Source organism: Silene latifolia, chromosome 9 (genome assembly GCF_048544455.1).
Source record: "Silene latifolia isolate original U9 population chromosome 9, ASM4854445v1, whole genome shotgun sequence".
NCBI lineage: Eukaryota > Viridiplantae > Streptophyta > Magnoliopsida > Caryophyllales > Caryophyllaceae > Silene > Silene latifolia.
This window is the reverse complement of record NC_133534.1, coordinates 25,905,751-25,977,839: the sequence shown is the minus strand read 5'-3', so window position 1 is coordinate 25,977,839 and position 72,089 is coordinate 25,905,751. Positions and strand designations below refer to the sequence as shown.

Here is a 72,089-nt window from a genome sequence, read left to right as displayed (position 1 = left end):
GAGAGTCTTTGAGTTTAAAAATTATGATGACAGAAAAGCTTTTAAAGTTGTCATCTTAAAACTTAAGGGCTATGTATCTCTTTGGTATGAGAGTATGAAACACCAAAGGATTAGAGATGGAAAGGAACCAGTCAGGTCTTGGCTTAAGTCAAAAAAGAAGTTAAAAGAGAAATTCATACCTAAAGACTATACCCAGGATATTTTTATTAAGCTGACTCAGTTGAGACAAGAGCAATTATCTGTTGAGGCCTACCTTAGCAACTTTGAGCAGCTAACCCTACAATATGAGGTTACTGAGAAGCCTGAGCAAAAGATTGCTACGTTTGTTGAGGGTCTAGATCCTAAGATAGCTAGCATGGTAAGAATGCAGCAGGTTTGGTCATTTGATGAGGCAGTTAACCTAGCCTTAAGAGTTGAGAATTTAGGTAAAGTGAAGCCTGTAACACCCAAATTTCCCACCAGAACAACATTCAAGTCTTATACTGGTGTCAAAATCACTGAGATACCTAAACCAACTACCCAACTCACAACAGACAAAAGAAAAACACCCATGTATCTCAAAACCAACCCACCTTTGTCCAGGGATAAGGTGAAGTGCTTCCAATGCCAAGACTTTGGCCATTTTAAGAAGGACTGTCCTTCTAAAAGAGCTCTCACAACTATGGAGATTGAAGAGTGGGAAATGGATGGTCTAGTTGAGTATGAGGAAGAAGAGACATTGGTCCCAGCAGAAATGGAAGCTGAGGGGGAAACTGATCAAGGACAAGTTGTAGCCCACCCTGACACTGGGCACAGTTTGGTCCTCTGGAGGGTTATGCACTCTCAACCAGCTCCTCTAGAAGCTGATCAGAGATCCATGATATTCAGGAGTAGGTGCAATGTCCAAGAAAGGGCGTGTAACTTGATAATTGATGGAGGTAGTTGTATCAATGTAGCTTCCACCATTATGGTTAGCAAGCTGAGTTTGCCTACTCAGGAGCACCCCAGTCCATACAAGCTGAGATGAATAAACAAGGGATATGAAGTAAGAGTTGACAAACAGTGCATTGTTCCTTTTTCAATTGGGAAGGTGTACAAAGATGAAGTGTTGTGTGATGTGGTCCCTATGGATGCCTGCCATCTACTGTGAGGAAGGCCATGGGAGTTTGACAGGAATACCACTCACTAGGGGAAGGAAAATGTCTATGTTTTCAAGAATAATGGGAAGAGAGTCACTCTGACTCCTTTAATTACCACCAAACCAGAGAGGTTATAGAAGTCCTAACATACCTGGGGAGATTAATGGAGTGTTGTTTCTATCTGAGGCAGCTATGATTAAGGAGATAAGGCAAGAACAACCTATGTTGTTCCTCCTATCAAGGGAAATCAATACTGAAGAGAGTAATGATGTGCCTTCAGAGGTTCAACCTCTGATTCAGAAATACAAGGAGGTTTTTCCAGCTGAGTTGCCTAGTGGTTTGCCACCTCTGAGGGGCATTGAGCATCACATAGACCTTGTACCTGGTTCTGTGCTCCCTAATAGGCCAGCTTACATATGTGATCCCACAACAACCAAGAAACTACAGCATCAGATTGAAGAGTTAATGACAAAGCGATTTGTGAGGGAATCATTGAGTCAATGTGCAGTGCCTTCTTTACTAGTGCCTAAGAAAGATGTAACTTGGAGAATGTGTATTGATAGCAGGGCTATAAACATTACAGTCAAGTACAAGTTCCCTATTCCAAGGCTAAATGACATGTTGGATGAGCTCAGTGGGGCTCAAATCTTTTCAAAGATAGATCTCAGACAAGGGTATCACCAGGCGAGGATAAGAGAAGGTGATGAATGGAAAACAGCTTTCAAAACCAAACATGGCCTGTATGAGTGGCTTGTCATGCCATTTGGTTTATCTAATGCTTAAAGCACCTTAATGAGACTAATGGCTGAAGTTCTAAGGCCTTGCCTTAGAAAGTTTGATGTAGTATACTTTGATGATATACTCATCTACAACAGCAGTCCATCTGAACATTTATTACATTTGGAGGCAATTTTTAAAATACTCAGGGAGCAGAAGCTGTATGGGAAGCTTGAGAAATGTACCTTCATGGTAAATGAGGTAGCATTTATGGGATATATTATATCAGGAAGAGGGATATCAGTTGATCAGGAGAAGATTAAGGCTATGAAAACATGGCCAGTCCCACAAACAATCACAGAAGTAAGGGGATTTCACGGTCTAGCATCTTTTTACAGGAGGTTCATTAAAAATTAAAGCTCAATTGTTGCACCAATCACCGAGTGCATGAGAAAAGGAGATTTCCAATGGACTGAAGCTGCTCAGTAGTCTTTTGAGGGAATCAAGAAGTTAATGTGTGAGACTCCCATCTTAAAGCTGCCTGACTTTAAACAACTGTTTGAGGTAGAATGTGATTTCAGTGGAGTTGGAATAGGAGTTGTCCTCATCCAGGGCCAGAGACCTGTAGCCTATTTCAGTGAGAAGTTAAATGGAACCAGCTGAAATATTCAACTTATGACAGCGAGTTCTATGCAATCATAAGGGCTCTTACACATTGGAGTCACTTCCTGAAACCTAAGCCGTTTGTGTTGCATTCTGATCATGAGGCTCTGAAATACATCAATGGCCAACACAAGCTGAGCCATAGGCATGCTAAATGGGTATAATTCCTGCAAGCTTCCAACTTTTCAAGCAAATATAAGGAAGGAAAACAGAATGTGGTAGCTGATGCCCTGTTAAGGAGGCACTCTTTGTTGACTGTCATAAGTAACAAGGTCCTTGGGTTTGAGTTCATGAAGGAGATATATAAGTAGGATCCTGACTTCTCTGAGGAGTGGATTGTTCTCATAGAGGGAGGTTCAACTCAGGGTAAGAAATACATGCTGCAAGAAGGATTTCTATTTCATGGTAATAAGCTTTGTGTACTAGGAGGATCCTACAAGGATTTGCTGATCAGGGAAGTCCATTCAGGAGGATTAGGAGGACATTTTGGGGTTCAGAAAATCCTGGAGATCTTACAGGATCAGTTTTACTGGCCTAGATTGATGGGTGATGTTCAGGCAGTCCTTAGAAGGTGCTCAATATGTCAGAAAGCTAAGAGCTCCTTCGAAGCAGGACCCTACACCCCACTGCCTATCCCTGATAAGCCTCGGGAAGATGTGAGTCTTGACTTCATTGTGGCATTACCTAGGACACAGAGAGGCAAGGAATCAATCATGGTGGTTGTGGATAGGTTCAGTAAGATGGTTCACTTCATAGCCTGCAAGAAAACTGAGGATGTTGCTAGTGTTGCTGATCTATATCTCAAAGAAATTGTGAGACTCCATGGGATCCTAAGATAATTGTATCAGACAGAGATACAAAATTTATGACCTACTTCTGGAAGACCCTATGGAAGCTGCTGAAGACAAAGCTTTTGTTCAGGACCTCCCACCATCCACAGAAAGATGGCCAAAATGAGGTCACTAATAAAACTTTGGGAATTATAAGGTGTCTAGTTAGCAAGACCTTGAAGGATTGGGATTTAAAGCTAGCTGCAGCTCAATTTGCATTCAACAGGGCACCATCTACTGCTACTGGTCACAGTCCTTTTGAGATAGTCTATGAGCTTAATCCACTTATGCCCTTGGACTTGTCTTATGTTCCAAAGGAAGAGATCAATCCTGATGCCAAGAGAACAGTTGAACAACTGCAAAAGCTGCATGAAACTGTAAGGAAATAAATTGAAAGGTCCAATGAGATGTATAAGAAGCAATCCAATCAAGAAGCCTAGGAAGAAGAAGGAATTTGAGGCAGGATATCTGGTTTAGCTACACCTCAGTAAAGAAAGGTTCCCTTCCAAAAGAAAGAACAAGCTTATGCCTAGAACAGATGGACCATTTGAGGTCTTGGAAAGAATTGGTCCAAATGCTTATAGAATTGACTTGCCAGGGGACTATGGGGTTCATGGTACATTCAATGTGGGTGATCTCAGTCCATTCTATGAATATTCTAAGGAGGAGGATCCAGGCTTGAGGTCAAGCCATGTTCAGCCAGGGGGGATTACAACAGGAGCTGATATCCAGGCCAGCAATCTTTTGGAGACTGATCAGATACAAGCAAAACACACCCATGCTGAGCCAGGGATACCATGCACAAATCAAACCAGAAACAACACTCAGGCGACCTCATCTGTCAGTATAGTCTCATTAGGCCACAAGAACAGCAGCCAGGCTGGGCACCAGCAGCCACCTTTGCCAGCTGACTCTCTTTTCAATTAATATTAAATAAATCCTAAGGAGCCAAGGACCAATCCTAAAGAATTCCACAGAAAAATCAAAATTGAAGCAAGTTGTAGGTGGGGTAATTCAGATAAAATAAGTTTGCCATTTTTGGCCAAGCAGGTGAAAACTCTTAACAAAGAAAGCACTGGGTTATTTTAGCATTCATAGATGAAGCCTTAAGCCACACAAGATGCCTGGACTAGGGCCATTTTGACTTCCAATAACCAGCCAAAAAAATACAACAGTCAAGAGGACAACCTGTCACTATCAGTCTGCAACTCTTTTATTCTATTCAGTTTGCCTTAATTTTCTTTTGTATCCGTTGTAAAATAAGTCCACTACTCTTGTTTGCTTTCTAATTTTAATCCTGGCCCTTAGATGGAGTTGTCTCGGGTTTATCATGTACTGAAAACTTCACAGGAAGGCCTATATAAGGACCATTCCTCAGTCTGTTTTGCACATACTTGATTAATGAAAACCTTGAGATTTCTCTCAAAAATTTGCAAATCTTCTAACTTCGCTAAGTCTTAGTTATAAGTCAGACTTAATAATACCTTGTGCTTGCTTATGTGTTGATTAAGGATCTGTGGTGTTACTTAGAACATGCCTGTGCTTGCTTGAGCTATTTTAAGTGCATTATCTGGTTGAGCTTGAATTGATTATGTGCTTGCTTGAACAATTCAGTCTTAATCTCCCTAAATTATTAACTTTAATCTCTATGCTTTCTTGAGAGTAAATTTGATAATTATATCTCCCATATATTCAGAAAATAACACAAAAACAGTCACAAGAGTCTTATTGAGAAATTTGTCTGAGAATTCACTTACTTCAGTCTGGTTTTCTAATTATTAAAAATACTTAGATTGTGTGTAAAACTCTGAGATTTGGTACAATTTAAGTTTACCCTTCTAACTAAATTGTCACCAAGTTTCATAATTTTTCAAATCCATTTGCTATTTTTACAAAAATCCCCAAGCTTATTGCATTCCCTGATAATTGCTCTTTTGTCTGTTTCAGGGTTTGTTCAATTTGTGTTTGTCCCCACAGTTTACACTGCATAAGTTGTATGGCGTGATCATCATGGGCCAACATGAGTTAGGTTTACTAAATTGGGTGAAAGGGGCAAATCCATCTGTACATAGGCAAGTCGCACATTGCGGGGTTCCTCGGCAAAATCAGGGTAAATCTTATCAAAACGCTTCCATTCCTCTCCATCACTCGGATGACACATCTTTCCCGATGTATGAGGATTTTCTTTGTGTCATCTCATTTGTTCAACAATGTTTTTTGTTGCATACATGCTTTGAAGTCTTGGAGCAAGAGAAAAATAAATTAATTGGTTTTGTGATATTGGTTTCTTACTCTTTTGACCCGTCTTGCCATTTCCCTTCAAAATAATATCTCCCTCACTTGTCTCATATCTACCCCTTTGACATTTCTTACACTTGTCAAGCAAAACATCATCTCCCTACAAAAGCATACATCCTTTAGGACATGCATCAATCTTTTGATGCGGAAGCTCAAGGCCTTTAACTACTTTTTTGGTATTATAGAAATTTCGGGTCATGACGTTATTGTCGGGGATAGCGTCCTCAAGAAAAGACGCAATACCATCAACGACATTAAATGATATAATAAACTCACATTTCAAGGTTACTATCCTAGAGGCGGCTTGTAACAATGTCATTCTACTCCCTTCATATAAAGGTTTTTATGAAGCTTTTAACATTTCAAAAAAAGGATTTTGCTTGTGGATTTGGTTCTTGTTCAATGACAGGTTCGTGGTTGTCATTATTAAAAGTATTAAACTCCAAAGCATCAAATACCATATTTCTATATGGGTTATCATTTTGTTTGGTTTGAGGTTGCTCGGTAATTGGATAATATGGTTCTCCATGACAAATCCAATTATAATAATTTAGAGAAAACCCATTTGTATAAAAATGTTCTTCTACTTGAATGTAATGAAAATATTTCAAGTTTTTGCATTTACTACAAGGAAACCTAAGTTTATTTTCTACCAAATCATATTCATCTTGTTGTTTAGCAAACTCAATAAACACAAGAACCCCCTTAACAAATCTACCGGTGGGACGTTTTCTCTTATATACCCTATCTTCGTACATCCATTTGCGTTCCGATCTCTTCATTTTAATCTAAAAATATTCCAAACAACAATTTTTAACAATATAACTCATACAACATTATTATACTAAACTAGTATTATACCAACATTATACTAACATTAGACTAAATCTTGTAATTTACTAAACTAGTATTATACCAACATTATACTAACATTAGACTAAATGTTGTAATTAAGTATACTAACATCATCAAAATCACCAATACATTGTCAACTATAACCCTGATTCAAATAATATTACCAATTTCACAAAAACCCCCAATTCATATTCACCCTAATTATCAATTTATACAAACCCTAACAAATTAAACATCATAACAACATCCAAGTAACTAACTACAAGAACAAATTCAACAAACAAATAAAAAAATATACTATAATTAACATATACTAACAACACTAATACTAACTAAACTAAAATTAATTTATACTAACCAAACTAATAAATCTACCATAAAATTAAACACTAATATACTAAATAAACTAATTACAATCACAAATTAAACAAATTAAACTAAACTTAATCTAAGAAATTGAAATTATAAACAAAGATTTATACCTTCTTCAAATGAAATTAGTGGTTGTTCGGTGGTTGGGTAGTCGTCGGTGGTGGGGTCGGGGTGGTGGGCACGATTGGTGTCGGGCTGTATGTGTCGTCCTCATTTTTTTTTTTGATTTGGTAAAGTAAGAGAGAGGGGAAGGAAATCTGGGTATATGGTATAATTTGTGCGGGCGACGGAATTTTTTCAGTCGCCACTTTAGCGACTAAAATCGGTCGCTATTCTTCAAAATTCGGTCGCCAAGTTATCATACTGTACGGAATAAAGGCGTCGCCAATTTGGCGACGAGATGTAGTCGCCCGAATTTTTTATCAGTCGCCAATTTCACGACCATGCTTTTCTGTCGCCTACATTGGTAGCCCGAGAACGAAATTCTTGTAGTGAATGTAACTACAGCGAATACCCGAATAATGCATAACTTGCGTTTCCTTGAAAATTTTCAAGATTGAAGATACTAATAATAGAGCTTGCGTATCAAAATACAACTAATTCAAAATAGAGTGATTACTCCTTTCGTTCCCGTCAATAATTCACACTTGTTTTATTTCCACTTCATAAAATAAAGTAAGTGTAAACTATTCACTGGACAGAACGAGTAGTTGATTACTGTAGTAATTATGATTAGTGATAGGCTTTGTCGCACACCTAATCAAAGATAAATTCCCTAGACACAAATTAATGTAGTAATAGGGGTCGAACACAAGGAGACGAGAGTTGTTAATTAGTTGTTATGGGGTAAATTCTGTCGAGGTCGGTTTATCGGTTGTTGGTTGGTTGGTTATGCAAATAGAATGAAAACAATAATAAAGAAAGCGTCTAGGGAAGTCGGGTCACACATGTAAATTAATAATTAGTCATGTTAATTTAGAAATTCATTGATAATGATAAATCGTTTAGGCTAAAGACACCCACCTTTCGATATTAGTGTCAACCATAGACCGGGTCCTAGAGAACTCTTGTTATGACTAGGTCATCCTACTACACATGCTTAGTCTAATTCAATTCCGTGCCTCTCGACTTATAGAATGAATTAATAAACTTAATCCATGATTACAGCCAATAACCAAAGATTAAACAATATAATGCAAACATGTTATAGAAACTATTATTTGATATCGTGACATTTCATTTTAACATTTGTGATTAGTTATTTAGCATGGCTTCCTTAATCCCTAGACTAAGGAAATTACTCGGGTATAATGTAAGTTATCTAATGACAAAAGAATAATAAAAGTAATGCAAGAATGAAATTACCTTGATAATGGAAGAACTTGCAAATGAAGAACAAGGAATGAAATGTAAATAACTTGTAATGGAAATTGAATTATAACTTGAAATGTTTAAAGGAAATGTAAACAACATAAAAACTAAACTAAACTAAACTAACCTAATGACTAATACTAATCTGAAATTTAGAATATTTTGTGAACTAGAACATAATGAGAATTGTTTAAAATTGGATGGAATGCAACACCCTTTATATAGGAAATGAAGTAGGAAACGTAAAAGTCAAAGAAGCAGTCAACCGCGATCGGGGACATGGTGATCTAGGTTTATTCACTTAATTGCTCGATTAATTACATAGAGCATCCAATGTTTGTATCTTAATTCCTCTTTAATCACCCGGTTGAATGCTTAGTGAATATCTTAAGAGTATCTAAGAGCATCCTAAGCTTGCTCTAATCTCCTTCACTTTGGGCTTCACTTCATTACTTCATTTTTGGGCTTCATATTTTATTTATCCACTAACATTAGTTAGTTTCATGCTGCTTGGGTTTCCCATTTCCTCCATAAGAGCCTCTCAGATACGAAAGTTGCGCGGAAGCGGTTTAATAGAATAACGAACAATAATGGAAAAGGGATATTTGCTTCGAAATCTGTCTTGAAATCGAAATAATGTGATATTTGCGCGATCTAGACCTATAGATCGAACGATGGTTATTGAATCGCAAGACCAATTGCTATAAATTGAGTTAGAGTTTGAAACGCGGCAGACAATAACAGTTTCGGAATGAAAACGCATCGATCCTATGTTTACAAAACTTGCAAACACGAAAAAGCTTCTGCTTCAATTTTTAATTCTCAATTTATGTGTGATAAACAATACATTATACCTCCTTATATAGGAGTTAGAAACCGACCTAGATAACCTAAAACACAATCTGAAACTTACCTAAAACCGACTATGACAATATTGTTTATTTTGTAAATAAGAAGTAAAATAAACTAGCTTATTCTGTAATTAAGAAATAAAATATTAAACTAATTATTTGGAAATAATATTCTGAATAATAAGACTAATTTACTAGGATATGATTTCTTTTAGGCAAGAAATCTCGACACAACTTCCTTGGGCGCCAAGTAAAGCTTTAACTGGTTCTTCTTTCACCCGAAATGTTCATTTTGATCACTTCCAGCATTATTTTCGTATCATCCCCTCCCCCTTAGAAGAGAATTGACCTCAATTCTAGAAGTATAAGTCCGCCTGGATAAAAAAACGAACATAAATTCGTTTCCAAGCCTCAACTCGTTCGTTTTTCCTCTTAATTTCAACATTCTTTTGTGCCATAGCAGCTTGTTCCTTCCACGCCACCACCCTCCTTTCATGAGGTCAAGATTTAATCTTTTTGAATCACCTATGTCAACTACATGAATCTGGTTCATAAAATAATTATGCTCTTCAACATTACCAAATAATTTTCTATTGGTATCCTTATTAACTAGATCTTGTTCTTGAAAAATAACATCACCCGTAACCTCAATTCTCTCCTCATCATTATAATCATCAAAAATAGGAGGCAATTTCGGATCAAACTTAACCTTCTCCTCATAGTTGCTTTCAACTAAGAACACTCCCAACATGTTTTTTTTTGCCCCTTTTTTTTCAGTTTTTTTTTTCACGGATGAACAGTACCACGCGTCAACATTAATTTTTTTTTTTTTTTTTTTTTTTTTGCAACCTTCATGCCTTGTGTAGCAAGTGACTAGAACCGTGCTCCTTGGATCAAAACTGATTAACCCTCGAACTAACTGTTCAAGTTCAACCCTTGAACTCCAATCGCAATCAGAAATTCAACTAACAAATTGGCTTTGACACGCCTAGGACCGTCTAGATTTAGGGAAATCAAGAGCCGAAGCTCTGATATCACTTATGATACGAAAATTGCGCGGAAGCGGTTTAATAGAATAACGAACAATAATGGAAAAGGGATATTTGCTTCGAAATCTGTCTTGAAATCGAAACAATGGGATATTTGCGCGATCTAGACCTATAGATCGAACAATGGTGATTGAATCACAAGACCTATTGTTATCAATCGGGTTAGAGTTTGAAACGCGGCAGACAATAACAGTTTCGGAACGAAAACGCGTCGACCCTATGTTTACAAAACTTGCAAACACGAAAAAGCTTCTGCTTCAATTTTTAAATCTCAATTTATGTGTGATAAACAATACATTAGACCTCCTTATATAGGAGTTAGAAACCGACCTAGATAACCTAAAACACAATCTGAAACTTACCTAAAACCGACTATGACAATACTGTTTATTTTGTAAATAGGAAGTAAAATAAACTAGCTTATTTTGTAATTAAGAAATAAAATATTAAACTAATTATTTGGAAATAATATTCTGAATAATAAGACTAATTTACTAGGATATGATTTCTTTTAGGCAAGAAATCTCGACACAACTTCCTTGGGCGCCAAGTAAAGCTTGAACCAGTTATTCTTTCACCCGAACTGTTCATTTTGATCACTTCCAGCATTATTTTCATATCACTCTCTATGTTAAGTCTTGCTTCTAATAGCTCCGTGTTTCGGTGATTGCTAAAATGACGGGAATGAGCTACTAAAAGCTTCATTTCCTACAAAATAAAATGAATAAGGGCAAAAACACCTAGAACACGGAATTAGCTCACAAATACACTAATAGTAGTGAAATAACAAGTAAAACCGAGCTAATATATGGGGTAAAATCATATACAAAATGGACATATTAATTAGATCACTCGCTTGTAAGTGTGGTAGCTCCTCAACTCATCAATCAATGCACTCAAATCAGAGTAAGATGGGCCACCGTCCGCCATCGCGTTCCACGCCTTTTCCTTCAACTGTTTCGCTCGTTGTCTCAGCTCCTCAACAACTTCTCTTTCAGTTATCTCTCTCAACGCCGTCTCTATAACTTCCCGGCTTATAAGGTCTTTGATAAAGGGCATTCTACTCCACTTCTTCACTCCAACAGATACTCCAATCTTCAGAACATCAGTCACCAGTTTTTCATTGCAGAACTGTTCAGCAAAAATTGGCCATGTCACCATTGGCACGCCGGCAGAGATCCCTTCTAGTGTCGAGTTCCATCCACAATGAGTCACAAATGCTCCTATCGCCTCGTGCTCCAATATTAGTACTTGCAGTGCCCATCCTCTTATTATTAAGCCTCTCCCTTCTGTCCTCTGCTCGAATCCCGGTGGCAACCATTCTTGTTCATTCTTCCCACTATTGTCCCCATTTCGCACCACCCAGATGAAGTTCTTTTCGGAATTTTCTAGAGCGATTGCTATCTCGTGCAATTGTGCAGCAAACGAGGGTGACATGCTCCCAAAGCAAATGTATACCATCGAAGCAGGCCTCTTGGAATTGAGCCAATTCAAGCAGTCGTGCTCGTCGATTGAAGCCTCTTTTCCTCTCTGAGCCTTCTCCTCGACGCTCCTATTGCACAAAGAAACCGGTCCCACATACCACACCTTTCTCCTTAATTCAGTCTTGTAAAACTCAACATAATTCGGCTCTAGCTCGTAAAAGCGGTTGACAATCACACCAAAACTCTCCAGTTCCGATTTCTTGATCATTTCAATTCTCTTACGCATTGGATGATCCTTGTCTCCTGTTAACTCGGGGGCCAATTGATAGCGAGTCAATTTGATCTCATGTGGAATGAGAGGAAGAATGAACGTCTCATCGTCGGACGAGACGTTCACAAAAGGCTTGTATGCTCTTTAGCTCATTTTCCTACAAAACATGAGAAAACATACAAATGGAACTAGAAAACAAATATTAGCTCTTAAACACTAAAGGTAGTGCATAATACATATATAATGGAGCTAAATAATGGGGTAAATATGTATAAATTATGGACTTATCACCAGTTCAGCCTTCAGCTCCGCTACACGCTCTCCGACGACTATCCCAACCAGCCCCACCGTAAGTCGACATAAATTCAAAACGCTAGATCTACCAAAAACGACGCACAAATTCAATAAGCTAATATCTCTGGCCACATTGTCGGCAAAATTAAAGCCCGAAACTGGTTTCATCAATATTTTTCGTGGTTGAATCGTTGAGGAAGTCGCTCTCCGGTGGTGGTCGTTATCGGCAAAAAAACGCAAATGGGGCAAGAAAGAATAGATAAAGGCCGATGGTAAGGTTCTCATGAGGGAGAAGGGCGGGTGGTGGGGTGTCGGAGAGCAAGGATGGGGTGGCGGCTGGTGGGGCAGTTGACCGAGATAAGGAGGAATATGGGTGATTTAACGTAGGAATCACAAGGGCATTTTCTTCATGAATTTAGAGAAATTGAGGGAAAATTCAAAAAGAGAAGGAAATACACCCCATAATTCGAAAATGGTAGCAACTTTTGGCCTGAGGTCAACTTAAGGGAGTAATTTTAAAAAAAAGAACTTATAAGGGAGTAAGTTTAGAAAAGTACAACTTAAATGGTAATAATTTATAATTTACTCTATTTATAAATAGAACAATTGATTTGGAATATGAATTATACAAATAGTTTAGAATAAAATGAATTGGAGGGAGGATTATGTAAACACGAAATCTCATTTTAGGCGAATACTATCCGTCTAAAGTTGTAAACGGGTCAAATATGTCGACACTCTCATAATAAAACAAACACATGTGAAATATGGTGGGGGTTGTCTTTTTATGAAAGTGGTGAAATATTTAACTTATTTATATCTTTAGACGGATATATACATCTACAATGAGACTAATTGGTATCTAATTGATAGGTCTCATGAGTCAGGGGCGGACGCAGGAATTTATCGAAAGGGGGGCACAAAATTTTTTCCGATACATTATTTTTTATTTTAAACCGCAGTTTTTTTATTACGGATTTTTTTCCTCCTAACAAATAGAAAAATAACTAATTTTAATAATTTTTTAGTTTAAAAATTAGTATTTTATTTTGAACTTTCTTCTGAAATATTTAAATTTGAAATAAATGTACTTTGTAAATAAAAATAAATAATATCTCCTATGATAAGATATATTATATTCTAATATTTAAATAAACATTAAACACAAGTGGTTTAATGGTAGAGAATGTGGTATGTAACCTCGAGGTCAAGGGTTCAAACCATGGGAGGAACATTTTTTACATATAAATTGTAGCTTACTGACGAGATGGACCTTGAGATCATTACACAGTTTAATAAAAAATTATTTAATAAAAACCTAGGGCACCATGAATCGAACCTATGACCTTTCAAGGGTCAACTAAAGGGCTTACCAACTGAACCACATAAACCTATTGATCAATGCCGTTACTTATAAAAAATTTATCTCGAAAAATTCATAGTGGACACGTGCCCACCCGAGCCCCCCTAGATTCGCCCATGTCATGAGTCATGACTTATACTGATTTAGCAGAAGACGATGACTCAAGAAACTTGCTCATTTCTCATTGGTTTAATGTAACTACACCGAATACCCGAATAATGCATAACTTGCATTTCCTTGAAATTTCCAAGATTGAAGGTAATAATAATACAGCTTGTCTGCTTGTGTATCAAAATACGGCTAACACAAAATAGAGTGATTACTCCTTTCGTTCCTGTCAATAATTCATACTTGCTTTATTTTCCCCTCATAAAATAAAATAAGTGTAAACTATTTCGTAGACAGAGCGAGTAGTTGATTAATCAATACATATATATAAAGCAGAAACTTTTCGAGCGATATTAGAGAGTCCAACTTAATATTAGAAGGATTCAAACTATGCATGTATAGATATATATATCAAAGTTTTGAATAACCAAGCCTTTAAATAAGAGAGATGTCACAATGTAATGCAATAAGCAACTACTGTATCCGTTTTACCTAAGATATACAGAGTGGTTCTTGGTTACCAGACGGTTTACCAGTCGTTAGTTTGAGACTAAAAAACATTCAACAAGCCTTAGAATAAAATAGATATGTCAAATGAATTAATATAATTGAAGTTAATACGTGTGTAGCATTTGAGGATATAATATGATGAGTCAAGCCAATATAGTTAGGCTCAAGCTATAATTATAATACGAAGTATACAAGTATAAATGCATGTGATACTCTTTACGCTTGACATTTTTTTATGTTATCCAATTTTAAGTTTGTGTTACTCTCTCTGTCTTAATGAAATATTTACATATACTTTATACACAAAGACCAAGGTATAAAAAAAGGGGAATTGCTTTTAATATTATATTATTAAAAAAATAAAATAGAGAGTAAGACATACTCAAAATAAAAACATAAACTATTGACTGAAACACTAGAAAAAAAAAGTGTAATCTATTGACCGGGTTAGAGGGAGTTTAACATTGTTAGATTTTGGGTTAATGATTGATGTGCTACTATTTAATGTTTTATTAATTATTTTCAAATTATATAAGTTAATGTACATGATTTTCTTGAGATTTTTAATTTTTGCATTTAGGATTAGGGTCGGAGTTTAATAGTAGTATTTTTTCATTTGGCGTTGAAAAATAATTAGCCAAATCCAGAGCATATATCAAATATAAACGGAAAAACTATCTGAAACCTAAAAATGGAGCTTAAAAGGTAATTGAAAATTCGGAACTGATAAGATAACTGATAAATAAAAACTAACAAACTAAAAGAAAGGTAGTTATTTTTTGGTAATATGACATAAAAGGACATAATAAGTACTAATTGAAAATTAAAAAAAAAGGTAACATATTTCTCATATGCTACTCTTATTTTGGTAAATAATTTATCTACCAAATACTTATAATAAATAAAGATAAATGAAATTTTGGTCAAATAAGTTTAAACTTATTTTTTGGAAACATGGCCTAAATATGAGATTTCTCATAATATCTTGACCTTCATCATATCAAATTAATTTCTTTTTGATGTTTTTTCAGCCCCTGTTTAATTGTTTTTGCACCTATTGTTAGAAGTTAATCTCAAATTCTTTTTAAAATTTTATAAACTTGATTAATAGAATAAATAGCTATTGATTCAGAATAAATATTAACAATTAGACTTTGTAACACAAAGTATGTATATACTCCATAATCATGAGAAATGGAATAAATAGGCAATTAATTCAAAATAAATGTCAGTTTTCACATAAGAAATTGTTAGCTCTACAATAAGAAAAAACAAATTTTATCAAAAAGGCAAATCTATCACAAGTGTCCAATTATATCGCATTTATCTTGGATGCATTGAATATAAATAAAGTTTCAGGTTCAAACTGAATTTTAAATCATACCAACCATGGGTGTTAGCTAGACATGGCTAAAAATAGCATCAGAAATATTTGAGAAAGTTATAGAATAAACGAGTATATAACAATTAAATGGAACAAAACTATTTTAAAGTCTCCACAAGTTGATATATGATTTTGAAAATTTATACCCGTGACAACTAGGGGCATGTAATTTTTCTAATATATACGGGTATGAGAAAGCATACACCGTCGTTTTTTTCATTATGCGAGACTTGGTAGAGTATTTTAGTCATTTTAGACTTTTGGAGCAAAATTCATTATCTCTTAGGAATTTCACACTAAATGTACATCATCTTCTTCGCAATAATCTTTTGTATTGCTTTTAATTTGCACAATCGTCAATGAAGTAGGCTGACCATGAGTTTTGACATGTAAATGGTCAAAACGTTTGACCCCTGAGAATCAATGGGGAAGATGTTTATAAAGAGAAGGGATCGAGTATACATGATGAATTTTTTAATATAACTTATAATGGTATGTTCTACCTGTAAAGAATAGTGTGTGGCACTTAAGTTGTCACAATAAATTGACGGGGCATTGAGGGTCGTGACACCAAGCTCGTGAAGAAGAGAATGAAGCCAAAGTAGCTCGGTAGTTGTGGCTGCAATTGCTCGAAACTCAGCCTCGGTGGAAGATTGAGATAGGGCACGTTGCTTTTTAGAGGACCAAGAGATTGGATTGCCTCCGAGATAGACAATGTAGCCGGTTGTGGAGACGTAATCGGATGGATCACCACCCCAATCCGCATCACAATAAGCATGAAGGCGGAGAGGAGAGGAATGATGAAGGTGTATACCAAGGTTAAGGGTCCCATGGAGATAACGTAGCAAGCGTTTAAGGGCAAGCCAATGGGTCGAGGTGGGGTGAGTTAAAAATTGAGCAAGCTTGTTAACCGGAAAGGCATGTATTCGGATATCGACTTATCGCCTAAAGAGATGTGACGAAGTCGGTCTTTTAGTTGGAGTATGTGGCCTCGAGACGGGTTGGCGTATGTTGTGGCTAGGGTTTGCCAAGCCTCATGAGAGGTATTGGCATCAAGGATAATGGATGAGACGGACTCATCGAGTGTACCAGCGAGGGCGCCAAGAATTAATTGATCTTGACGGAACCAAGTGTAGTAGGCGGGGTTGGGAGTAGGCTCGGGGTTGGGTTTGGCGTCGGTTGGGGCAGGTGTGATGGTTTCTGCCGGGGCTTTGGTGGTGCCATCAAGGTACGATAATAACCCGTAACCTTGAAGGAGTTGGGTAATTTGGAATTGCCAAGATCGATATGTAGTGGCAGTGAGTTTGGTGCATGTCGGGAAGGATAAAGACACGAGTCGGTGGTTGGGTTCAGCCGAGTTGGGAATGAGGTTGTTGTTGTTGGATGCCATAGGTGAGACGAGAGCAAGAGTGATAATAATGAGAGGTGTGATGGTTAGGATCGTAGTGGATCGTGATACCATGTAAATAATAGGTTGAATGTATTGTATATTGATGATGAAGCAAATTACAAAACATAATATTTATACTAATTACAAGTAACAGTATGCCAAACCCTAAGCTAACAAAAGGCTAGAATATAGGAAAGATTTACAACAAACGTTGACTAAAGAAGATAAGAACATGTGCTTAATTACTAAGTCGTTGCACGTTTGTAGCGGCTTGACTTCGAGCTAGATTCGACATCGGTTTTGACTTTGTATTATTAACACTACCAAGTGTGGTATGTCAGTTATATTGTTTAGAAATATTAACTTCGTAAGATTCGTAGTAGAATGGGAGATAATTACGAGTTTTAAAGTCGGCAAAAGCAACTGAACCCGAGCATAGGAATGACTTCCTCGAATACAAAGACTCATTTCGTTTTTAAGCGGAGACAATATACATTGAGGCCATGATACGCTAGACAATAAACAAGAGTCAGGGACAATCACTTAATTATATTGGGATTTATGTGCTAAAACCAGTTTTTAATAATGCTCAGCTTTACGATGAAGCGTCAAGAACAATATAATAATGTCATCCGAGGGATTAAATTCTCATCGATAATAGAGACCAAATGTATCAAGGCCACATAACAAAGAAGTTTTCACAAAAATTTACCAAATTAGGTGTCGTATTATATATTTTGCATGAAATATTTGAGGATAAGTAGTATTAACTGTAAATAGTCAAAGACTATTTCGGTTAAAAACCAATAGTGCGTGAGACTATAAGAATGGTAACTCAATAATCTAACTATATATGTGAAACTTATAAACTTATATAACTGATATAGTAAATACTAAATGTCAACATTTTTGTTGCGTTTTTGTTATGGGAACTGATGATATCTCAATCTCTTCTAAACCACCCCACGAAATTTTGTTTACTCTCATTTTCAGCATGGTTTGCTTTTTTTTGTAAAATTTAATAGTTTTCTATTACCAGACCATGATAACGAACCAAAGCGTTGCCGTAAAATACTAACTTGGTAACCTACCGATTTTAATGATGCCATAAACTACTAGCTGATGTTGCTCCGTGCATTCTATGCAATAGAATCACATATATTTTTGATTGTTGTTTTGAGACTAATAATTTTATTGCAATTCTGTTTGGATTTTATATTGCGAGAAGTATATAAGGAGCAAATACTTTTAACCGTAGATAGTCAAGGTAAAATTATGTTGTAAGAGATCTAACATTTTCTCTGAACACACTAAATATATATAATTATGATACCTGTTGTTTTACGTAACGTCTTTCGGTTTTACGTAGTTGTTGTATGTTAAAATAATCTGCAAGAGACTCACAAAGGCATGTCTCCATTATTAAGGGTTCATTTTGAGTTGCACCATGTTTATGGAGATATCGTTTTTTATTTAATTAAAATCGGGTTTGTCTGTAACAACGCAAAAGCTAATTAATTGTACATACTATAACTAAGTCACTTGATGTTATAGTATTGAATTGCAACACTTTTATGGTAAAAGCACTAATATTTCATCGGTGATCAACTATACCAACTATGAAATGTTTTTTCATCAATGATTTAACATAGTTGGACTTTTTTTATCAACTTAAGAATATATTTGTACAGATAATCCTAATGGGAGCCCCGTGCATCGCACGGGCTTTCCAACTAGTGTAGTCTATAGTAATTAGGATTAGATCACTCGCTAATGAGTGTGGTAGCTCCTCAACTCATTAATCAATGCACTCAAATCAGAGTAAGATGAGCCACCTTCCGCCACCGCATTCCACGCCTTATCCTTCAACTGTTTCGCTCGTTGTCTCATCTCCTCAACCACATCTCCTTCGGTCATCTCTCTCAATACCGTCTCTATAACTTCCCGGCGTATAACGTCTTCAACGGAAGGCATTCTACTCCACTTCTTCACACCAACGGATACTCCAATCTTCAGAATATCAGTCACCAGTTTTTCATTGTAGAACTGCTCAGCAAAAATCGGCCAGGTAACCATTGGCACGCCGGCAGAGATCCCTTCTAGTATCGAGTTCCATCCACAATGAGTTACAAATGCTCCTATCGCCTCGTGCTCTAATATTAGTACCTGCGGGGCCCATCCTCTTATTATCAAACCTCTCCCTTCTGTTCTCTGCTCGAATCCCGATGGCAACCATTCTTCATCATTCTTCCCATTATTGTTCCCATTTCGGACCACCCAGATAAAGTTCTTTCCGGAACTTTCTAGAGCTACAGCGATCTCATGTAGTTGTGGAGCAATAAACTGTACTAGACTTCCAAAGCAAATGTAAACAACCGAAGCAGGCTTTTTTGAGTCGAGCCAAGTCAGGCACTCGCTTTCATTGATCGAAACTTCTTTTCCTCTTTCAGCTTTCTCTTGAATGCTCCTATTACATAGAGAAACCGGTCCCACATGCCACGTCTTTCTTCCTAATTCCTTCCTGCAAAACTCAGCATAATCCGGTTCTAGCTCGTAAAAGCTGTTAACAATCACACCATAACTCTCCAGTTCCGATTTCTTGATCATTTCCATTTTCTTCCGCATTGGGTGATCCTTGTCTCCCATTAACTCGGGGGACAATTGAGAGCGAGTCAATTTTATTTCATGGGGAATGAGAGGAAGACTGAACGTCTCATCGTCGGACGAGACGTTCTGAAAAGGCTCGTATGCTCGAATAAGTTCCTGAGCGCATATCGAAAAGTAGCTAAATCCATGGAAAACAAGCCTAGGGATATTAAACTTGGCTGAAGACGCAGTGGCCCACGGAAAGAACATATCCGCCACCAGGCAATCGGGTCGGACTCTATCCAAGTACTGCTCTAGCTGCTCTTGGAGCAGCTCGACAGCCAGGAAGAACCGTTGATTCAGTCCTTCCTGCTTTATTGCGATTTCAGCATTCTCGCAACCTTCCGGTAATCCAGCCTCTTTGGCAGGGAACTTAAAAATCTCCAAGTCGATATACGAATTTCCGACTCTACGACCAGTCTCAATCGCCTTGGTGAATGTGGAGGCGTTGACAGGGGTGGTGATTATGGTCGACTTGACATTGCGAGCCGCGAATAGCCTCGCAATGTCGAGGGCCGGGATCATGTGACCATGCGCCTGGAAAGGGAACAGGACTACGTGAAGTTGGTGTGGTTCTGCACCCATTTTGCAATTATTCAATCAATTGAGAAATGATGATACGAGTCTTTAGTGAAGGGACTTATAGACTGAGATTGTTATGCTACTCAATCGAAATCATGAGATTTTTATAGAGAATGTCCAATTATTAATTACAAATTCTTATTTGTGATTAGGTGACCGTCATATCCGTCACAAGCCTGTGACAAGTCAATCTTATTTGTGATTAGGTGACGGTCATATCCGTCACAAGCCTGTGACAAGTCAAATACTACGGAGTACTATTCATGTGGGTGATAGACACTATGCTTTTGTCTTGTGAGTTATGACTCTTTTTATGGATATTAATACTTGTTTGGATTTGTCGGATTTACTATCATAATGATTGGGCAAATACTACATGGATATTATTTGACTCGTCGTAAATCTGTAAAGATATATACTAATTAATTGTCATTTTGGTTGCATCATTGCTTACGTCTTTCTTTTTATGGATCAAGACGAGATTCTACTTGGAGAAAGAGAGTTGTTGACTATACTTCAGTGACTTGAACACTACTAGGCGGTTTGGATAGTAGCGTCTTTGGTTTTGTCGGATTTACTATCACTAGTGGACACCACTAGACAAGTTGATTTGAATGTCTTTAGTTTTGTTTCTAGAAGCTTATTTTTGATAATTTCGTACACTTGGTAAAATAAATCCGAACTTCAATAACTAATAAAAAATAGCTGAATTGATAATCGATTGAATCAATATCTATCTATCTATATTATTAAAGGAAACTTTTTTCGAGCGATTACAGAAAGTCCAACTCTTTTGAAACACTTTGGAGCCAGAAACTATATCTTTTACGAATCACTTCGTGATAAGATAAAGAAAATCTAGGTTGCACGGAAACTCCTCCTAATCGGCGTTCCCGTGTCGGACACCCGTGTTGGACACGACACTCGTTGGACACACGTCAAAACGTGTCGCACACTTGTAAAGCCGTGTCTAACTTTCATCTTTTATTTGGGCACGTGTCCGACACGTGTCCATGGTATTTTCAGCCGTGTCCATGGTATTTGGACACACCTTCAAACGGAATCAAGTTGAATTTAAGGTAAATGACGTGAATTTGGTGGGAAAATAAGTTGAATTAGCGGTAAATGATGTTCTTTAGACTAGTAATGAGACGTCGAAATAGTTGATTATAAGTTAGTTTTTGGTTTTGGAAATGAGAATGAGTTATAATTAACGTCAATTTTTACCTTCACTTATTTAAATTTAATATTCAAATACTTTTTCAAAAATAAAATCGCACATAAATAAATATAAAATATGTATTTTATTAAATTTAAATGACGTGTCCCGTGTCCTAAATTTCATGAGATGTCGTATCGCGTGTCCGTGTCGTGTCAGTGTCCGTGTCCGTGTCGGTGCTACCTAGAAGAAAATAACATAATGTGTTTGACTATGATACAAAAAGAAGATAAGTAATTTACTCCTATAATATGATAAGATTTAATATTGTGTTTGTATACAACTCTGATATGGGCATTGGCAATAATACGTTGGAAGTTTTATATATAAAGCTTGACTTCTTCTATTCTCTCTATATGCATATTCAAGTCGTTTTTTTTTGTTTTATATTATTTGTTGGTAGTCTATTCTGTTTATATATTAAATTATCGAAATGCAAATTTAACAATTTCATACGGGGTAATGATAAGTCTGTCTATAATTAAAACAACTGCGATTGGGAGGGGTTTAAATACCGTAATTCTTGGACACGCTCCGAAATTCGGATTAGTCAGCCCAATGTGGTTCGGATTACCAGATGGTTTAGACCCAAAAAAAAAATAACAATAATTAAAATAATTTATCAAATAAGAGGTAAATACCCAATTTTTTAGTAGAAAAATTTAATACCTTACATATCATAAAGCGCGAGTCCATAAAGAGTGAAAGTATAGATCTACCTATATATTCAAGTCGTCTACTTACCTATACTAAAATTACAGCTTAAACGACAGAAAATCTGAAACTTAAGTTACAAAACTTAAAGTTTATTTCATTTCCTAGATTACATACATGAAACGATAGGTGGAAAAATATAATAAAGTGTACCGAGTAATACTATACTATGAAGTAATATTGTAACACTCGTAACTAATACGAAGCAAGTAATAACTACTCCAATAAGAAAAAAATAAAGAAAACAAAAACCGTAGCAAATATCTTAACCTTAAAACAGATATATCCATCTCAACCTTTAGACGGGTAAGTATCACAATTCAGGAAAAAAAAAACAGAATGCATCTAAATTAGCAAAATATTTGTCTCATCTATACAAATGGGGTGTTATTTAATCCGTTTTGTTCTTAAGACGGATATGGAAGACCTCTTCACAAACAAAACTATCATCCCTTACTAACACAAATTGGTAAATAAACAAACATTGAAAATTGAAAAAGAAAACGGAGCTCTTCACAGCCGTCCTCAACCATCTCTAATAATGAACACAGAAACTCACACCACCTTCATATCACTTCTTCTATTCTCTTGCATTTTAATTATCAAAATTTCTTCCGATGAGTAGATTATAAGCTAGATGATAGCACTCTCTCTTTCTCTAATTTTTCATTCCAAAAATAGGAATCGATTCATTATAACTTCCCCAAATCCGGGTGATTTAATTTCTCTTTCTCCGATTTAACTTCTCGAAAGCTGGTTATAGCTACATCCGATAGATTGTCATAGACGGCGAGTATTAGCAAAAGCAAGTACCAGCGATGATCAACTATGGTGCATGATCGTTGCTCGATTCATCGCTCCTGATGAAATGGTACCTTGATTTTCAACTTGCTTTCCGCTACAGATTGGTAATATAACGACTATGACAATTCTATTGGTAAAATTTGTTTTTGGGTTGTGTGAATTGAGAACGATTAAGAGTGATTGGTGTCATTTATATGGTTTTCTACAGGGCATTATTTGAAAACAACTTTGGACGGAAACATCTCCTCTATCTCTATAATATGGAAAACAATAATCCGAAAATCATGTTTGTATAATTAAGTTAAATGTTTAAGATTCTGTACCCACAATAGTGTTTATGGCTACCTGAAATTTAGGAATTTTCCATGATTTTCGCAATCTTCAAGTCTCAAAACTGCGTCTCAATAGCTGACCAATATGGAAACAATATCTTGGCGTTTTGTTTAGTCCGTTTATTGTTTTATTTATTTATAATTTTTTTTCAATTTTTCTAATGTCTCTAATCTTCTGCCACGTAAGGTTGTGGGAAGATATTGAGATGCCAAGTCAGCTTCTTTGGCTCTTCCATTAGAGAAATATATGATATCAAAACATTGTGTTTACCAAGTACTAAACTCTCTTTTGAGTGCGATAACTCCTCAACCCATCAATCAATGCACTCAAGTCGGAGTAAGATGAGCCACCTTCCGCAACCGCCTTCCACGCCATGTCCTTTAATTGTTTCGCTCGTTGTCTCATATCCTCGGCTGCATCTCTTTCTGTAATCTCTCTCAAAGCCGTCTCTATAGCCTCCCGCTGTATAAGGTCGTCTGATGATGGCATTCTACTCCACTTTTTCAGTCCAACAGAAACTCCAATCTTCAAGATATCAGTCACTAGTTTTTCATTGTAGAACTGCTCTGCAAAAACAGGCCATGTCACCATTGGTACGCCAGCCGTGATCCCTTCTAACGTCGAGTTCCACCCACAATGAGTCACAAATGCGCCAATAGCCTTGTGCTCCAGTATCAGTACTTGCGGGGCCCATCCCCTTATTATGAGACCTTTACCTTGTGTCCTCTGCTCGAAGCCAGGTGGCAACCATTCTTCATCATTCTCAAAATTTCGGACCACCCAGATAAAATCCTTTCCGGAACTTTCTAGAGCCAAAGCGATTTCATACAATTGGGGAGCAGTAATGGGTACTATATGTAAGAATTATGGGCCTAAATACGATCTATGTGGACAAATTATTAATTCGGCAATAATTTTATTTATGTGCTATCTATTAAGTTAAGCCCAAATATAAAGTGATCCACTACGGTGTATTAAATATGGGCTTATTTACGTCTTAAAAAGTATGGGTCAGTCTATTATCTAAGTGTAGATACCCATTAGGTTTGCTGATGCATGATGGGCGCATTAGATTAAGAAGACTATAAATAGTCACCTGGGTTATGGTCCCTGGTAGCACACAATAACCTAATCTCCCCGCATCACATCACTAGAGAGATCCCTATTGGTATGTGTGTTTACTAGAAGACCTAATCCTGAAGACCGTCCTTTCAGACGGTTCATCCCAACCATTCGTCATGTAATCAGGTACGCTTCCGCATCTAGTATTTACCGATTAATTTAGTATGAAGTTATGGTCTCATAAGGATTTAATTCTAACAAGTGGTATCAGAGCCACCTTCATATTAAATTATTTGGGATATTTACTTTGATCATTCTTGAATTCGATTTTACGAGTCAATTGCGTGACTCGTGCGTGTTTAGTGAATGTTCGTATTGTTTTGGTCTAAGATTGAGATATGATTAGCATAACTGTTGTATTTACATGACGGCAAGATTTGTTTTGTAATGAGGCTTAAATTTTTTGATATTGATGAATGAATTATAAAGGGACATGCTAAATCCCGCACACAATTTTACTAAATCCCGCACATTTCTCCCCTTTATTCCGAGTTTACCCCTCTCATTTCTCCCATCCACCAAGAGACAGACGAAAAAAAGTACAAAATTCCCAAACGGATGGATCACCATGCCCCACCTGGAAATTGACCGACGACGGAGAGAGGGGAACAGAGGTCGGCGGCGGAAGGTCAACGACGATGGAGGTCGACGGCTGTGTGTGCGTATCTGGCAAGATAATCTCTCGCATTTCTGTTCGTGGTTCTAATTTGCAATTATGCATTATCTCATCATGGCTTTGCAATTAGAGATTTGTCAAACATGTCTCCCACTTTTCTCTTACGGATTTCTTGTTACACACTAAATTTGTTCACTCAAATTTTTTAAATTCATAATTAATCACGTTTTTCATAATCAATTAGGTTTGTAAATTCTAATCCGACATCAATTCAAAGTTTCAAACCCTAATTGTAAAAAAAATCCCCCTTTTTGAAAAAGAACATTAATTAGATCGATTAATAGACGAGTATAAATAAAATTGTTGATGAAATGGAGAATTACGTGGTGATATGTGCGAATTACGATTTATAATTGTTGAACTATTAACGAATTGGTTAGATTTCGAGCGAGAAAGGAAGAGACAACTCTTTTCAAATTTTTTTAAGATGAAGGGTATTTCTGGAATACTGGGGAAAGTGTGTAGGATGTAGTAATTTTGTGTGCGGGATTTAGCAAATACGATTATAAAAGTCGATTACATGTCTGCCATGCTCACTTAAGTGGTATAAATTTACATATTTATATGTGGGTATTGTGTTTCAATCAGGATTGTTTAAGGTTTATGGGATTGGGTAATTAAGCATTGTGGTATCCTTGAATATTACGCATGTGCAATGTCCGGTTTTGCTACTCGAAAGAGATTGTTGGAGTTGTTTTATAAATAACTGCTAGTACTTGGCTTTATGGATTAATTGGTCAATAAGCACGTCGGCTGATTTAGAAATTGATCTTGGGTGCTTTTAATTAAGGGATTGGTTTTATCCATATGTATGCCTAATTGTCGTTTATGGTAGTAATCATGTGCATATTATGATAATATAGTATGCTTTAACCAGATTCAGTTAGCAATGTTCAGATTTGACGGACATCATAACTCATTGAATTTGATAATTGAGGTCAAAGTATAAGAGATACGATTAAGTATTTGTTTCAGTATTCATGTCAGATAATATGGGTTTAGGCTTTGGTGCATGGCATTACATTGGTAAAAGGACAGTGAAGTTAAGGAAACTTGTTTTGGCACTTTAAACTAGTGTTTTGGTTATCTATAAGTTCGTTCGTAAAAACGCACGAATTCAGTATGTAATGTTGGGCACAATGAATCTGCTAGTGTTTCCTTTTACTTTGGTGTTTACATATGGTTTTTAACTATATGGTTTGTGATTTGGGTTACAATTTGGTTATGACTATTATCATTATTATATGTTAATAATTTGACAAGTGATTTTTTAAGGCACTTAACAAGTGAAAAATTAAAGAAATGAAGGTATTGCTGAAAGACTACTTATCACTAAAGGTTAAGTCACTTGTCAATTAAGGACTTGTGTTTTCAGATTAAATAATTGGCCAATCGGATTTATAATAACGGGTCTAATATTTTAGGTTGTTTGATCGACACAATAAGTTGCCAAAGTAACCTCTATTGTGTAAGTTGAATGGTTTAGAATATTATGACTACAGTGTGTGATTGAGTTTCATGCGAATAATGGTCGGCCCAAAGGAAGGCTATTATTTGGCCGAAATTCAGTCATGCTTGTGGTGGTAAGTATGTAACAATTGTAAGGTTTCCATGTGAATATTATGTCGGCCCAAAGGAAGGCTTAATGTTTGACAGGAATTTATTGTTAATACTTGATCACTACACCAAGATGACCACTTGCAAGTTAATTTTATGTCCAAAGACTAAACTTAATGTTGTGCTAGGTTTCTTGTGTTGATGGGGATGCCAATATTTGAATCTGAAAATCAAGCTAAGGGAGTGTCGTTATGTTTATGACACTCATAAGGATTATGCCCATACAGTTTGTTAGGGTGAATAAATTCAAATTTTCAGTTTAGTGTGTGTAATTCATGCGAATAATGGTCGGCCCAAAGGAAGACCATTATTTGACAGAATTATATACACGTAGGGTAATAAATATGTGACGATTATTCGGATTTTCATGTGATTATTAAGTCGGCCCAAAGGAAGGCTTAGTATTCGACATGAGTGTATCGTCAATATTTGATTACAATTACTTAAAAAAAAAAATTGTGTCTTTAACTAATTAATATTTATGTTTAACAACTAAATATTAATTTTGCAAAGACACTTTAATTATTTTAATTTATTCAAAATATAAGGATATTGTTTTGTTCATTCAATTGACATTGATGCTCATTATATCTGTCATATTCGGTTACATTCTCAATTCGGATGAGACCATTTATTAAATGAATAGTAAGAGAATGTAAATACTTATTTCGGGCCGCGATAATCTTAACATTGCTTTAAGAATATATACTTGCTACTCATAAGGAAAGTATCGTGTGGACTCACGTGATTTGAGGATGGAGTAGGGCATTCAAAATGTATTGTTTAGTGATTATCTAAGGCAATATTAAGGAAATATTTAAGGGCATTTTTCAGTTAATTAAGAAGTTCATTAAGAAGCTGCAAAAGTCAAACTCAAAGAAATAACAACTAACATAAGGTTAGACTTTTTAGTCATTAGTTTGTTAAGAGTTTTGACACATAAGGAAAATCTACTAACATTTTTTTTAACGCTTGACGTGTCAGTAAAGTTAAGCTTCTCATTTTGGTTGTGTAAGGTTATTTTTTATATCCAATCATGTTTGGTGGGTGTATCTGGTTTTTTCACCCACATAAGGATATTGATGCAAGTATAAGTAAGATGTGACAAGCTAAGTGATGATGAAAGATTCATCCATTTGGGGCAAGTCATCATCTGAGTTTGAGACAATCAACTAATTTAGTTATCATTAATGAGTTATTCTTTTATTTGAATTTGGAAAATACTTTGGTACCGCCTTTTAGGTGGAAACGACTACTGATTTTTCGTATGGGTAAATTTGGTTCTTTGTCCATTGAGAAATATTTTTTTTTTTGTGTTTTCCAAATTCAAATAATGATGAATCTATCATTGTTGATAGCTTTATATAGTTTAGATTTTAGTCTCTTTCAAGTAAGTTTGCATCAAAGTTTAGTGGATACAAATAATAAGTCAGAAGTGACAATTTCTTTTTGGTATGACACATTATAAGGAATATTAAGGTTTTGTGTCAAAATGAAATTGTTGCCCCCTTTACTTCAGTTTTTCATATTTAAGGGGATAAAGATAAATTAAAGGGAGATTAGATATCAAATGATTTCAGGTGTCTTATTATTAACATATATACGGAAAGGTGAACCATTCTATACTCTAAGTATTAATGGTTTAAATTATTATGTTAAATTTGTAGACGGAATTTAGGTATGGATATCTAAATCTCATTTGTGAGAAGTTTTAAGTTCTTGACGTTTTCAGTGATATTTGACTGAGTTATTATTTTACGCGGTAAAAGAATAGTTTTGTCATCTTTGATCATAAGTGTTAATACTTTGGAAAATGACTATTAAGGATAACACGTCAAGGTTATTTTTAAGAATTTCTAGAGGAGTTCGATCTTGTATTTGATATTATTACACCATATGAGGATTCATAATATGGATGGTGTATTATGTATGCCACCTTCCGCAACCGCCTTCCACGCCATGTCCTTTAATTGTTTCGCTCGTTGTCTCATATCCTCGGCTGCATCTTTTTCTGTAATCTCTCTCAAAGCCGTCTCTATAGCCTCCCGCTTTATAAGGTCGTCTGCTGATGGCATTCTACTCTACTTTTTCACTCCAACAGAAACTCCAATCTTCAAGATATGAGTCACTAGTTTTTCGTTGTAGAATTGCTCTGCAAAAGCAGGCCATGTCACTGATACCCGTCGTTGTGAGTACCAAAAATAAGATTTATAATTTCCTATTAAGACTAACCTAGGCTAGTGGTAACAGGGTCGAACCACAAGGAGGCAGACGTAAATTCTAGCTGTCTAATAAAAGTCTAAGGTAACAATTTTGGGTGTTGAATTGATTTGGTCTATGGCTAAGAGTAAATAAAAACAATAAAAAAAAGAATGATTAAACAGATAAAGAAGGGGTACTAGGATGATCGGTTCGTTATAGCGTCGGCGGCAGCATACTAAACAGGTCTAAATCAAAACACATGAGGCGGGAAATAAAGAGGTCCTCTCGGTCCACTCTTGACAAATAGCATCTTTCGATCTCGCTATAGGTCCCTAATATCACTAATACTAACTTTCGTCCTGAAAAGTGATTTACGGTCTAAACTTTACCTATCTTTCGATCTCAGCATAGTTTAGTCATTTTAATTGGTGGTCAATCAACTGTCCCTATCTCTCGATCTATTGGGTCAATCATATCCTAAACATCCAACTAGTCGCGTGCACTCGATTCGTCGAATAAAGATTTAAAACAATTAAAACGAAAATGAAAACCTCACGTGGTCAGTCGATCGACCGGGTAGGGTGGTCGATCGACCAACACGCGAATCATGCCATGTTCTTTATAATGCCGCCTACGCTATATTTCCCCTACATCCTAGCACAAATGATTTAGCTACTCATGCTGATGGGTATAACAACAATAAAACTACTGAAATCAACAGAAGAATTCATACTTGAAACGATAAAATAAACAACTGACAAAAACGATGATAAAGGTTTCGGGAGACTAACTAACAATTCTATACTATGAGCAATAAAGTAATGAAACTGAAAATAGGGCATGAAGAATACCGAAATTGCAGAGGAACGATTGAGAAACGAAAATTCCGATGCTAAACAATATTCCAAACCCTAATTATTAAACTTAATGTTACTGTATAAAAACTTGATTAAAAACTGAATGAATGACTTGGTGTTCTAGGTTACGTTATATAGCAAATAACGTAACATTATTTCCTAAACCTAACATGACTTTGGGCTTCAAGATTCACGGTCTTTTAATTCTCGTCTGTTTAGCGGTTTGGTCGATCGACTTAGGGTAGTGGTCGATCGACTGAACTTCAGTATACAGCAGCTTCTGAACCCGCATATTGGTCGATTGACTGATGTGTGTGGTCGATCGAATGTTTGAGCTGCTACTTGACTTCTATAATCTCGTGGACTTGTCCTTTGGGCCTTGAATTGCGCACCAAGCTCGTTCCTTAAGCGAATACTTCACGCCAAATGCAATGCAGGATACTCGGGGACGGATTTAGCTTGATTTCCGCTGGATTCTTCACATTTCTGCAATAATGTACAAAAATACGGAAGTAGACGGAAATAAGGAGAAATGTAGCATAAACTACATGAATGAGCTCTGAAATGCGTGTAAAATGGGATGTAAAACATCATACAAAAGACACGCATCAAACTTCCCCAAACCAAACCTTTGCTTGTCCCCAAGCAAGAACTAGACTCGATTTAATTACCTAATGGAACGAGTTCAATCTCAGAGCGAATTACAACATGTGAAACCTAAACCAATTTAATGCACAACCAACAATCAATTAGCAAATGAATCATGCAAACGAGTTATGGAGTCGTTAGAAATATTGCTGAACCGTCAACTGTAGAGACTTATCAAATTGGACTCTCACGGGTCGCTCATAACACTCAAATAAGCACAGGTGAATAATGTAAGATAGAAAGAATTGGTTTTGAAAAGACTCTCACCTTACTGCGACCTATAAGAACATGCCTGCAATCTAATATGAAAGAAATCTCTACAACCGTACATACGCATTCCACCAATCAAGAGACCATGACACATGCCGAGGTATATATGTGGATATGTGAGGTATGGGTAGGAAGAGGCAAAACATTTATGGAAAAGTGGAGGTACAGGTGATCAAGCTAGTACCAAAACGGAACCATGTGGCAACATCCTTCTTCTTGCTCAAAAACAAATGAAACGGTGCTATAGCAAGCACAAATCTCACAATCTCCATGTATAAAAGTAATCAACTAACTCCCCATAAAATAAGAATAAAACATGGGAGCAAAAATCGCCAAAAGATAAGGATTTTGAATTATGCGAATTGATTTTTTTTTCTTTTCTTCTCGGACTTAGGTCGATCGACCAAGATGAGTAGTCGATCGACCATAGCTACAGTACATACGCTCTTTTTCTCTCTTTTTTTTCTTTTTCGAATCATTTTTTCACTTCTATTTTTTTTCTTTTCTTCTTATTTCCTCCTTCATTTTTCTTCTTCCCAACATCATCTCAAAATGAGTATATGCTACCAAAAACGAGGTAACAATCCCAAGAACATAAACTACTAGCTTGACAAGGCAGGCTAAATGTAGGACGTAGTAACGGGACAAAAAGGCTATTTTTGGCAGTGTGAAGCTTATGGGCAAAAAGAATAAAGGAAAACCTCTACCACATGTGTCAACAAACCACAAACCGAATGCATACAGGTATTAAGTAGATCAAGTTCATATTTATGCAAATTAAGGAAACATGTCTCATAAGGAGTACTACTGACATTCCTAGATAAACCGGTCATGAATGTCACCAGTTATAGGCTCTAAATCTCAGAAATATGATGTAGCTTGCCAAAAATGTAAGTCAAGTCTCAAGTTCAGCAAATAATTAACGAAAACTCGTAGATATGCATATATGATTCTACTAATAACATGTCAATTAGCAAGGCTCAGGCAAAACAGGTGCAAAATGCAGTATCATCCTTGAAATACTACCGTTCCGACTCGACCTATATGCTAAAATAAACGTGCAATTTTTGTAAATTTTTCAATTTTTTTGTATTTTGATATATATATGAATTGAAATAACAATGCAAGGCAAATAAGTAAACGTGAATGCAAGCAAATGAAATGCGACGCAAAACCCTTCCCCAAACCAAATCGCACAATGTCCCCATTGTGCAAAATCATGTAATGAAGAAACGAGAAATGGGAAATTGCGAGAAATAAAGAAATATGACATGAAGAAGAAATTCGGAACTCACAAGACTTTAAGCGCAGCAAAGGAAACCTCCCCAAACCAGCCTGAGCTAGGAGGTTTCAGTAGCTAGCAGTGCTACCGATAAGGACCTGAAAAGACAAACAAAAACCACGCATAAAATCGAGAAAACTAATTTGAAGCGGCAAATATGTGCACAATTGAGAAAATAGAAGAAATAAATAATGTGGACGTAAAGTAAAGTAGAGTAGAAAACTCCCTTAAGTCCACATATCGACCAAACACAGCAGGGGAGAGGTCGTGAATAGTTACAGCAGCGCCCTCGGTCGATCGACTAAGAGTGGCAGTCGATCGACCAATGTGTCAGGGACAGTGGCTCCTGGAAAGTGCAACTCAGTCGATCGACCAATGTGGCCAGTCGATCGACTGAAAATACTGCTGTACTCCTTATTTCTTCGTATTTGCTCAATGAGTTGAGCTAATGAGCTCTAAAGACCTGCAAGTGCACAATAATACGCGCCCAAAATTGCGCAAAACCCAGAATAAAGTCTCAAACGCATAAAATCCGAAGCAAGCAAACTAAAATGCGAAGTTTCGCGCACACAAAAGCAATAAAAAGTGTCTAACAAAAGCAAATAAAAATGTTTGGAAAATATGTGATCAACTCGTAGTTGATCAAGAACGGCCACGGAATGGCCCACTTTGTCGGCTTCTGGCTACTAGAGGTAGCCTCAACGGTGCTTATCTTGTCAGCTGCACCCTTCTTAGCTTCCATGTCCGTATGGCTTAACGGATCAACACTCTCATCATCTCCCCAGTCAATGACCTCTTCGGAATCGTCGGAATCCAGATCGGACCTTCTCACTCTGACCGGCTCATCATCAACTTCCTCATCGGTGGCATAGCTAAGGCAACCAAGACCTCCTCTTGAAATGATTTTCTCCTTCACGGCTGGAGCAACAAGTGGCTCTCCCTTCCCCAAACCAGCTCCTGCAATGTCTAAAACAACAGAATCTTCCTCCTTTTTGCTCCCAATCTGGGGCGGAGGGGTTACAACAGGAATAGAGACAGGTAAATCAGGAAGCACAAAGTACGATTTCTTTTCAGAAACCGTATTACAAGTCACAGGCCACATGAGGTCCTTTTTCTTAGATGGTTGGGCGAAAACAATAGAATGCTTGCCCACTTTAAAAGTCAAGGTTCCTAGACCGACATCTATGACTGCACCAGCAGTGTGAAGAAATGGCCTACCCAAAATAATGGGGATATGGGCATCCTCAGGCATGTCAAGTACAACGAAGTCAATGGGGAAGAAAAACTTCCCTATTTGGACAGGAATGTCCTCTAAGACTCATATTGGCTGGACTGCAGATCGGTCAGCCATCTGTACTGTCATATCGGTAATAGCAAACCTGGTCAACTTAAGCTTCCTAGCTAGACTCAAGGGCATGACACTTATACTGGCTCCTAGGTCACATAAGGCTTTCTCAATAGGAAAGGTGCCAATATTACACGGAACAGAAAAGCTTCCCGGGTCTTCCAGCTTAAGGGGTGCAGTGTGAGATAAATAGGAGCATGACTCCTCAGTGAGTGCTACAATGTGCACTGTTTCTAGTGACTTTTTCTTTGACAATAATTGTTTCATGAATTTAGTATATGCAGGCACTTGATTGACTAACTCAAGGAAAGGAACTTGTACATTCAGACTACGAATAACTTTTTCAAATTTACTGAAAGATACCTATTCCTTCGTCGGCACGAGTCTCTCCGGATATGGGGCTGTAAGAAGTAACTTGGCCCTCTCCTCTAATTCTCACGTGCCGGCATCCGTGGACTTAGGCTGAAAGTCCACAACCTTTTCCTTGTTGAAGCTTGATCCTTCCTCAGTCCGTCTCAAATGAGAACCATTAACCGACATTGGGTCGAACTTGAACCGGATCGACCCATCAAGACTCGGTCTGCCCTTTGATATTTTCGGATCGTGGTACCCCGAAATAGGTGGTCTCTCGTTATTGGGCATTAAAGGACGAAATTCCTCGACATCGCGGTGACCTCGGTCGATCGACCACCTTGCTCGGTCGATCGACCGAGGTGAACAGATTCCTGAAGCTCTGTAGTGCGCACATCAGTCGATCGACCGGGTATATCAGTCGATCGACTGATATACCTGGTAGACGCCTTTTTCTTGTTTTTGTTCGTTGAAGCTTCCTTTTGACTTGTTTCCGGCTAATCTTTTTCAGCCGCGTCTTCGACCATGGCAGGTCCCTCAAGGGTGGACCCACTCCTCAAAGTGATGGCATTTAAGGTCTCCTTTTGGTCAGTTTGAGTCGGTAAGTGTCCCGGGGCTCGAGTGTTACTTTTGCTAGCCAATTGAGCAATTTGGCTTTCTAGCAACTTCATCCCGGCCTCTCTAGCTTGGGACTCCTTCAGCAACAAGTTCTTAAGCTCGGAAAATTCAGACTGCGATTGTTGCTTCTGCGGCACATATAGGGAGGTTTCGATATTGTTGTTGCTTTTGATGAGGAGGTACATAAGGTTCTTCTTGCGGCGGAGGTTGAGTTGGATTCAAGACATTTTGGCTCCTCCAACTCAAGTTTGGATGGACATTAGGCTCATAGTAGGTGTTTGTCTGCCTATAATGTTGAAAGGCAGCACAAGACTCAAAGGGACTAGGGCAATTCTTCGAAACGTGTCCCTCAGCTCCGCACCTTTCACGAGACGAAAGGACCGTCGACACAAAGATTTACTTGGTAAATACCCCCCTTTGAAGCTCCTCCTAATTCATATTTGTCAAATCTCGCAGTGAGAGCTTCAAGCGCAGGAACAGAGGAAGATTCAGCAGCTCTCCTCTGGTTCCCTCTGGAATTCCCATACTCAGCCTTGTGGGTGGCTAGATCGTCAATGATCTTCCACCCCTTGGTTGCTCCCAAATTCTCAGAAAATCGGCCGCTGGCCGCAGCGTCCAAAATAGCCCTCTGATCGTCGTACAGCCCATTATAGAAATGATTGCACAAACTCCATTTTTCGAAACCATTGTGCGGTATGGTTTGCACCAGCTTCTTAAATCGGACCCATGCCTCGTGGAAGTTCTCGTCCGGCCCTTGTTTGAAACTCGTGATTTGAGCTCTAATAGCAATCGTCTTTGAAGCAGAAAAGTACTTCTTGTAGAATGCCAATGCCAAGGAATTCCAGTCGGTGATCCCATGAACGGTTCGGTCCAAATCTCTATACCACTCCCTTGCAGCATCACGAAGGGAGAAGATGAACATGGTCTCCTTGATCTGGTCTTGGGTCACGCCGGCTGGTGGGGGTATGGAACAACAGTAATCAATAAATTTCTCCATATGTTTAGCTGCATCTTCATTTGCAGCTCCCCCGAACTGGTTTCTCTCAACCATACAATTGTATGAAGGCTTTGGTTCGAACTTCCTGACATCTCCTGGTAATTCGAACCCCTTATATAAATTTGCAGCTGTCGGCTCAGAATGACTAGCTATACTCGCTTCCTCAGCCATGACTGGAATTTCTGGAGAAGTGACTGTCTCGACTGAAGAGGTGGAAACGGGTGAAGAATGTGGATCTTCCTCCAACAGCTCGTTCTCGTAATAGCTTGACAGAGTACTCAGCTCTTCCTCTGTCGGTAATATCCTTTGTGATCGTCTCAACTCGCGCAAAGATTTCTCAATCTCAGGATTGAATGGTACTAGTTCACCACCCTGTGACCTGCGCATAAGAGGAAACTACAAAAAGAATATAAGAAAAGTTTAAGGAACGGACGTCCCTTAAACTAAGAAAGACTAAAATAAAACAACTAAAATTTAGAACTATTGCCTCCCCGGCAACGGCGCCAAAATTTGATACCCGTCGTTGTGAGTACCAAAAATAAGATTTATAATTTCCTATTAAGACTAACCTAGGCTAGTGGTAACAGGGTCGAACCACAAGAAGGCAGACGTAAATTCTAGCTGTCTAATAAAAGTCTAAGGTAACAATTGTGGGGGTTGAATTGATTTGGTCTATGGCTAAGAGTAAATAAAAACAATAAACAAAAAAAAAAAGACGGATTAAACAGATAAAGAAGGGGTACTAGGATGATCGGTTCGTTATAGCGTCGGCGGCAACATACTAAACAGGTCTAAATCAAAACACATGAGGCGGGAAATAAAGAGGTCCTCTCGATCCACTCTTGACAAATAGCATCTTTCGATCTCGCTATAGGTCCCTAATATCACTAATACTAACTTTCGTCCTGAAAAGTGATTTACGGTCTAAACTTTACCTATCTTTCGATCTCAGCATAGTTTAGTCATTTTAATTGGTGGTCAATCAACTGTCCCTATCTCTCGATCTATTGGGTCAATCATATCCTAAACATTCAACTAGTCGCGTGCACTCGATTCGTCGAATAAAGATTTAAAACAATTAAAACGAAAATGAAAACCTCACGTGGTCAGTCGATCGACCGGGTAGGGTGGTCGATCGACCAACACGCGAATCAGGCCATGTTCTTTATAATGCCGCCTACGCTATAATTCCCCTACATCCTAGCACAAATGATTTAGCTACTCATGCTGATGGGTATAACAACAATAAAACTACTGAAATCAACAGAAGAATTCATACTTGAAACGATAAAATAAACAACTGACATAAACGATGATAAAGGTTTCGGGAGACTAACTAACAATTCTATACTATGAGCAATAAAGTAATGAAACTGAAAATAGGGCAGGAAGAATACCGAAATTGCAGAGGAACGATTGAGAAACGAAAATTCCGATGCTCAACAATATTCCAAACCCTAATTATTAAACTTAATGTTACTGTATAAAAACTTGATTAAAAACTGAATGAATGACTTGGTGTTCTAGGTTACGTTATATAACAAATAACGTAACATTATTTCCTAAACCTAACATGACTTTGGGCTTCAAGATTCACGGTCTTTTAATTCTCGTCTATTTAGCGGTTTGGTCGATCGACTTAGGGTAGTGGTCGATCGACTGAACTTCAGTATACAACAGCTTCTGAACCCGCATATTGGTCGATCGACTGATGGGTGTGGTCGATCGACTGCTTGAGCTGCTACTTGACTTCTATAATCTCGTGGACTTGTCCTTTGGGCCTTGAATTGCGCACCAAGCTCGTTCCTTAAGCGAATAGTTCACGCCAAATGCAATGCAGGATACTCGGGGACGGATTTAGCTTGATTTCCGCTGGATTCTTCACATCTCTGCAATAATGTACAAAAATACGGAAGTAGACGGAAATAGGGAGAAATGTAGCATAAACTATATGAATGAGCTCTGAAATGCGTGTAAAATGGGATGTAAAATATCATACAAAAGACACGCATCAGTCACCATTGGTATGCCAGCCGTGATCCCTTCTAACGTCGAGTTCCACCCACAATGAGTCACAAATGCGCCAATAGCCTTGTGCTCCAGTATCAGTACTTGCGGGGCCCATCCACTTATTATGAGACCTTTCCCTTGTGTCCTCTGCTCGAAGCCAGGTGGCAACCATTCTTCATCATTCTCAAAATTTCGGACCACCCAGATAAAATCCTTTCCGGAACTTTCTAGAGCCAAAGCGATTTCATAAAATTGGGGAGCAGTAATGGGTACTATACTCCCAAAACAAATGTAAAGAACCACAACAGACTTTTTTGAGTCAAGCCAAGTCAAGCATTCGTGCTCGTTCATTGAAGCCGATATTCCTCTCAGAACCTTCTCTTCAGTGCTCCTATTGCATAGGGAAACCGGTCCCACATGCCACGCCTTTCTTCCCATTTCTTTCTTGAAAAAGTCAGCATAGTCGGGTTCTAGCTCGTAAAAACTGTTAACAATCACCCCATAACTCTCGTCCCCTGATTTCTTGATCTTAGAATCAATCAACTTACTGATAAAGTCCTTATTATTGATTAAATTTGGGGAAATTTGGGAGCGAACAAACTTGATCTCATGGGGAATGAGAGGAATAGAAAACGTCTCATCGTCAGACGAGACATCCTTAAAAGGCTCATGCACCCGGATAAGCTCTTGAGCGCATAGAGAAAAGCAGCTAACTGCATAAAAGACGATCCTAGGAATGTCGACCTTTGTTGCAATCTCTGCGGTCCAAGGGAAGAGGATATCCGTCACGAGGCAATCGGGTTGGACTTTATCAAGGTACTGCTCTAGCTGTTCCGAGAGTAGTTGGTTAGCCTGTACGAACTGCGGGGCCAATCCATGTTTCATTGCAAACTCTGCATTGTCACAGCCTTCTGGTAATCCAGCTTCTTCGGCCGAGAACTTAAATATCTCTAAATTCAAGTTCAGGTTTCCAACTTTGTGGCTTGTTTCAATGGCCTTTGTGAAGGCCGAGGCATTGACGGAGGTGGTAATAATTGTCGCCTTGACATTACGAGTTGCCAAAAGCCTCGCCATGTCGAGGAGTGGGATCATGTGGTCAGGAGCCGGGAACGGTAACAAAATTACGTGGAGTTGGTGATGTTGTGGATCCATTTTTTTTACGAGAGAAGCGATTGAGAAATGATAAATTGATTAAATTTAACTGAATGGAATATGGCGGAGATTTATAGAGTAGATGTTAGATGCCTAGATTACTACAGAAGAAACACGAAAGTGGGACAGATGATCATGATTGGTAAGTAATTGACATGTGCACCCAAGGAAATAAATCGAAGGATCTTAACTCAGTAGGAAAACTATTCTTGTGTGCACTGTGCAGTGCATCATTGCTGATTATTTAGATATACGGAATTGGCAAGAAAATTGATATCTACTCCCTCCGTCTCAGTCAATTGTTATCTATTGTTTTTGGCACAAAGATTAATGAAAGAAGTATGAATGAATTTGACCACACAAATCACATAGCCCCACATGCAATGACCGGGACGGAGGGATTACCAAATTGGCAAGGAAATTGATATCTTTTCTAGAAAATCAAAACAATTTTTTTTTCTTTGGGGTGGTTTTATTTATTTCCTTTTAATACTTTTTTTTTTTACCAAATTGGCAAGGAAATTGATATCCATGACATTTGGACATCATTTGGGATGGATGATGTTCTTTAAACCAGAAATGAGTTGTCGAAAGAGAATGATTAGAATATGCGTTTGGATGGTAATGAAAATGAGTTATAATTAAGGGCAAATTTTACCTTCACTTATTTAAATTTAATGACAAGTTATTTCATAAAAATAAAATAGAACGTTTATAATTATAAAATGTACTCCTTCCAATCCACTATTTTCTTCCCTATTCCCGTAAACGGATTATTCAGGTTTCTTCCCTATTTCATTTTTTGGGTTGATTTGTGTGGTCCAAATTCAATAACATGTGGGGTAGTGTGTTTTGTATGGTCCAAATTCAATTTCTTATTTCTCGTGCAAAAAAGGAAGAGGAAAAAAATGGTGAATTGGAGGGAGTATATTTTATTAAATTTAAATAACGTGTCTCATGTCCTAAATTTTATGGGATGCTGCTGTGTCACGTGTCCATGTCTATTTTGATGTTACCTAACTGCAACTGCCATATTTGGTACTCACTTTGTTCCAAACCCGTATCGACAGTGACATACGCAAGATACGAACACTGAAGTTTAAAGTATTCAATCAATATCATATATCCAAAACAAATGGACATGAGATAACAAATTGAATATCACTATCTAGGTAGCACCAAAACGGACACGGACACTGACACGACACGGACACGCGACACGGCATCCCATAGAATTTAGGACACGGGACACGTCATTTAAATTTAATAAAATATATATTTTATAGTTATTTATGTGTGATTTTATTTTTATAGTGTCCGTGCTACCTAGATCACTATGTGTGTGGTTCATTTGATGTCAGTAAGGATCATCTGTCCCACTTTTGTGTCCCATTGTGTGTGCCACTCCACTCACCTCTTGACACATCACTTGTTGCAAAATAAAATATTCCAATAATTATATTAATTTGTTGATGTGTTAGAAGATGATTGGAGTGACACACACATTGGGACACCAAATGGGACAGAGGATCCCCACTCATTTGATGTTGGGTGGGATCTGGCACAAATATTGAATTGAATCTTTGCTAATTGGATCGAGTCGTAGGATGTCGGAGCAAATTTCAAGGATGGTGATTTTTTTTTTTTGGTATTTCTGTTCTTCTTGACCTCAATTTAGGGTGAAAAGTGAGAGGGGTAGAGTCGAAATACGATAAAAAAAACGGGCTTTTTTTAAAAAACTACCTTATATTTACGGGTATTTGTAAAAATATTTCCTTATATTATTTTCTTTGTTTTCAACTACCTTTATTTTCTTTATTTTTGGTCAATAACTACCTATGCTAAGAGTCTAGCAATATTTGGTCTGTTTTCCGGTCTTAATCTATCTCAAATAACTCTTTTATGTTTTAATCTTACTTAGGCCCGATTTTGGGAAGTCATGATGTACTTACGCTTAACTTTAATATATGTTTGTAATTATTATTGAAATGTGAAATCCATAAATTTTTTCTGATCTGAAGTTATATTGTGGTTTTGACGCAATTGATCATTGTTGTTTGATGTTAACAAAGACATGTGAGATAGGTTAATGTCGCCAAATCGACCAAATCTCGTCATATTTTCAACATAGCTAGTTTTTAAACAAAAAATGAGAAAACATAAAAAAATGGGTTGGATTAGACCTGGCAAAGCTAACCCGACCCGAATGACCCGACCCGATAAGGCTTATCCGAGACCCGAAAATGACCCGAACTTGCCGGACCTGATATGACCCGACCCGACCCAGACTCGACCCGAAACTTGATTGACTCAATATTAACCCGACCCAAGATGACCCGACCCATAATTGACCCGATCCAAAATGATTTAAAGTGACCCAAAATGAGCCGAAACGACAAGTACTAAGTCAAATTAATGTTATTTACACCAAATAGAGTTTCATTTTTTACAATCATCCCTTAATAATAGTTAAATTTGCAAAATAGTATTTCGTAATCAAAATAGTACTAACTAAAGTGTTTTAGCCATTAACCCGAAAGCGACCCGACCCAAAATGACCCATACCTGAAAGTGACCCGACCCGAAGTGATCCGACAAAAGGTCACCCGAAATGATCCGAAACCCGAAATGACCCGACCCGATCCGACCTGATCCGAAATATATGACAAATCCGAAATGACCAGACCTCATACCCAACCCGAATGACCCATTTGCCACCTCTAGGTTGGATATAGGAAAATCGGATTTAACAAGCGCCTTTCCGAAATACAAATGAGTCCCAATATCAAAACATTGTGTTTACCAAGTACTAAACTCTCTTTTGAGTGCGATGACTCTTCAGTTCATCAATCAATGCAGTCAAGTCGGAGTAAGATGAGCCACCTTCGGCCACCGACTTCCACGCCATGTCCTTCAATTGTTTCGCTCGTTGTCTCATCTCCTCGGCTGTATCTCCTTCTGTAATCTCTCTCAATGCCGTCTCTATAACCTCCCGCTTAATAAGGTCGTCTGCTGATGGCATTCTACTCCATTTCTTCACCCCAACCGAGACTCCGGTCTTCAAGATATCAGTCACTAGTTTTTCATTGTAGAACTGCTCAGCAAAAACTGGCCATGTCACCATTGGTACGCCAGCCGTGATCCCTTCTATTGCCGAGTTCCACCCACAATGAGTCACAAATGCGCCAATAGCCTTGTGCTCCAGTATCAGTAGTTGCGGGGCCCATCCCCTTATTATGAGACCTTTCCCTTCTGTCCTCTGCTCGAAGCCAGGTGGCAACCATTCTTCATCATTCTCGCTAATTCGGACCACCCAGATAAAGTCCTTTCCGGAACTTTCTAGAGCCACAGCGATTTCATAAAATTGGGGAGCAGTTATAGGTACTATACTCCCAAAACAAATGTAAATAACTGAAGCAGACTTTTTTGAGTCGAACCAAGTCAAGCATTCGTGCTCGTTCATTGAAGCCGATATTCCTCTGAGAACCTTCTCTTCAGTGCTCCTATTGCATAGGGAAACCGGTCCCACATGCCACGCCTTCCAGCCCATTTCTTTCTTGAAAAAGTTAGCATAATCGGGTTCTAGCTCGTAAAAACTGTTAACAATCACCCCATAACTCTGGTCCCCTGATTTCTTGATCTGAGAATCAAACATCTTACTGATAGAGTCCTTATTATTGATTAAATCCGGGGAAATTTGGGAGCGAACCATCTTGATCTCATGGGGAATGAGCGGAATAAAGAACGTCTCATCGTCAGACGAGACATCCTTAAAAAGCCGATGCACCCGGATAAGCTTATGAGCGCATAGAGAAAAGTAGCTAACTACATAAAAGATGATCCTAGGAATGTCGAACTTTGTTGCAATCTCAGCGGTCCAAGGGAAGTTCACATCCGTCACGAGGCAATCAGGTTGGACCTTATCAAGGTACTGCTCTAGCTGCTCTGAAATAAATTGAGCAGCCAGTACGAACTGCGGGCCCAATCCATGTTTCATTGCAAACTCTGCATTGTCACAGCCTTCCGGTAATCCAGCTTCTTCGGCCGAGAACTTGAATATCTCTAAATTCAACTTCAGGTTTCCAACTTTGTGGCTTGTTTCAATGGCCTTTGTGAAGGCCGAGGCATTGACGGAGGTGGTAATAATGGTCGCCTTGACATTACGAATTGCCAAAAGCTTCGCCATGTCGAGGAGCGGGATCATGTGGCCAAGTGTCGGGAACGGGAACAAAATTACGTGGAGTTGGTGATGTTGTGGATCCATTTTTTTTACGAGAGAAGCGATTGAGAAATGAGAAATTGAATAAATTTAACTGAATGGAATATGGCGGAGATTTATGGAGTAGATGTTAGATGCCTAGATTACTACGGAAGAAACACGAAAGTGGGACAGATGATCCGGATTGGTAAGTAATTGACATCCGCACCCAAGGAAATAAATCGAAGGATCTTAACTCAGTAGGAAAACTATTCTTGTGTGCACTGTGCAGTGCATCATTGCTGATTATTTAGATATACGGAATTGGCAAGGAAATTGATATCTACTGCCTCCGTCTCAGTCAATTGTTATCTATTGTTTTTGGCACAAAGATTAATGAAAGAAGTATGAATGAATTTGACCACACAAATCACATAGCCCCACATCCAATGACCGGGACGGATGGAGTACCAAATTGGCAAGGAAATTGATATCTTTTCTAGAAAATCAGAACAACTAGTTTTAAACCCGTGCAAAAAAATGCACGGGTCGAAAACGCACGGTTTAAACCCGTGCAACAAAAAAATGCAGGGGTTGAAAACGCACGGCTTAAACCTCATTTTATCATAAGATGATAATTTTGCCAAAAATTTCAACCTTCCTTCTCATAATCTCACCCAATCACATAAAAAAACACAATAAAAATAATTAATAAAAATAATAATATAACCAATAAAAAGCAACTATTCTCATTGTGGCTATCATCATATTTGGATGAGTTTCACAAAAAAATCATAAGATACAATATAAAAAGTCTACAATTGGAAAATCGACATATAATTTAAGTTATTAATCACTACCACTGATTCGATACAAATTATATTAAAAAGTGTACGATTATTGAGATTGAATAATGGAGGACAATTACCTGTACATGCAGCTAAAAGTATACCGTTTATAAACAATGTGGTTGTTAGATTAATAATTTAAAACATATATTTCAAAACATTATACACGCACATTTAAGTGTTAATGTCATGTGTGGTGAAATTTTAGTACTAATATATACTTCCTTCATTTTCATATGATGTACTTATTTTATTAAAATGCTCCACTCATATATTCAACAAATGGGTATATCGTATAAAAACGGAGGAAGTATTAGACAGGGGATTATATATAATCAAAATATATCGTCACAATATGAATCGGGTTACATAACTTACATTATCGAATTTTCATGAATGCTCAATACATGTGCCATTGCCCATTGGGCCGAGCAAACATTGGTTTCATAATTCGAAAATACAAAAAATGCAAGCACCCGACCCATAACATAACACAATTAACAACCTTACACATTTCCCCATATAAATAATCCATCAACAAACCCTACCCCTCCATTTTATAAAAACTCTCATCTGACATCCCTCCCTCCTTTCTCATTTGAGTTTTCTAATTGACAACACTACCGCCGACACCGCATCTCCTCTTATTTCATTCATAATAAACTCAAATCATCCTCTTCTCTCATTTATAATCTTGTCTAACCTCGCTCCCTCTTATCAGCATTTAACTCTCCTAAATTTTCAATCTTCATCACCATCCCATGCGAGATGTGTGCCTCTCACGATCCTAGCTTCGTTTCTTAGTTAGATCCTCATCAAAGATGGCACCATTGATTGATAGCTTTTAGAGATCTGATTTCTTTCATTTTTTTACTCGCATGCAGCATAATTATCACAATTCGTGTTTAATTATTTTAAACTTGTTAAATTATTTTTACACTTCTTAAATTACTTTTCTCGTTTTTATTCGTTTAGTTTGATTATTTTTAATTCTCTATAAATTTTTAAGTAAATATCATTTACCTGATTATTATTTATTTTTTAAAAGTTGATTTTTTTATAAAATTATTAGTGAATTATTAGTTAATATCATAGATCTCTTAATTTAAAATTTAAATTTTTTTTATTATGTTTATAATAGTAATTTCGCATATCTGGTGATTTTTTTAATTTCTATAAAATTATTTCATGATTTAAAATTTGGTTATTTTTTTATATATGTATCGTAGATATTGTGAAAATTGTTGCTTATTTTTATAAACTACTATGAATAAGAATATTCATAAATCTGATGAGTTTTATTGTTTTTTATTAAAATGTTGTAAATGTACAAATTTTATTATAAAACTAACTATTTGTATATTAAGATATGTATTTTTGTGTTCTGCATTTTGGAATGGATACCTTATAGGGAGAAGGTGAGGAAGAAGCTTGAAGTTAAATTCTGGAATACACATGAGTTTGATGAGGAGTTTGTAATTTGATGTTTTGAAATGATTATTTGTAACATTTTGTAATTTTTGGATGTGCATAATGTATTAGGAATTTGTAATTTTTGGATGTTCATATTGTATTATAATGTATGGTTTTATGTAAAATCGCTAATTAAATAAGAGCAAGAGTTGAGATGTTAAATATCATATATTATAATAATATCATATAATATCACCATATCATATAATATAATACACCATATCATATAACTTTCAATTAAAAGTATTGAGTATATTAAAAAGTAAGAAAGAGTATAATTAATTGTGTTGAAGAAAGTTGGTGAGTAATTTTAGGGAATTTTTTTTTGCAATGGACCCCAGCTAAAAAATTGACAACCAATCATAATTCTTTAAAACACATAGCTTTTATACTAGGTAGATTTTTCTTTTTCTTTGGGGTGGTTTTATTTATTTCCTTTTAATACTTTTTTTTTACCAAATTGGCAAGGAAATTGATACCCATGACATTTGGACATCATTTGGGATGGATGATGTTCATTAAACGAGAAATGAGTTGTCGAAGGTGAATGATTAGAATATGCGTTTGGATGGTAATGAAAATGTAATACTACGGTTTTATGAGTCTCTGGGTACTCTATCGAGTGGGCCTTACTCTGTCGAGTAAGGGTGTTTTGCAGTTTAAAACAGTTTCTGACCTGTAGGGTACTCGATCGAGTAGCCTTGGTACTCGATCGAGTAGGCGGCACTCGATCGAGTACGTCTGTTACTCGATCGAGTAGCCCGGTTTACGGGTAATGTTTTGTCGGGTTTTGTTAATAATGCGAATTAGTATTTAAACCTTTCCGTCACTTTCATAAAACGCTTTTACAAACCTAATTACTTTGAAGAGAGATTGCAACCTACGTACTTCGCATCCTTCGCATTATTGACAAATCCCGGAGTTTGGGAGGTCGTAATTCATCATTCTTTACATTCTTGTGATCCTTGCGTCGAGGGTAAGATCTACGTACTGATTTTATGGTATTTTGTTAAGGTTGTTTAAACCCTAATTTAGGGGTTTGGGGGTTTTTGTTGTCTTTTATGATTGTTAGTAATTGTATGATCATATGTTAGGAGGAGGATTCGTAGAGGAGGCCTTTTGATAACAGCTGTTGAGACCGTCTGATTGTATTGCATTCCAGGTAGGGTTTCCCTACTCAGTATTAGTCACATGATGTGTTGGTTGTGCTTTGTGATTGTTGAGTTTTATCGTACGAGTATTGTGACAGTTGTTGGGTTGATTGTTGATTGGTAGTTGTGAATGATTGTATTTGTCTGTGTTCTTCGGGGTGCGTCCCTGGCTGAGTGGAGTCACTTGCGGGAGTGGCTTCACGCCCATAATTTGCCTTCTGTGGAACCCGCCACAGAAGGGATGTGCACATTAATGGATTTGGGTTTATCGCTCGATGGAGATGAGCGGGGCTTAGGTGTAACACCCCCATACTCCAAGTGCCTTACCAGGACCACTTAAGGCATGGAAGTGCTACCATCTCGGTTGCCCGAGGCAATGAATATCATAAGACAATAAAGAAACGTACTTTAAAAGTAATTATAGTTTAAGTGATTACATGTTCAAAACCAAAACTGATAAAAGGAAATACAAGTTCTCAAAACTATCTACTATCAAAATACTATCAAGCGTCGGACACACAAATGGAAGACTTCTAAACCGCAACGTGGTGACTCATCCCGCTATCCCATACGCATCGTCTTATACCGCTCAATAACTCGCTCACCACCCCCGAATGGATCACCACAGTTTTAAAACATTTAAACGGGTCAGATACTAATCACACAATTTATATAAGCCAACAACACAACAAACAACACAAATCAAACAATCACACACACAATCACACCCACTCCAATCAATCTCCGTCACCGACGTCCCTTTGGACCACCACCGCCAGTGGGGATCGCAGCCGTTCCCACCTAAGCCCCTCTCATCATACCGAGCGATAACCCTGTCCCATTAATGTGCACATCCCCTCCCGTGGCGGGTTCCACGGAGGGCGAAACTAGGGCGTGAGGCCACTCCCGCAAGCGACCCCACTCAGCCGAGAACGCATCTCGAGAACCATCAACAACGATCACAACCACAAACACAATACAATCATTATATCAAACAACTAAATACAACACATCACCAATACCCCATTATGGGACTAATACGAGTAGAAATCCTACCCGAACAAAGAACACAATCGACGGTCTCAACAAAGTATCACAAATCCTTTTCTACGAATCCTCCTCCTAACATATAATCACATAATTACTAACAATCACAAAACTAACACAAAACCCCAATCCCAAAATTAGGGTTTAACGAAACTTGACGAAATACTATAAAATTGGTATGTAGATCTTACTCTCGACGCAAGGATCACAAAGGTATAAAGAACGATGGAATCCGACCTCTCAAGCTCCGGGATTTGTCAACAACACGGATGAATGCGAAGAACGTAACTTGAATCTCCCTTTTAATGTTATTAGGTTTGTAAAAGTGTATTATGAAAGTGACGGAAAGATTTATATATTAATCCGTGTTATTAACAAAACCCGTCGAATTATCACCCGCTAACCGAGCTACTCGATCGAGTAGCTAAGGTACTCGATCGAGTGCCCCCTTACTCGATCGAGTATCTACGTTACTCGATCGAGTACCCAACAGGTCAGAAACTATTTTATTTCGCAACTTGCCCTTACTCGACAGAGTAAGGGCTACTCGATAGAGTACCCCAAGACATATAAATACGGAGTATTACAGTCTTCCCTCCTTAAAAGGAACTTCGTCCCCGAAGTTCAACCCATACATAAAAACAAACATGCTAACTCGATCAGGACACAACAACGTAACTGAGAACTCAAAACAAAACTCCAACCGACCATGGACTCCTAACACCAACTCCACTAACTATTCCTACCTCCACAACATGGCTCACGATATCGTATCAACTCCATTATATCTCTCTCAACACTAACTCCATACACTACCAACTACCATCCTCTAACGCTGCTAGCTCCGTAATATATCATCCACTACCAAATCCCATATCAAGACACTCATAGACATCAAACGGAATGTTACATTCTACCACCCTAAAAAGGAACTTCGTCCTCGAAGTTTACTCAGACTCATAACATCATCCTCCAACTGTCAACATTATATAAAATATTCTCATACTCCGAAGCATAACACTACTACAAGCACGGCCGTGGCCTTTTATAAGTATCATCCACAAACAAATCCCTCCTTTACGCTACGCTAGCACTCTACTTCCAATTATATTACAACATGCACCACTATGAAACTCTCTTTTATCGCATCCTACTCCTCTTAAGACAAATGTTACGTCCTCGTAACTCACTAATACTAAATCCTTAGTTATATCTTCTCGTCATTCTCATCATCATCACATGTCAAAGATAACCACTTATAATCTAAACACTCGCCATGCATATATCCAAGGCTTTCTTACTTAAACATTCCTCATACCTCAACTCATTCGTCACACCATCTAACCTATACCTCAAACTCTTTATCTTAACCCAAAACTTCAACTCTCCACATTACCGCAACATGACATACCTCTCTATATAAACTATATGAAACTCCCATCATCAAAAGCATAACTCACGATCTACACTTGTTACGTACACTCACACTAGATCCTCAAGTTCTTTCATTCATTACCGCAAGACTCATACATAACTTAACACGACACTTATTATTCAACACCCTACACTCACTGTCCGAACAAAAGATTATGAACTACCTGCCGCTTTCAGATCATTACAACACATGTTCCACGGATCATTTTCCATTACCATGTCTACTAAAGCCCTATCTAGAACAAGATCAAAATTACTGTAACAACCTCTCACAACCGTATCCCATCAATAGAACATCACTATACCATGACAACAACGAAAACATATTCAACTCTATTTCATATCATACTCTACCTCATTCTTAACTTAACCTGGTAAAGAGAACATCAATAAGCAAGACAACTGTCTACATGCGAAATCCGAAACTCGCAGGAGCAACATCAAACAAACAACAAACTATGTATAATCGGTATGTACTTTCGAAACTCGAATCATAATCATCCCGCCTAATCCACCACAACCGGTGACGGCATCACAACACCGCCACCAACAGCCACACCGTAGTGCGAAAATACCTGCATCACAACACTAAATATCGTGCCCGGATGACCACCCGAGGCGCCACAACCACATCGATAGACATCACAACTGCATACAACTCCCATAAACACTGACTCAGGATAACTTTTCAGTCAAGAAAAACTTATTCAAATCCACTTTACTAAATCATAACACAACATATTTTATGAATTAAACAGATAATAACCTCGTGAATATCATCCCCTTATCATATCACATATTGACATGTATCATGAATACAGACAAGCATAACTAGTCATGCCAAATCAGTCAAATTATTACCTTTTTGGATATCATTCCATTACGTTCTCGTATCCAACATGTATTACAGAAAATTCAGATAACAACTTATAATTATCACACCATACCATTTCTTGTGAGGTCACAACCTCACACAAACATTTATATATATAACATAGACCCATAATCACATCCAACCAGTCAATCCTGATCACGTAAGTTACCCCTCGATAAAGGTTACCTGTCGCCCGAGTTTAACTCATATGCCCCTCATAACATATTCCCCCATTCACACAACCATCACTTCCTGCCAAATATAACCATACCTTTACTATTCAACTATTAGCATCCGCCTCATCTAACCACATCTTATACCTTCTTACAATCATACACAACAATCAGGTCCCTACCAAATCAACCTCTTTAGAATTGCTACCTTTCTAATATACCATCACTCTTAACCACTAGTGACAACACCACAAACGATAACACTACCACTGTCCGAACATCAAACCTCTTACACTCATCTCTAAACATCACGATTTCTTTCCTATCTTTGGTTGACATCCCAAATAACAAACATCGAATCCATCAACAAAATTACCTCAACATTCTTCCCAATACTATCCTTAATTGTATCATCATCTAACTCTCCGCCAAAAATCTCGTATCGTGCAAATATTCTACCAACTTCTTACTTTCCTTAATTCCTCGAAACTCATTACTAATCATGTTGTCCCAAAACTCCTCTATAACCATTAACTAACATCCTCGTGACGCTATCACACATTTCAATGATTCCTTACCTTTATATCACATAACTCCGGTGAATATTTTCCTCAGCTTACTTTTATCCTTCTTTTCTCTTTACACTCAATAATACCAATTAATAGTTCAACTCCTTATTCCTTCTAGCTAACTCTTTAGAAATCCAGTTACGTTCTCACTGCTCCAAAACTCACATCTAATTATTTCATATCGATATCATCTCACTCTTTCTTACCACAAATATTCTCTTATTATGTCATCAATCACCCTTGCCACTAATCCATCCATAGAATCAACGTTTACTGTTCAACAATTGCATCTCCCTTATTACATCTCTAGAAATCAAAATTCCTTTCATACCGCTAATTGCCCAAGGAAAACCCACAATAGTTTCATCTCTTAAAAAGCCAAATCTCCACCCCGCGACATGTCTCCACAAAGTTCACTATATACCACTCTTCTCAACCCCTTTAAAACGAACTTTCATTATGTATATTCTTAACCCACACGGCTCTTAACTACCTCCCTCCCTAATTCTTTACACATCTCCAGTTGTCACTATCCATATCCTTACTCTCAATCCTTTCATTCTCACGTTCCTTAGACTCACATCATCCATTGCCCACATTCACTTACTTTTACGTTACTCAACACCCACTCATATCACTCATTTCATCTCGTCTCAGAAAACATGCTCTATGTCTCAATTAAGCCATAACAATCTTCCTTTTCTTTTTCCACTATCTATTACAACCACGTATAACTCATGTCCTCCCACCGAACTCATACTCACCACAAAAGCCACTCACTACACCACAAGATTGGGTAACTTACGCGTCAAGACCAACATACATGTAAAACAATGCATAAAGAAGCAAAATAATAACTTTGAATTAAACATAATATGCAACGAATTCAAAAGATAAGCATATGACCCAAAACAGGGGTCGCTAGATCGAGTACAGGCCACTCGATCGAGTAAGGGACTTACTCGATCGAGTAGGTCAAGAACAGAAGCACGTAAAACAAATCACCAGGGCTACTCGATCGAGTAACTAACATACTCGATCGAGTGCCCCCTTACTCGATCGAGTACCAAGGATACTCGATCGAGTACCCCAATTCTCAGCACTGTCCAGTTTTCGTAAAACAGTCATAACTCACTCATTTCTTGGTCATTTTGGGCGTGTGACCTATCGTTAGAATCGTAAAAGAACAAGCTATCACCTCCAATTAGAACCACATTAAAATCATTTATGCATCTAAAGTTATAACAGTTTAAATACAACCTCCCTATAATCGAAAACACAACTACTTGATTTTACTTCCCAACAACGTAAACGACAACATGGTAAACAAAAACAACTCTATGCTCATAAAACCAGTATTGCTAATCTCATGTTACCATCTTCAAAAATCAAGCAACAACATCCATCATGCACATATATTATTTAACTCATTAGTCATGTTCTAACCTCATGCTTTAAATTTTATAACTTTTCGTAACACAAAACATTCTCATACATTACAAATCCTATTCCCATGTTACCAATACAACAACATTACAATTACACTTCGTCACCTAAACATATTCATAATCACAAAACTCATATTCTTATGCAATTGCTACTCCATCTTTTCCAATTAATTCATCTATTGCCAACACATTACTCATCATTCTCATACACTTTTCTAACAATTCCAACCAACATTGTAAACCAACTATCATGCAACATGCTTTCAACCAACAACATACGAAATCACATTATCACCATCTTTTCTACACATTCCCTATTCTCCACATACATACATCCACTGATTCATGCCACACATCACTCCATAGGTACACAAAGCACAAGGTAAACACATAGCGATCCCGACTCATATCCCATGTGACCGGTTCAAAATTATAGGGCGAGTTCGCGACTTTAGGACGTCTCCCAAGTCTTTGCATTAGCTCCTACAACCTTTACCCCGGATTCATTTTAATTGACTCCCTATGTTTATTGGGTTCATTGGTTACAGGTTTCAGGATCGTCGCTCTGATACCATTTGTAACACCCCCATACTCCAAGTGCCTTACCAGGACCACTTAAGGCATGGAAGTGCTACCATCTCGGTTGCCCGAGGCAATGAATATCATAAGACAATAAAGAAACGTACTTTAAAAGTAATTATAGTTTAAGTGATTACATGTTCAAAACCAAAACTGATAAAAGGAAATACAAGTTCTCAAAACTATCTACTATCAAAATACTATCAAGCGTCGGACACGAAGACTTCTAAACCGCAACGTGGTGACTCATCCCACTATCCCATACGCATCATCTTATACCGCTCAATAACTCGCTCACCACCCCGAATGGATCACCACGCTTTTAAAACATTTAAACGGGGTCGATACTAATCACACAATTTATATAAGCCAACAACACAACAAACAACACAGCTCAAACAATCACACACACAATCACACCCACTCCAATCAATCTCCGTCACCGATCGTCCACCGGACCCGGCCTTGCCGTGGGGGACGCAGCCGTTCCCACCTAAGCCCCGCTCATCATACCGAGCGATAACCCTGTCCCATTAATGTGCACATCCCCTCCCGTGGCGGGTTCCACGGAGGGCGAAACTAGGGCGTGAGGCCACTCCCGCAAGCGACCCCACTCAGCCGAGAACGCATCTCGAGAACCATCAACAACGATCACAACCACAAACACAGTACAATCATTATATCAAACAACTAAATACAACACATCACCAATACCCCATTATGGGACTAATACTGAGTAGGAAATCCTACCTGGAACAGCAACACAATCAGACGGTCTCAACAGCTGTATCACAAATCCTTTTCTACGAATCCTCCTCCTAACATATAATCACATAATTACTAACAATCACAAAACTAACACAAAACCCCCAATCCCAAAATTAGGGTTTAACGAAACTTGACGAAATACTATAAAATTGGTATGTAGATCTTACTCTCGACGCAAGGATCACAAAGGTATAAAGAACGATGGAATCCGACCTCTCAAGCTCCGGGATTTGTCAACAACACGGATGAATGCGAAGAACGTAACTTGAATCTCCCTTTTAATGTTATTAGGTTTGTAAAAGTGTATTATGAAAGTGACGGAAAGATTTATATATTAATCCGTGTTATTAACAAAACCCGTCGAATTATCACCCGCTAACCGAGCTACTCGATCGAGTAGCTAAGGTACTCGATCGAGTGCCCCCTTACTCGATCGAGTATCTACGTTACTCGATCGAGTACCCAACAGGTCAGAAACTATTTTATTTCGCAACTTGCCCTTACTCGACAGAGTAAGGGCTACTCGATAGAGTACCCCAAGACATATAAATACGGAGTATTACATTAGGTGGGAACGGCTGCGGTCCCCCACTGGCGGCGAGGAGTAACCTGTTGCGATGGGTACTCTGGCAGGGCTACACACTTTAATGTGCAGTCAGTATTGTGGAGTTGGTGATGGAGTTCGGAGTGTATCTGTGACGATTGAGCTGTGTTGTGTGTTGTTTGTTGAATTATATAAATTGTGTGATTAGTACTGACTCCGTTTAATTGTTTTTAAAAACTGTGGTGATCCATTCGGGGATGGTGAGTAGTTGTTGAGCAGGTATGAGTTGAGATACATGGGATAGCTGGGATGTGTCGCCATCAGATGATAGAGTCTTTCACTGTAGTTTTGATAGTTTTTAGACAATTGTTTTGAGAACTTGTAACCCGTATTTTGGGCATTTGGTTTTGGATTGTATTTATTCACTAAACTTATACTATTTAAATGTTGTTTCGTTATTGTCTTATGATTATCATTGCCTCGGAAAATCGAGATGGTGACATCTTTATACCTGAGTGGTCCTGGTAAGGCACTTGGAGTATGAGGGTGTCACAAAGTGGTATCAGAGAGACGATCCTGAAACCTGTAACTAATGAATATAATGAACATAGGGAGTCAATTAAAATGAACCCTGGGTAAAGGTTGTAGGAGCTAATGCAAAGATTTGGGAGACGTCCTAAAGTCGCGAACTCGCCCTACGATTTTGAACCGGTCACATGAGGGGTATATGTCAAGGTCGTATGTGGTGTCTGTCAGTTTATATGTGAAAGTAACGGTATATGTTGTGAGTTGTTGGATGTTGGGAGTGGAGGATTGAAATTGTGATTGAAGAGTTGGAAGTTGGTGGGGTGTGTTTATATGTTGGTTTGCATAAATAAGCATGATGGTTGTTTATTATGTGGCATTTAATAACATGAAGTAGATTCTTTTGTTGATTGTATGAGGAATTGTGTATAATTGCATGCGTAGTTATATTATAATGTTGAGATTATGAAGTTGCATAGTATGTTGGGTTATGTGAGATAACATGCGGGTAGTATTCACGAGTCAGCATGACTCGATCGAGTGGGGGGCACTCGATCGAGTAGGTGAGGTACTCGATCGAGTGGGTCTGACTCGATCGAGTGGGTATTTTGACGTTTTCATGATCAGAACCGTGTTTTAGGGTACTCGATCGAGTACATAGGGGCACTCGATCGAGTAGGGGGTCACTCGATCGAGTGGCTAGTCTGCTCGGTCGAGTATGTTAGAGATCAGAAGGTCTGTTTGGGTTCTGGAGTCGGGGCACTCGATCGAGCATGTTGGGCACTCGATCGAGTAGCCTCCACTCGATCGAGTAGGTTTGGGCACTCGATCGAGTGGGTTCTGGGCAGGTTGCTTTCGTGTTTTGGGTTATGGTATGTATGTTTATATCTACCTTTTCTTATATAGTTTCAAGATGCCGCCAAAGAAAACCGCTTTGTATGCGAGAGCTGAGAACATGAACATTGACGATATAGTTAAGATGTTGGAGCATCAAGATGCTCTTACGGAGGCCCTAAAGAGAGTGGGGAAGGATAAGGAGGTTGATCCCTCTAAGATCAGTCTTTATATAGCGAGGTTTAACCCAAAAGAGTATAAGGGGACCGGGGAGCCAATTCTTCTTGACAATTGACATCGTGAGATGGAGAACATTCTGGATCTGGTACATTGTCCTGATGAGATGAAAGTAGAACAAGCTGCGTTCTACTTGAGGGAAGCGACTGGTGAGTGGTGGGACAAGGTGAAAGCGAGTGCTAGAGATATGTATGCGAAGCAGGGCCTGCCTGCTATACCTTGGGAAGAGTTCCGGAGGGCTATGAGGAGAGAGTTTGTACCTGAGCATGTGAGGAGTAAGTTGAGGGAGGCGTTTGATGGGTTTAGGATGACATCTGATATGTCGGTAGCTGAGTACTACAAGCAGTTTAATGAGAAGTCTAGATATGCTGAGGACATGGGTTTGAGTGAGGAGAACCTAGCGTTGAGATTTGAGAGGGGGTTGACCCCCAGGATTATGGACAAGTTACCCGTGGGAGTCCTTACTGATGTTAAGGAAGCTTATGAGAGGGCTGGGAGAGCTGAGAGGTTGGTGGAGATGGCCCGGGAGAGAGGAGGTGAGAAAAGAAAGGCTGAGAGTGAGGGTGGTGGCCAATCTAATTACAAGAAAGGCAACCACAATCAGGTTAGAGCGTTTTCTTCTGGCTCGGGGTTGAGTGCTGGGGCTTCCTTTGGGCGTGGCCGTGGGAGCGGTAGTAGTAGTTGGGGAATGACATGCTTTGGCTGTGGCGGTGTAGGCCACAAGAGACATGAGTGCACGAGTGTACCAGGAGCTTTTCAGAGATCGGCTCAGGGGAGCTATTCTCAGAGGCCGACACAGAGTTATGCGAGCAACAGACCGACTGTGTCATGGTCCAACCGGGGAGGTCAGAGCAGCGAGGGTGAAGGTAACCGCAATGGCGGTAATTCTTATAAGAAACCAGCTACGAACAACAACAACAATCAGGGGTCGGGTGCTAAGCCGACCACTTCAGCTAGTACTGTCCAGGGAGGTGGACAGAAAACCAGTGGAAAGCTGTATATGATGGACAAGAAAGCAGCTGAGGACGACGCACATGTTATCTCTGGTACCTTTCTTGTTAAAGGTATTCATACCTTTGTTTTGTTTGATTCGGGGGCGTCTCAGTCGTTTGTATCTTCGAGTCATGTTAAACGGTTGGATCTGAGGGTATATGAGTCTGTAAGTGAGAAAGTTTTTATACCTTCGGGTGAGTCTGTATCATGTGGGAGGTTGTATAGGGATGTATCTATGATAGTTGGGCAAGTTGATCTACCTGTAGACTTGCTAGAGTTTCCTTTAGACGGTTTTGAGATGATAGTCGGGATGGATTGGTTGGAAAAGTACAAAGCTAAGATAGACTGTCATCAAAAGAAATTGTCTTTGAGAGGTCCTAAGGACGTTAGCGTGTCTTATCGTGGGTTTGTGGTCAAACCCAAAGTTAAGTTGATTGCAGCTGTGACCTTGAAGTCCTATCTGAGGAAGGGGTGTCCTTTGATCTTGTGCCACGTGAGAGATGACCGGATAGAGAGTCCGACAGTTGATCAGATACCAGTGGTGGATGAGTTTGCAGATGTCTTTCCAGAGGAGATTCCGGGGTTGCCACCGAAAAGGGAGATATATTTCACGGTTGAGTTGAAACCGGGGACGGGGCCAATCTCTAAGGCACCGTACCGGATGGGTCCTAAAGAGTTGGAGGAGCTCAGGAAGCAGTTATATGATCTGATAGATAAGGGATACATTAGACCTAGTGTATCACCGTGGGGAGCACCAGTTCTTTTTGTGAAGAATAAAGGTGGGAGCTTGAGGTTGTGTATAGATTACAGGGAGCTGAACCGAGTGACGGTGAAGAACAAGTATCCTTTGCCAAGGATAGACGACCTGTTTGATCAGTTGAGTGGTGCATCAGTCTTTTCCAAGATTGATTTGAGGTCGGGGTACCATCAGGTGAAGATTAGAGAGGTGGACATACCAAAGACAACTTTCACGTCGAGGTATGGCCATTATGAGTATGTGGTGATGCCTTTTGGGTTATCTAATGCACCAGCGGTGTTTATGGATTTGATGAACAGAATCTTCAGTCAGTTTTTGGACAAGTTTGTGGTGGTTTTTATCGATGACATCTTAGTCTATTCCAAGACTAAGGAGGAGCATGAGGAGCATCTAAGGATTGTGTTGCAGACCTTGAGGGAGCATGAGTAATATGCTAAGCTATCCAAGTGTGAGTTCTGGTTAGAGAGAGTTGCTTTTCTGGGGCATGTGATCTCTAAGGATGGGGTAGCTGTGGATCCGGCCAAGATTGAGGCAGTGACCAAGTGGGAAGCACTAAAGAATGTTGCTGAGATAAGGAGTTTCTTGGGTTTAGCTGGATATTACAGACGGTTCGTGAAGGATTTCTCCAAGATTGCTAGACCTATGACAACTTTGATGAAGAAAAAGATCAGGTTTCGTTGGGATGAGAGTTGTGAGACGGCGTTCCAAACATTAAAGGAGCGTTTGACCACAGCTCCTATCTTAGCATTGCCTGAAGGGAGTGAGAACTTTGAGGTTTATACAGATGCTTGAAAGAATGGGTTGGGATGTGTGTTGATGCAGAACGGTAAAGTGATTGCTTACGCTTCTAGGCAATTGAAGCCCTATGAGGAGAATTATCCTACACACGATCTAGAGTTGGGTGCAGTAGTGTTTGCTCTCAAGATTTGGAGACATTACCTTTATGGGGCGACCTTTAAGGTATTTTCTGATCACAAGAGTCTCAAGTACATCTTCACTCAAAAGGAGTTGAACATGAGACAGAGGAGGTGGATGGAGCTGATTGGCGATTATGACATGGATATCATCTACCATGAAGGAAAAGGCAATGTAGTGGCAGATGCTTTGAGCAGGAAGAGTGTACGTTCTTTGTGTACAGCTTTATCTTTGATGAGGTTGAGAGATGAGGTGGGGAAGTTTGGGATACATATGATGCAGAGAGGGGATGCCATGGGAGATTTGTCAGTGCAACCTGATCTTTATGATGATATTCGAGGTAAACAGGCGTTGGATCCTAAGATGGTAGAGTGGAGAGCTGGAGTAGAGAAAGTGACAGTGTCTAAATTCTCTATTCATACAGACAGTAGTTTGAGGTTCGATGGGAGGTGGTGTGTCCCTAATGATGAGGAGTTGAAAAAGACAATCATGACAGAGGCACATTGTACACCATATTCAGTACATCCAGGTGGTGACAAGCTATACAGGGATTTAAAGAACACGTTTTGGTGGCCTGGGATGAAGAAAGAGACAGCTGAGTTTGTGGCCCGTTGTTTGACATGCCAGAGAGTTAAAGGGGAACATCGACGACCAAGGTAAGATTAAGTCTTTAGAGGTACCTGAGTGGAAGTGGGAATTCATTTCTATGGATTTTATCGTGGGTTTGCCGAAGAGTCAATAGGGTAACAACATGATATGGGTAATAGTGGATCGACTGACCAAGTCAGCTCATTTTGTGCCAATGAAAGATACATGGACTAAGGCACAATTAGCTATGGCTTATCGGAAAAATGTGCTAAAGTTACATGGGGTCCCTAAGGACATAGTATCTGACAGAGATGCGCGGTTTATCTCAAAGTTTTGGAAAGAGTTGCAGGAATATTTGGGAACGACATTGAAGATGAGTACATCATTTCATCCTGCGACAGACGGTCAAACTGAGAGAACGATCAAGACTCTTGAGGATATGTTACAATCTTGTGTGATGGACTTTAGTGGTAGCTGGGAACAGAGGTTGGATTTGATAGAGTTTTCTTACAACAACAGCTATCACACTAGTATTGGCATGGCGCCGTTTGAGTCCTTATATAGGAGAAGATGTAGGAGTCCGATTTGTTGGGACGACAGTGCTGAGGCAGTGGTTCTAGGACCAGAGATGGTACATGAGATGGTTGAGCAGATTAAGATGATCAGGGAAAGGATGAGAGCGGCTCAGGATAGGCAAAAGAGTTATGCAGATCTACATCGCCGGGATATAGAGTTTCAGGTTGGGGACAAGGTTCTTCTGAAAGTGTCTCCTATGCGTGGGGTTATGAGATTTGGGAAGAAAGGCAAGTTGAGTCAAAAGTTCATCGGACCTTACGAGATCTTACACCGGGTTGGAGAGGTTGCTTATCGTTTGGCTTTACCAGCTGCGTTGGAGAGAGTGCATAATGTGTTTCATGTATCTCAGTTGCGCAAGTATGTGAGTGATCCGTCACATGTGTTTGAGGCAGAGAGCATAGAGCTAGATGAGTCTTTGTCTTATCTGGAGGTGCCTAAGCAGATTCTTGACCGGAAGGTTAGAAAGACTAGGAGTGGTGAGACAGTTTTGCTTAAGATCCTTTGGTCTAATCATGAGGTCGAGGAAGCTACGTGGGAGGCAGAGAAGGCCATGAGAGAGCGTTACCCTTTCCTTTTTGATCAGGTATGTATGGTTACGGGGACGTAACCTTGTTTCTTTTAGGGGGTAAGAGATGATCGCAAAGAGTTTTTACACCCTTTTTGTGTTCTGTCGGTGTATTTTGTAGTGGTCTGAGTCGGGTTGAGTTTGGTTAGTAGCATGTTTTTATGTTGAGTTTTATGTTGGTTGTTGTGTCGGGAGTGTGGTAGTGTGTTTTGTTTTGTTGTGGTTTGAACTTCGGGGACGAAGTTCTTTTTAAGAAGCGAAGACTGTAATACTACGGTTTTATGAGTCTCTGGGTAATCTATCAAGTGGGCCTTACTCTGTCGAGTAAGGGTGTTTTGCAGTTTAAAACAGTTTCTGACCTGTAGGGTACTCGATCGAGTAGCCTTGGTACTCGATCGAGTAGGTGGCACTCGATCGAGTACGTCTGTTAATCGATCGAGTAGCCCGGTTTACGGGTAATGTTTTGTCAGGTTTTGTTAATAATGCGAATTAGTATTTAAACCTTTCCGTCACTTTCATAAAACGCTTTTACAAACCTAATTACTTTGAAGAGAGATTGCAACCTACGTACTTCGCATCCTTCGCATTATTGACAAATCCCGGAGCTTGGGAGGTCGGAATTCATCATTCTTTACATTCTTGTGATCCTTGCGTCGAGGGTAAGATCTACGTACTGATTTTATGGTATTTTGTTAAGGTTGTTTAAACCCTAATTTGGGGGTTTGGGGGTTTTTGTTGTCTTTTATGATTGTTAGTAATTGTATGATCATATGTTAGGAGTAGGATTCGTAGAGGAGGCCTTTTGATAATAGCTGTTGAGACCGTCTGATTGTATTGTATTCCAGGTAGGGTTTCCCTACTCAGTATTAGTCACATGATGTGTTGATTGTGCTTTGTGATTGTTGAGTTTTATCGTACGAGTATTGTGACAGTTGTTGGGTTGATTGTTGATTGGTAGTTGTGATTGATTGTATCTGTCTGTGTTCTTCGGGGTGCGTCCCTGGCTGAGTGGAGTCACTTGCGGGAGTGGCTTCACGCCCATGATTCGCCTTCTGTGGAACCCGCCACAGAAGGGATGTGCACATTAATGGATTTGGGTTTATCGCTCGATGAAGATGAGCGAGGCTTAGGTGGGAACGACTGCGGTCCCCCATTGGCGGCGAGGAGTAACCTGTTGCGATGGGTACTCTGGCAGGGCTACACACTTTAGTGTGTAGTCATTATTGCGGAGTTGGTGATGGAGTTCGGAGTGTATTTGTGACGACTGAGCTGTGTTGTGTGTTGTTTGCTGAATTATATAAATTGTGTGATTAGTACTGACCTCGTTTAATTGTTTTTAAAAACTGTGGTGATCCATTCGGGGATGGTGAGCAGTTGTTGAGCAGGTATGAGTCGAGATACATGAGATAGCTGGGATGTGTCGCCATCAGATGATAGAGTCTTCCGCTGTAGTTTTAATAGTTTTTAGACAGTTGTTTTGAGAACTTGTAACCCGTATTTTGGGCATTTGGTTTTGGATTGTATTTATTCACTAAACTTATACAATTTAAATGTTGTTTCGTTATTGTCTTATGATTATCATTGCCTCGGGAAACCGAGATGGTGACATATTTATACCTGAGTGGTCGTGGTAAGGCACTTGGAGTATGGGGGTGTCACAGAAAATGAGTTATAATTAAAGGCAAATTTTACCTTCACTTATTTAAATTTAATGACAAGTAATTTCATAAAAATAAAATAGAACGTTTATAATTATAAAATGTACTCCTTCCAATCCACTATTTTCTTCCATATTCCCGTAAACGGATTATTCAGGTTTCTTCCCTATTTCATTTTTTGGGTTGATTTGTGTGGTCCAAATTCAATAACATGTGGGGTAGTGTGTTTTGTGTGGTCCAAATTCAATTTCTTATTTCTTGTGCAAAAAAGGAAGAGGAAAAAAATAGTGAATTGGAGGGAGTATATTTTATTAAATTTAAATAACGTGTCTCATGTCCTAAATTTTATGGGATGCTGTGTCACGTTTCCATGTCTGTTTTGATGTTACCTAACTGCAACTGCCATATTTGGTACTCACTTTGTTCCAAACCCGTATCGACAGTGACATACGCAAGATACGAACACTGAAGTTTAAAGTATTCAATCAATATCATAGATCTAAAACAAATGGACATGAGATAACAAATTGAATATCACTATCTAGGTAGCACCAAAACGGACACGGACACGGACACTGACACGACACGGACACGCGACACGACATCCCATAAAATTTAGGACACGGGACACGTCATTTAAATTTAATAAAATATATATTTTATAGTTATTTATGTGTGATTTTATTTTTGAAAAGGTATTGAATATTAAATTTAAATAAGTTAAGGTAAAACTTGACGTTAATTATAACTCATTCTCATTTCCAAAACCAAAAACCAACTTATAATCAATCTATTTCGACATCTCATTACTAGTCTAAAGAACATCATTTGCCCCCAATTCAACTTATTTCCCCACCAAATTCAACAATATAACAATACACGCCGTTTACCTTAAATTCAACTTGATTCTGTTTGAAGGTGTGTCCAAATACCATGGACACGGCTCAAAATACCATGGACACGTGTCAGACACATGCCCAAATAAAAGATGAAAGTTAGACACGGCTTTATAAGTGTCTGACACGTTTTGACGTGTGTCCGACGAGTGTCGTGTCCGATACGGGTGTCTGACACGGGTGTCCGACACGGGAAGGTCGATTAGGAGGAGTGTCCATGCTACCTAGATCACTATGTGTGTGGTTCATTTGATGTCAGTAAGGATCCTCTGTCCCACTTTTGTGTCCCATTGTGTGTGCCACTCCACTCACCTCTTGACACATCACTTGTTGCAAAATAAAATATTGCAATAATTATATTAATTTGTTGATGTGTTAGAATATGATTGGAGTGGCACACACATTAGGACACCAAATGGGACAGAGGATCCCCACTCATTTGATGTTGGGTGGGATCTGGCACAAATATTGAATTGAATCTTTGCTAAATGGATTGAGTCGTAGGCTGTCGGAGCAAATTTCAAGGATGGTGGTTTTTTCTTTTTGGTATTTCTGTTCTTCTTGACCTCAATTTAGGGTGAAAAGTGAGAGGGGTAGAGTCGAAATACGATAAAAAAAACGGGCTTTTTTAAAAAAACTACCTTATATTTAGGGGTATTTGTAAAAATATTTCCTTATATTATTTTCTTTATTTTTGGTCAATAACTACCTATGCTAAGAGTCTAGACATATTTGGTCTATTTTCCGGTCTTAATCTATTTCAAATAACTCTTTTATGTTTTATTCTTACTTAGGCCCGATTTTGGGAAGTCATGATGTACTTACGCTTAACTTTAATATATGTTTGTAATTATTATTGAAATGTGAAATCCATAAATTTTTTCTGATCTGAAGTTATATTGTGGTTTTGACGCAATTGATCATTGTTGTTTGATGTTAACAAAGACATGTGAGATAGGTTAATGTCGCCAAATCGACCAAATCTCGTCATATTTTCAACATAGCTAGTTTTTAAACAAAAAATGAGAAAACACAAAAAAATGGGTTGGATTAGACCTGGCAAAGCTAACCCGACCCGAATGACCCGACCCGATAAGGCTTATCCGAGACCCGAAAATGACCCGAACTTGCCGGACCTGATATGACCCGACCCGACCCAGACCCGACCCGAAACTTGATTGACCCAATATTAACCCGACCCAACATGACCCGACCCATAATTGACCCGATCCAAAATGATTTAAAGTGACCGAAAATGACCCGAAACGACAAATACTAAGTCAAATTAATGTTATTTACACCAAATAGAGTTTCATTTGTTACAATCATCCCTTAATAATAGTTAAATTTGCAAAATAGTATTTCGTAATCAAAATAGTACTAACTAAAGTGTTTTAGCCATTAACCCGAAAGCGACCCGACCCAAAATGACCCATACCTGAAAGTGACCCGACCCGAAGTGATCCGACAAAAGGTCACCCGAAATGATCCGAAACCCGAAATGACCCGACCCGATCCGACCTGATCCGAAATGACCAGACCCCATACCCGACCCGAATGACCCATTTCCCACCTCTAGGTTGGATATAGGAAAATCGGATTTAACAAGCGCCTTTCCGAAATACAAATGAGTCCCAATATCAAAACATTGTGTTTACCAAGTACTAAACTCTCTTTTGAGTGCGATGACTCTTCAGTTCATCAATCAATGCAGTCAAGTCGGAGTAAGATGAGCCACCTTCGGCCACCGCCTTCCACGCCATGTCCTTCAATTGTTTCGCTCGTTGTCTCATCTCCTCGGCTGTATCTCCTTCTGTAATCTCTCTCAATGCCGTCTCTATAACCTCCCGCTTAATATGGTCGTCTGCTGATGGCATTCTACTCCATTTCTTCACCCCATCCGAGACTCCGGTCTTCAAGATATCAGTCACTAGTTTTTCATTGTAGAACTGCTCAGCAAAAACTGGCCATGTCACCATTGGTACGCCAGCCGTGATCCCTTCTATTGCCGAGTTCCACCCACAATGAGTCACAAATGCGCCAATAGCCTTGTGCTCCAGTATCAGTACTTGCGGGGCCCATCCCCTTATTATGAGACCTTTCCCTTCTGTCCTCTGCTCGAAGCCAGGTGGCAACCATTCTTCATCATTCTCGCTAATTCGGACCACCCAGATAAAGTCCTTTCCGGAACTTTCTAGAGCCACAGCGATTTCATAAAATTGGGGAGCAGTTATAGGTACTATACTCCCAAAACAAATGTAAATAACTGAAGCAGACTTTTTTGAGTTGAACCAAGTCAAGCATTCGTGCTCGTTCATTGAAGCCGATATTCCTCTGAGAACCTTCTCTTCAGTGCTCTTATTGCATAGGGAAACCGGTCCCACATGCCATGCCTTCCAGCCCATTTCTTTCTTGAAAAAGTCAGCATAATCGGGTTCTAGCTCGTAAAAACTGTTAACAATCACCCCATAACTCTCGTCCCCTGATTTCTTGATCTGAGAATCAAACATCTTACTGATAGAGTCCTTATTATTGATTAAATCCGGGGAAATTTGGGAGCGAACCATCTTGATCTCATGGGGAATGAGCGGAATAGAGAACGTCTCATCGTCAGACGAGACATCCTTAAAAGGCTGATGCACCCGGATAAGCTTATGAGCGCATAGAGAAAAGTAGCTAACTACATAAAAGATGATCCTAGGAATGTCGAACTTTGTTGCAATCTCAGCGGTCCAAGGGAAGTTCATATCCGTCACAAGGCAATCGGGTTGGACCTTATCAAGGTACTGCTCTAGCTGCTCCGAAATAAATTGAGCAGCCAGTACGAACTGCGGGCCCAATCCATGTTTCATTGCAAACTCTGCATTGTCACAGCCTTCCGGTAATCCAGCTTCTTCGGCCGAGAACTTGAATATCTCTAAATTCAACTTCAGGTTTCCAACTTTGTGGCTTGTTTCAATGGCCTCTGTGAAGGCCGAGGCATTGACGGAGGTGGTAATAATGGTCGCCTTGACATTACGAATTGCCAAAAGCTTCGCCATGTCGAGGAGCGGGATCATGTGGCCAAGAGTCGGGAACGGGAACAAAATTACGTGGAGTTGGTGATGTTGTGGATCCATTTTTTTTACGAGAGAAGCGATTGAGAAATGAGAAATTGAATAAATTTAACTGAATGGAATATGGCGGAGATTTATAGAGTAGATGTTAGATGCCTAGATTACTACGGATGAAACACGAAAGTGGGACAGATGATCCGGATTGGTAAGTACTCCGTAACTGACATCTGCACCCAAGGAAATAAATCAAAGGATCTTAATTCAGTAGGAAAACTATTCTTGTGTGCAGTGCATCATTGCTGGTTATATCCTTCATTTAGATATACCAAATTGGCAAGGAAATTGATATATTTTCTAGAAAATCAAAACAATTTTTCTTTTTCTTTTTTCTTTTGTGGTGGTTTTATTTATTTCCTTTTAATACTTTTTTTTAACCAAATTGGCAAGGAAATTGATATCTAGTTATCTACCATCATTCTGACGTCACCTAAACGTGTTTTCCACACCCTACATCACCATTTACTTCATAAAAGATCCTCTGCCCAATGTTATGTCTCATCACGTGTCACATTACTTTTGCTAATGACACATTAGCATATTGAGATATAATATTACCATTTTTATTATTTCTAGTGTGATGTATGAAGATTTTAAGGGGATTAAACAGAAGATGGACATAAAAGTGGAACATGTGATCTCTATCCACCTTTATCGACCTACTGCTTTTTTCTTTTTTTTTCGAAAAGAGTCTCGAGTACATGAATTTCGTTGTCTTATAAGCTTAATCGCCGATCCCCAAACTAGATGATACCAACAAATTAAAACCGGGCCACTTGCTATTATGATTACTGACATTAATTATAACTTGGTCAAGTACGATGAAAATTATTAAAAAAGGAATGTAAGGAATCCTAAAGCGATGTCACTTCAATAATGGAAAATGAGATGGTGCCCTATCGCCCATCCTTCAATAATATAGCATCAGTCCGACTTGTGATATAGCATTGGGTCTTAAAAGATTAGCCAAATCTCCGTATGCACATCGAGAAAAAAATTGAGATACCCTCAAACTTGCCTATGAGGGAACACCTAACACCCCATGTTATAAAAACATCATATTGATCTAATCATGCTACAATATGGGATGTTTAGGATAATGAAGGGCGATTGATAAATATATAGTCTTCCCTCTCGCTTTTCAAACATTATTAATTAGCTTGAGAGTACAACAACAACAACAACATCAGAGCCTTAATTCCAAAATGATTTAGGGTCGGCTAAAATGAATCATCCTTTAGAACCGTCAATGGGTGAACGCACACCCCAAAAATGCGAAAAACTGAAAAGAAAAAGTGAAAAACAAAAGGCGAGTGAAACATAATATGAAAGCCAAGTAAACTTATAGGTTTTAAAATCGAAGTCCGGATTTCTTTTATAAAAACTTATAATTTAAATCGAGAATAAAGATTAAAGGAAAATGAGATGGCGGCACCGGGTGGTACCCAAATTGGATGCCACCGGGGTTATAATAGTAAATTACATAGCTATTTTTATTAGGTTATGCTCATTTAAGGACATGATTTACTCAGTCATGGGTATGAATGACTATTATACCCATGTCTACACCCTCATTTTTCACTTTGTTTCATAATCAATCAATCCTCTCAAATTAATGAATTCAACTCCACCAACAAACCACCAACCGCACCACTCAAACGACCGGACCACCCCTCACCAACTACGCCAACCAGACTAATTATGGAGCAACATAACCGCTAGCCATTAAAAATTGCACTCTCTTTCATTACTTTGCAGTCGAAAGAATAAATGATGATGAGATTGTTGCATTTTGATTCAGTAATTTGTAAAGAATTGTCCGTCAAACTGTCATGAATTTGTTCTTTAATGCCACGTAATCATTAATGCCAAGTGATTGAAAAGACAAAGAAACCAACATTACAACATAACTACGTGCAAAAAAAATGCACGGGTCGTAACAACAAACGTTAACTATTCAATGTCGTAACAATATAAATTATCCAGAGTGACGGTATTGAATTTAATCTGGTCTCTTATTTATTATTGTAACCACATATAATGAATTGGGCCTCCTTATTCAAATGTTAAATTCAAATGACGGTATTGAAATTGTAAATATGATATTGTTGATGCCCGATTACTAAATAAATGTTTTTATCTCATAATAATTCTTTGTAAGACTTGTGTTTTTTCCTTAAAAAAAAGAAAAAGAAAATTAGTACGGGTACTTTTTTATAATCGGTAAAATCTTTACCCTGTGTATTTTTTTTAACATTATAATTATATGAATCTGCTTCTAATTTTGCTAAATTTTGTATATTTCTTAACATTATGAATTGTAATTATATGAATCTGCTTTAATTCTTATCAATATTTGTATTTTTTTTGTATAGGAATGTTATTTGGGTACCTATCAAGAAGGAAATCAGTACAAATAATTTGTAGTTTTATTCAATTTGTAATTTTTTTTAATTGTTTTGGTTCAGATTTATTCCTAATATTTTAGGAAAATATATATGTTTAATATGTAATTGTCGAAAAAGTTGAAACTAAAAAAAAAATAAATGCAAATCAAGTAAAACATAGGAGATAGAGTAACTAAATGTGTACAATGAATATGGGGTCCTATCTTAAATTTTTTCTTTTCAATCCATAAAACCATGGACCAATAAGAGGGTTTTTTCTTTTCAATCCACAAACTACCGCATTAAGCTTCTCTCTTTGGGAGAAATATTTTGCCCAGTCCGTCTTGCTCCTTGTGCCCCAACCCTTCTATACCTGAAACCTCCCTCCATGCCCTTAGGGACTGCTGCTTTGCCTCTCATTGTTGGACCCTCCTTAGCGTTCCTGACTCCTTTTTCACTTCCGACCTTCAACCGCGGCTCCTTGACAACTGCACTTCTCACTCCCCTACCTGGAGTACCCTCTTCACCTTCCTTCTTTGGCGTCTTTGGCTTAGACGTTGTGATCTAACCTTCTCCACACCTAACACTCTCCCCCCCTTCCTCCTTTTGTGCTTCTGTCACCTCCCAGACCTCTGCTTGGATTCGAGCCTCTGACCACCCCCGTAATGCCCCCTTGCGATTACCACCCCCCATAATGCCTTTAGCTATCCTTTGAGCTGGGCCCTTCCGCCGCTTGGTTGGCTAAAAGCCAACGTTGATTCGGCCTTTTCCCCCTCCTCTTCCTTTGCTAGCCTGGGGTGTGTTCTTAGAGACTGTGTTGGTTCCTGGGTTTTAGGTTGGTCCACCCGCTTTCTTGCCCCTAACCCTTTCCTTAGTGAGGTCCTCGCCATTCCTGATGGGATTCTTCGCTCTAGAGTTCATGTGAACAATGTTCTGATTGCTTCTGATTGTCTTGATGCAGTGATCTCTATTTTACGCCCCTCTGCCCCTTGTGGACCGTGTACTAACGTTATTCTTGAGTGTAGGGACCTCTTGCAGGACTCCCCCCATTTGAAGCTTGTATTTGAGAATAGAACGGCCAATCGTGTTGCGGATGCCATTGCCCACTATTCCATTTGTGACACCAGTTCTTCTTTAGGCTGTTTTGAGTGGGATCATCCCCCTCTTTTTGGTGTTGACCTTTGTACTTCAGACTCTGTTTTGGCTTGTGTGCCGCTCTCCCCCGACCCGCCCCCGTGATGTAATCTAAACTCTTTTTCTTTTATTTAAATTTGTTCCCTCTGTCAAAAAAAAAGAGGGTTTTAATTGTTTCAACTTTTATAGTAAAGGGATTTTAAGAAAAATCATCTTTTTAAAATTGTAAGGTTTGTATTTTTATTTGACTTTCGTTTTACTATTATAAATCTGTAAAATTTTGAGCCTGAGTATTTAAAAGTAACTATTTTTTTCAAACCAAATTTAAATCATTCCAAATTTATTTTATTTAGAAATGATTAATGTTATCAAAAATCCACATTATTTTTATTAATCTTTTAATATATATTTTTGCAAATTCAGACGGATACACATAGCATCGAAATAAATATTTTATAAAACTATATGGTATAGAAATATTAGAAATTAAATAAATATATGACTACATTAAAAACTGGCAAATAAATGTACTCTAAAATATTGTTGCATTTCACTGCGTACCAGTGTACCACACAAAATTTGATCATAGCAATTAAATTAACAAATGGGTACCCCCACTACTGTTAGGACCTATTTGTTGATGATGACATGCCCAATTTAATCGTGTTTCTAAGTGTACCATTTCAGGAATAATGCACCCTCCTCAAGCAAGAATTAATCAATGTCAAAGTCAAGAATGGTTGATAATTTGCTACCCAAGATTTAGAGTCAATTGTGTCATCTAATGTACAAGTTAGGGAGTAGAGTATTTAAAAGCAATAACAACAGTCAAGACTAGTGTTACCCTTACAAGTAACAATAGCCTGGACTGTCACTATGGTCCGTAAAACTTGAAATTCAATTTCCTTTCGAAAATCTTTTTTATCCTTTTTAAATGGCTTGGATTTAATTAACAACTTTCAGATTTCTTCTCTAAAGATTTGGGTTTCTAGAAAAAGGAAAAGGTTTAGCTAATTATCAATTCAAATTGTTTCCTCTTTGTGCCAATTTGACTCCATGGTCTTTTGTAAAAGAAGGAATGCTTTTTTGCCATTTTGGTGAAAACTTGTCACCTTGTGACTTGTTTTCCACTCTTTGTTTTCTGAAAAATCAAAGGCTTCTTTTGGATAATTATAAACCTTATTTTCTTCTTTTGCCTCTCAATAAAAGTACCTTCTTTTGTGCAAGTTTGGGGAAGTGTTGGTCTTCATCACATGTGAAGACCTTTGACTCACAAACCCTAGCTTGCCTCCTCTTGTGTGCCTCCTCTATAAAAGGAACCCTTCTCCTCACTTTGAAAGCAAGACTTTTAAGAGAAATCAAAAGTATTTTTGCAAAATCAGTTTTTAAGAACTCGAAATTTTCTTTGCAAAAAATCTTCTAAGTCTTCAATTGTGACAGTCGAAATCACTGTTACTTCACAATATTCTACCCTCTCATCTAGAAATCGTTTGTACCAATAAGTTGTCCTTCTCAATTCTTTTTAAGAATCAGTCTAAGGAAACTTGGTTTGAAAACATTCTAGTTAGAGTGTAGAGTTTGCAAAATTGTTTTCAAGTTTTCAAATCCTTTTGATATTTTGCAAAGCTTTCAAAGTCTTCAAGTGTTACAATCACAGTGACTGTTGCTTTAAGTATTAAACTCTCTCACTTATGAACCGTTTGATCTTGTACGTTGTCCATATCAATTCTTGTTAAAGAATCAGTCCGTGGAAACTTGATCCTTGTAAACGTTCTAAGTTAGAGTGTTGAGTTCTAGGACGGAGTAGTCCTTTAGCTCTTGTGGCAACCGGAGTAGGTTGTGAGTTGTTGAGTTCTAGGACGGAGTAGTCCTCTAACTCGTGTGGCAAGCGGAGTAGGTTGTTGGTAGTTCATAGACGGAGTAGTCTTAGAACTTGTGTCGCAACCGGAGTAGGTTGTTGGTCCTTTTGTTGTTAGTGTTTCAAAGTAGTCGGAGTAGATTACATCACTTATCAATAAAAGAAGATTGGACGTAGGCCTTTAGAGTGTCGGCCGAACCAATTCAAAATCGTTGTGTTGTTTATCTCTTCTCTTTTTATTCCGTTGCAACTTATTTACTTGTTTTATTCCGCTGCTTTTTATTACGTTTGTATTTCTTTTGCTTAACTCTTGAAGTAACAGTTCCACATACTGTCACATTTGGTCTGCAGTCTGTACTTTAGAAACTGAGACAAATAGCAATAGTCAGAACTATTGTTACCTTCATACTATAGCAAACGTCCATTTTAATACTCGTTTAATTTTTCAATATTATTCGAAGTATTCTTCTATCTCTTCACATCCTAAAACTTACTTTAAATCAATAAAGTTTAAGTTAAATTTTTTAAATAGTACCTAATTCACCCCCTCCCCCTCTTAGGTACTTGAATCCATAAACTCAACAATTGGTATCAGAGCCTCGTGCTCTTGATCGAGGCTAATCGCCTTAGAGTTTGATTCATGGGTAATGGATTCCGAGAAACACTCCAAGATCCCGGTCTTTACCGGTGCGAATTTTGGATGGTGGAAACTGAAAATGGAACATTACATCAAAAGTATAGACTATCAATGTTGGAACATCATCCAAAATGGACCTCTTGTTATTGAGGAAACCGATATACTAACCGGTTTCACCAAAACTAAGGAGGAAAGAAATTACAATGAAAATGATTTCAAACTTCCCGAAAAGAACTCCAAAGCAATGTCGATTCTTCAACGTTGTGTTGGTGAGGAGGAAGTTAGTCGAATCTCTGGACGTCCTACGGCAAAATCTATTTGGGACTCTCTTGTACTTGCTTATGAGGGGACTTCCCAAGTTAGAAAACACCGTATTGACCTTCTCATGCAACAATATGAGATGTTTAGAATGTCAAAGGACGAGTCCATAAATAGCTTTTCTTCACGTTTTTCTTGTATTATTAATGAGCTAAAAAGTCTAGGAAGGGATTTTGAGTCCGAGGACATCATTCGGAAAATCCTTCGTAGTCTAACCACTAAGTGGCAACCCAAAGTTACCGCTATAGAGGAAGCCAAAGATTTGTCAACCCTATCTCTTCATGAACTAATGGGATCACTAATGGCTCACGAGTTCAATCTCGATAAGCATTCTAGTGAGTCTTCAAAGGGAAGGAGTCTCGCTCTCACGTCCTCTCCAAGCGATGGAGAAGACGAGGAGGAAGACGAGTTTGCTATGTTCTCAAGGAATCTAGTTGGGTTGGTCAATGATCAAGAAAATAGAAAGTTCAATAATAATTACTCGAAAAAACGTTTTCCTAGGAAACGACCTAGTTCCACCGTGGGATGCTTTAAGTGTGGTGATAAAACTCACCAAGTTAAAGAATGTCCCAAGTGGGATGAAATCAAATCAAAGGAAAAATGAGATAAAGTTAAAAGGGACTACAAACATAGAGTCATGACCGTAATTTGGGGAATGTCCGACTCCGAGGAAGATGAG

At 38.4% G+C, this 72,089-nt stretch overlaps 5 protein-coding genes across 5 annotated transcripts; all 5 read right to left on the bottom strand.

Moving 5' to 3' along the window:
* Positions 1–10,941: 10,941 nt before the first annotated feature.
* On the bottom strand, positions 10,942–12,281 carry LOC141600763 (scopoletin glucosyltransferase-like). Its single transcript, XM_074421011.1, has 2 exons — positions 12,217–12,281; positions 10,942–11,961 (listed from the first exon to the last, which is right to left on the bottom strand). Exons 1-2 carry the CDS (start codon positions 12,279–12,281, stop codon positions 10,968–10,970), a joined length of 1,059 nt encoding a protein of 352 aa, XP_074277112.1. The 3' UTR covers positions 10,942–10,967.
* Positions 12,282–18,398: 6,117 nt separating this feature from the next.
* On the bottom strand, positions 18,399–20,229 carry LOC141602541 (scopoletin glucosyltransferase-like). The gene has a single exon (XM_074422773.1). The coding sequence runs from the start codon at positions 20,097–20,099 to the stop codon at positions 18,639–18,641; it is 1,461 nt and encodes a 486-aa protein (XP_074278874.1). The 5' UTR covers positions 20,100–20,229; the 3' UTR covers positions 18,399–18,638.
* A 3,137-nt stretch (positions 20,230–23,366) lies between these two features.
* Positions 23,367–38,313, bottom strand: LOC141602540 (scopoletin glucosyltransferase-like). The gene is made up of 2 exons (XM_074422772.1): positions 37,293–38,313; positions 23,367–23,876 (listed from the first exon to the last, which is right to left on the bottom strand). Exons 1-2 carry the CDS (start codon positions 38,311–38,313, stop codon positions 23,443–23,445), a joined length of 1,455 nt encoding a protein of 484 aa, XP_074278873.1. The 3' UTR covers positions 23,367–23,442.
* A 2,809-nt stretch (positions 38,314–41,122) lies between these two features.
* LOC141600762 (scopoletin glucosyltransferase-like) lies at positions 41,123–42,577 on the bottom strand. Its single transcript, XM_074421010.1, has one exon. It carries the CDS (start codon positions 42,575–42,577, stop codon positions 41,123–41,125), a length of 1,455 nt encoding a protein of 484 aa, XP_074277111.1.
* A 21,050-nt stretch (positions 42,578–63,627) lies between these two features.
* On the bottom strand, positions 63,628–65,082 carry LOC141600761 (scopoletin glucosyltransferase-like). Its single transcript, XM_074421009.1, has one exon. It carries the CDS (start codon positions 65,080–65,082, stop codon positions 63,628–63,630), a length of 1,455 nt encoding a protein of 484 aa, XP_074277110.1.
* Between the last annotated feature and the right edge of the window lie 7,007 nt (positions 65,083–72,089).

Bases quoted from the DNA above. Each gene is read 5' to 3' on its own strand.
- LOC141602540 (XM_074422772.1), bottom strand. From the start codon at position 38,313: ATGGATCCACAACATCACCAACTCCACGTAATTTTGTTACCGTTCCCG. The intron at 23,877-37,292 runs GTCTCATAATAA...CACAAGGTAAAG, and splicing joins GCAGAGGACACAAGGGAAAG to GTCTCATAATAAGGGGATGG.
- LOC141600763 (XM_074421011.1), bottom strand. From the start codon at position 12,281: ATGAAACCAGTTTCGGGCTTTAATTTTGCCGACAATGTGGCCAGAGAT. The intron at 11,962-12,216 runs GTGCGTCGTTTT...AATGAGCTAAAG, and splicing joins GATATTAGCTTATTGAATTT to AGCATACAAGCCTTTTGTGA.
- LOC141600761 (XM_074421009.1), bottom strand. From the start codon at position 65,082: ATGGATCCACAACATCACCAACTCCACGTAATTTTGTTCCCGTTCCCG.
- LOC141602541 (XM_074422773.1), bottom strand. From the start codon at position 20,099: ATGGGTGCAGAACCACACCAACTTCACGTAGTCCTGTTCCCTTTCCAG.
- LOC141600762 (XM_074421010.1), bottom strand. From the start codon at position 42,577: ATGGATCCACAACATCACCAACTCCACGTAATTTTGTTCCCGTTCCCG.